This window comes from Silene latifolia, chromosome 11 (assembly GCF_048544455.1).
Source record: "Silene latifolia isolate original U9 population chromosome 11, ASM4854445v1, whole genome shotgun sequence".
Taxonomy (NCBI): Eukaryota; Viridiplantae; Streptophyta; class Magnoliopsida; order Caryophyllales; family Caryophyllaceae; genus Silene; species Silene latifolia.
In genome coordinates, this window is record NC_133536.1 from 44997708 (window position 1) to 45069796 (window position 72089).

The following is a 72089-nucleotide window of genomic DNA, read 5'->3' on the forward strand; positions in this document are numbered from 1 at the left end:
GACTCTTGAAAGAGTAAGGAATAATTCCACACAAGCAAACATTGATCAACCAAATTCACACATCCCACAAAATTTTGATACAACAACTACGATTCAACCAAATACCACAATTGAGACTTTAGTAGAGAACCCCTTTCATAACTTCCTTAATTACAATAGTCCACCTCAAACACCACCACATCAAGAACCAAACCACCCACCACAAATGGCTCTTAGAGATCACAACCGGCCTAACCATAATGATTCATGTAATCCCATCAATTTTGGCACCTTGGCCCCAAACAACTTTGAAATGCATCCCGCCCAAGTTGGGTTAGTTGAGAAGGACTTGTTTGGAGGTCATATTGAGGAGGATGCCCATGCTCATCTCCGGAAGTTTAAGAGGAAAGTTTCAATGATGAAGAAGAATGGGGTGTCCGAAGACACCTTGAGAATGATGTTGTTTCCGTTTTCATTGACGGGCAAAGCGGACCGGTGGTTGAACATCCACCCACCGGATACTTTCACTACTTGGGATGACTTAGCCCAAGCATTTATGGCCAAGTACTACCCTTCCTCAAAGACCGCGATGCTCCGCAACGAGATCCATACGTTCCAACAAGAGGATGGGGAGTCCTTAGGTGAGGCTTGGGACCGTTATCAAGATTTGATAGCAAGTTGCCCCCACCATGGAATACCGGAATGGTACATTACTCAAACATTCTTCCAAACTTTACTACCAAGAACTAAGGAGATGGTAAATGCCTCCGCGGGGGGAGGTTTTGACCACTTGAGTGATGAAGAGGGCACGACATTGATCAAGAAAATGGTAGACTCGGAGGCAAACTATGGTTCTAGAGGGAACATGCTACGAAGGAACGGGAAATTTCCTAAGGAAAATGCCTCCAACTCCGAGACAAATGCCAAGCTCGACTTGCTCACAAAGCAATTTGAGAAGTTTTCAAAGAATCAAGTGAACCAAGCCGCGACCTCATATGGGCCGCCCATGGAAGAAGTTGCTCATGTCGCGAGTTTTGAACTTTGTGGAGGAAGTGGTCATACATATGACTTGTGTGGCAACAATTACAATGGTGCCTATGAAGAAAATGCTCAAGAGGTGAACGCTTTTCAAAGCTACAACAACAATCCTAGACCACCAAGGCCTCCTTACAACAACCCGAACACCTACAATCCAAATACCAATTTCTACCACCCCGGGTTAAGGAACCACCCCAACTTTAGTTACAAAAGCACCAATGTTCAAAACCCCCAACATCTCCAACCACAAACCCAAACCAATCCACCCGGTTTTGCTCAACCAAGGGGAATTCTCCCAAACCCAAGAAATAATTTTGGAAATCAAAACCAATGGTCAAATAACAATCTACCCCAAAACTATGGCAACTAACAACAAGGGCACCAAGAGTTTGGTGGAAACCAAAGCAACCAAGGGTTTTACCAAGGGAATCAAGTAAATCAAGCAAATCAAGGATTTGGGCAAGGGTATGTTCAAGGGTCTCAAGAACAAGGTCAAGGATCAAACTTCAACAACTATGGTCCGAGAGGTAACTTCCAAGTGGGGCAAAACAACAACCAAGGTCCCAATCCTAGATATGACTATGGGTTCCCTTTACCCATAGCCAACCAACCTCATCAAGAACCCCAAGGTGAGCTCTCTCAAGTGGAGCTTTTGAAGATGATTAAGAACATGCAACTTCAACATAGCCAAGAGATAGCTAATTTTGCAAAAGCTACTCAACAAGAACAAGCAAACTTGAGAGCTACATTTCTTAAGGACATGAGGGAAATGGAATCTAGGATGGCTTCTCATGCTATGGCTAACCCTCAAAGGCCGCCCGGTGGTTTGTTGGCTCAAGGACAAAGCTCCAAAGATGCCTCAAATAGCCACCATGCTCATGCGGTAGTGCTAAGGAGTGGTTTAGAGCTTGAGGACCCTTACAAAGACCTTGAGTTGGAAGTTGATGAAGATCCCAAGGGGAATGAGGTAGAAATGGATGATGAAGAGGAAAGCTCACCCATTGAGGCTTCGGGTAAAGCTAATGAAGACAAGAAAGGAAAGAAAGCTTGTGAAGATTTGACTAGAAGAGGAATTCAAGTGGACAAGGATGGTGATGGATATGTGGAAGACCTCCCTTATGAGGAGGAAGCTATTGAAGAAATACCTTTGCAACATTCTAAAAAGGTAACAAAAAGTTCGGCTCCTCCAAAGGTATCTTCCAATTCCCAACTTGTTTCTAAAATTCCTTACCCTTCAAAAGCAATAAAGAGTAGGGAAAACCTCAAGTATGCCAAATTTTGTGATATGCTTGAGAAACTTGAGGTTACCCTACCCTTTACGGAAGTGATAATGAACATGCCAACCTACTCAAAATTTTTAAAAGACATTTTGACAAGGAAAAGAGTCTTGGGTGACCAAGAAATAGTGGCTATGGAAGAAGCATGTAGTGCTCATATCCTTAACAAATTGCCCACTAAACTTGGTGACCCGGGAAGCTTTTCCATTCCTTGTGTAGTTGGCGGTGTTCCTATCTCAAGAGCTCTTTGTGACTTGGGAGCAAGTGTTAGTGTTATTCCTTTGAAGGTTGCAAAAAGGATTGGCATTCAAAACTTGGCTCCCACTACCATGACTCTCCAATTGGCGGATAGGTCCGTCAAACGCCCTATGGGGGTGATTGAGGACGTGCCCGTCAAGGTTGGAAAGTTTTTGATTCCCACCGATTTTGTTGTCCTTGATATTCCGGAGGATAGCCACACTCCCATCATCCTAGGTAGGCCATTTTTGGCTACCGGAGGAGTACTCATTGATGTGAAGAATGGGCGGCTAACCTTCCAAATTGAGGGCAACAAAATCGAATTTAACTTGCCAAATTTGATGAAAGGTCCAAGTGTAGAAAGATTGAGCACAATCGAGGTAATTGATGAAGTAGTGCACGAAGTAGCCCGTGAAGAGGCGGAGATGGAAGAGGTTTTTCAAATCTCTTTGCATGATGAGGCAATGAAAGAGGATCACGAAGTTGATGAGGAACTATTAAAGAAAGTGGAGGGCTTTCTCCCTCCAAAGGTACAACTCAAACCCTTGCCTCCCTCACTCAAATATGCTTTCCTTGATGAGGGAGAGGCCTATCCGGTGATCGTTAATGCTAACCTAAGTGAGTCCCAAGAAAAGAAGCTTTTGGAAATCTTGAAAACTCATAGAGGAGCACTTGGGTATAGCATTGATGACATCAAAGGCTTAAGTCCGAGTTTGTGCATGCATAGAATAGTTTTGGAAGAGGGGAGTCAACCCAAGGTTGACGGTCTTAGGAGGATTAACCCAAAGATGGCCGAGGTGGTGAAAAATGAAGTGTTGAAACTCCTAGAGGCCGGTATTATATACCAAATTACCGATAGCAAATGGGTTAGTCCGGTCCACGTGGTACCCAAAAAGGGGGGGATACAAATGGTTGAACAAGAGGATGGCACCACCCTACCCACTAGACCCGTGACCGGGTGGCGAATGTGTATTGACTACCGCAAGCTCAATGCCGCCGCCCTCAAAGACCACTTCCCAATTCCCTTCATTGACCAAATGCTAGAAAGGCTCGCGGGCCATGCATAATATTGTTTCTTAGACGGTTATTCCGGGTTTTTCCAAATTCCCATCCACCCGGATGACCAAGAGAAGACAACCTTCACTTGTCCAATAGGGGTGTATGCCTACCGTAGCATTCCATTCGGGCTTTGTAATGCGCCCAGCACCTTTCAAAGGTGCATGATGGCAATATTTTCCGATTTCCTTGAAAAAAGCATGGAAGTCTTCATGGACGACTTTAGTGTCCATGGAGACTCTTTTGAGCTTGGTCTCGAGAACTTGGCTTGTGTGTTGAAACGGTGTGAGGAGCATAACCTCGTCCTTAATTGGGAAAAGTGCCATTTCATGGTTGAGGAAGGGGTTGTCCTCGGTCACATCGTTTCAAGGAGGGGTATTGAGGTCGATGGGGCCAAAGTTGCGGTCATAGAGAACTTGTCACCCCCTTCCAATGTTAAGGGAGTGAGAAGTTTTCTAGGCCATGCCGGGTTTTATCGGCGTTTTATCAAGGATTTTTCAAAAATAGCAAAGCCCCTAACCTCATTACTCCTTAAGGATTCCCCCTTTGTGTTTGATGATTCTTGTCTTGAAGCTTTTAATAGGTTGAAGAGAGCATTGGTCACGGCACCGATAATCCGGTCTCCGGATTGGAATCTTCCCTTTGAGATAATGTGTGATGCTTCGGACTTCGCGGTTGGTGCGGTACTTGGGCAAGTTGTGGATAAGAAGCATCATGTGATATATTACACAAGCAAGACTCTTGATCAAACTCAATGTGGATATGCTACTACCGAAAAGGAAATGTTGGCAATTGTTCATGCCGTGGAGAAATTTCGGCAATACCTTGTTGGGTCTAAGGTGGTGGTTTACTCCGATCACACCGCCTTGAGACAATTGATGGTGAAGAAAGATGCAAAGCCCCGGCTCTTGAGATGGGTCCTTCTCCTTCAAGAATTTGATTTAGAGATTAAGGATAAGGCCGGTTCGGAAAATGTTGTTGCCGACCACTTATCTAGATTGACCGTTGAAGACCATAGGATACAAGACAAGAGTGGACCCATCAATGAGTGGTTGCGGGATGATGGACTCATGGAAGTTACCGCCAAGACCCCATGGTTTGCGGATCTTGCAAACTACATTGTGAGCGGTTTCTTACCGGATGAAATGGAACCAAGAGAAAGGCGGAAGTTGAGAAATGATGCTAGGAGATACTTTTGGAATGACCCACATTTGTTTCGCAAGTGTGGGGATGGAATGTTCCGGAGATGTGTTTCGAGAGAGGAGGGCTTAGAGATTGTTGACCGGGTTCACAAATCCGCCTATGGGGGACACTTGGCCACTTCTAGAATAATTGCCAAGATCCTCCAAGGTGGGTTTTATTGGCCCTCCATGTTCAAAGACATTCACTACTTGGTTAAATCTTGTGATGCTTGCCAAAGGGTTGGGAACATTGGGAAGAGAAGTGAGATGCCCTTGACTAACATATTGGAGATTGAGCTTTTTTATTGTTGGGGCATAGACTTCATGGGACCCTTTCCCAACTCTTGTGGAAATGAATACATCTTGGTTGCGGTGGACTATGTATCCAAATGGATTGAAGCGGTTGCCTCCCCCACCAATGATAGCAAGGTTGTGATGAAGCTTTTCAAAGGCACGATTTTCCCAAGGTTCGGAACCCCAAGAGTAGTCATAAGTGATGGCGGATCTCATTTCCGCAAGAGTACCTTCAAAGCTCTACTTGAATCACATGGAGTGCGGCACAAAACCGCACTTGCCTACCACCCTCAAACTAGTGGGCAAGTGGAGGTTTCTAACCGCCAAATTAAAGCCATTTTGGAGAAAGTCACCAACAAGAGCCGAAAAGATTGGTCCCAAAAGCTCCCGGATGTCTTATGGGCATTGAGAACCGCCTTCAAGACACCCCTTGGCACTACCCCGTATAAGCTTGTGTACGGGAAAGCTTGCCATTTGCCGGTGGAGTTGGAGCACAAAGCTTGGTGGGCTCTTAAAGAGATGAATTTTGACTTTGATGCCGCCGGAGAGGTGCGCTTTCTCCAAATGAATGAGCTTGAGGAATTGAGATTGGAGGCTTATGAGAGCTCCAAAATCTACAAAGACCAAACGAAGAAATGGCATGATGCCAAGATCATGAAGAAAGAGGTAAGCGTTGGAGACCTTGTTCTCCTTTTTAACTCCAAAATCAAGGTGTTTCCGGGCAAGCTCAAATAACGATGGTCCGGACCCTTTAAAGTGGTGAAAGTATTTCCTTATGGTGATTTCGAGCTATGGAGTGAAGAAGGGGGAACTTTTAGGGTCAATGGGTAAAGAATCAAGCGATACAATGACGGTGATAGCAAAGGTCCTATTGAAGTGCTCTATCTCGGGGAACCCCTCCCCGAGGAGAGGGAAAGTTGAAATTCTCGAAAGTGATTTGGTTTGGTGGTGTTCCACAAGAACCACCATTTGTAAATAGCATGCATGTAGATAGAGTTTGAGATAGTTTGGATTGAACATTCTTGACGAAGTTGAATTCGGAGGTGGGACCCCTAGCCTCGCCCAAGATCCCGACACGAGCCGTCGGTTTGAAAGTTGAAAACTCAAAAAATGGGCAAGGATAGGGATTGGAAGTTTATTGTTGAGCATTGGAGGAAAAACAAGTTGAAATTGAAGTGATGTAACTCTCTGCCGGTGGACCGGCAGCCGGTGCCCTCCACCGGTAGCGCGTTGAAATTTTTTGGTAAAAATTTGAAGAAATTAAATTGAAGAGAATCCCCTGCCGGCAGGCCGGCAGCCGGCCCACCGGCAGGGAGATCCATACTTGTTGAAAACATTGAAAAGTTGAAGGAGGAGAATCCTCTACCAGCAGGCCGGCAGCCGGCCCACCGGTAGAGGAGCGCATGCTGTGCCAAATATGAAGGAAGCATTGAGAGAAGGATTCCCTACCGGCAGGCCGGCCCACCGGTAGAGGATCTCTTACATTGGTGAAAGTTGGGAAATTGAAGAAGAAGGAATCCTCTGCCGGCAGGCCGGCAGCCGGCTCACTGGTAGGGGAATCACTGAACATCAAAAAGGGAGTATAGAGGAATTCTCTGCCGGTGGATCGGCAGCCGGTGCCCTCCACCGGCAGCGCGTTGAATTTATTCTGAAGAAGTTCGAATCCCCTGCCGGCAGGCCGGCTACCGGTTCACCAACCGGCAGGGGTTCTTTATAACGCACAAACACAGCCCGTGAAACCCTCATTCTCTCATATTATTTCTCATTCCTTCTTCACTCATCTCCCTCATTCCTCACCTCCATTAACCCAAACCCACCCAAATCACCATTAATCCACCTCCACCCCTCAACCTCCTTCATTCCTCTCCTCCTCCTTCCCTTCTAATCCTCCATTCCTCCTTCAAAAATGGCAAACAAGCGGACTCGGTCAGAAATGGCGGAAGCTCAACAGCTTTTGGTCGAGGCGGCGGCGAGTGACACTAACCCGGATCCCGACTTCCCGGATGTTGAGTTCGTCACACAAGAGCAAAAAGGTAAATTTATCTTGTTCAAAAATCGCCCCTTAACCCCGACAAAGTTCATTTGTAGACCGGCTATGAGAAATATGGGATTAGACAGCGAAACCTTTGAATTATTTAAGGGTGTTGGTATGAAAAGCTTGTATGATTTGCATGAGGAAACTTATCCCCGCCTCACTTGGGAATTCCTTAGTAGTTTCCGTCTTGATAAGCACCGACAAACCCGCATGGTCGAGCAAATACACTTCCGGTTGATGAACCGTGATCATTCCATGTCCCTAGGAAGGCTTTGCCGAATTTTCGGCCTTAACAACCCCCCAAAATTCAAGGCACCCGAGACCGCTCACTTTTCTCGGGTGTGGAAAGCCATTTCGGGCTTAGATGACCAAACCGGCGTGAAAAGGCCGGAAATTGCATGCCACTATGCCCCCATTCGCATTTGGCATCGATTTGTGGGAGGTTCTATTTTTGCGACTCATGAGCCATGGGTTTTTCGGGTTACCGAATTGGAGATTTTGGGGTCTTACTTACTCACCACCCCGGCCCCCTATGAAATCAATGTGGGTCACCATTTGGCTCTCCACTTGCAATCACTTTCTAAATCACCGGGGCAAAAAGTCCCTCTTCATGTGGGTGGGATAATAACCCGAATTGCTAAGAGCCTTGACCGCCCGGTGAACTTGAACAACATGAGGTGGATCCGGGGGGAGACCTACATCACCAAGCAATGGTTAACGAAAAACCTAGAGTGGATCAAGGTCAATCCTTTTGATGGAATCGAGTATTGGCAAGTTCAAAAGAAGAATTCCGTCCCAATTCCCAATGCCTCCAAATTCAAAATCAAGCCCGGTGAGGAGTCCTACCTCCTTGAGATTGAGGAAGAGCCCGATGAGACCCGACTTCCCTCGACCAACCCCATCACCTATGGTCGTGACAACCGGAGGGAAACTCCATCCTCCCTCCACTACTCCATGCCCTCATTCCGCCCACCTTCCACCTTCCAACCTCATCCTTGGGAGGGTAATTTTGGTGAAGGATCCTCAAGCAACATCCCTCCTCCCCCGCCCCCTATGCATGCCGATTTGGTCACCTTCATGAGTGACATGCGGTTGGGTTTGGAAACCGCCGTTCGTGAGAGGCGGGGCATTGAACAAAGGTTGGATCGGATTCACTATGACACCTCCGTGGGTCAATTTCCGATTTATGATGATTATATGAGGAGGAACTACGAGCACCCCCAACATCTCCACCCCTCCTACTACCTTGAGCCGGATGGTGGTTACCACAAGGATGCGCGGTTTGTCTACGCCGACATCAATATCCGGCCGGATTACTTTGCCGCCCCGGTTTTTCCCCCTCCCGCTTCTCAAGAGGAGGGGCATGATTCTCAATGGTTCGGGGGTACACCCTCTATTTTCTCCAACCCCGAGGTTGGGAGTGCCTCCGGGGCGGCCTCCGGCGGCTTCATTGCGACCGACGGGGATTTCGGCGATTCCACCGCTCCCATGAACGCCGACGACTTCCTTAGAGAGTCCGCGTTTGGAGCGGTGGAAGGAGATGACAATGATGATGATAATGATACTAATGATGATGATGATGACGGGGACCTTGAGTCTTAGGCGGCCTCGCGTTGGCCTTTCTTTCCTCCCTTTTCAATCCAAAGCCTTCGGTATGCTCCCCATATTCAATCCAAATGTCAAGTATGTTCCCCAACAATCCAAACTTCTCATTCATATTTAAATTTTGTATGCATTTAGTTAGAACTTCATATAATTGCATTCATATAGAATTGCATTAGATTTCAATTTGTAATATACTGTCACATTTAGTACTTGCATTCACTTAGGATAACTTGCATTGTCATTTAAATTTTGCATATAGAATAGAGCATGCATTGCATTTTCAAAATAAAAACCAACTAAAAAATTGAAAAATGACTAAAACCACCAAAAACATGTATTTTATTTCACTCAATTGCCCTCCCATGTAAATGAATAAGTGTGGGGAGGGCCTAAAAAAAAAAAAAAAAAAAAAAAAAAAAAACCAAAAACATGCATTTTAATTTCCAATAATCAAAAATACCAAAAATATGTTATTTTTATTTTCAAAAATTCAAAAACCACCAAAAATATGTTGTTTATTCTTCCTATTCTCTCCCTATACTTTGTTCCATTGAGGACAATGTAAATTTCAAGTGTGGGGAGGGAAATATCACTTTGTGAATATTTGTTTGCACCTTTAAATTTGTTAAAAATTCAAAAAATGCCTAAAAAAATTGAAAAATTTCAAAAATTCCAAAAATATTGCATTGTATATATATGTTTGTCTAACAAGTGGCGCAGGCACATACGGGACATTTGAGACATTAGGAGACTAGAAGACCGCTCGGTTTAATCTTTCCTATCTCTTTCTCCTTTACTATTCTTTTCCTTTATATTGTTGGATATATGGAGGAGGATGGGCTATGTTGATGAGGATGTTCCATTTTGGATCTTGGTGTGTGTTGCTTACGTGCTGCTAGGTTTAGACAATTGTTGCATGTTTATTTATGTTGCTAGTACTTAGAAATGCATTTCGTATCTTGTGAATATGTGTTTGTTGCTTTATTTACCCTTTGCATCAAGTTTGTACATAAATGTGGTCTAGGAAGGGAGCATGATACCTCAATGATGATATTGTCTTGGCCTTGTCTTTCCCCTCCTATTGGCTTGCACCTTGTGACACCCTCGTTATATACGGGAAATGAGGCTAGACCGGAGAGTTTTGACCACCTTGTGAGACCATAGACCGTAGACTAGGCCTAGATTTCGACCTAGCTACTCAAATGTGAGTAGAGGTGGACATTGGGCTGGGCTGGGCCGGGCTGGTGCGGGCCAAGGGTGGGCTGGGCTGGGGTAGAGCAGCCCCACGACATCAAGGAGGACCGGCCGTCTTGGGCCGGCCGGGCTGGTTTTGTCCTGCCGGCACACGCACTATAGGGGCGGGTCGGGCCGGGCTTGGTACAATTTTTTTTTTTTTTTTTTTTTTTAAAAAAAAAACGGGTTAAACGGGTCAATTTGAAAAAATCCAAGACTAGCACGACCCGTAGGGCCGACTGGCCGGGCCGGGCTGGGCCGGGCGGCCATGGGTCAAGGCGGGTCGTTGAATATTGGCCCGTGAGGCCGGGCTGGGCCGGGCTGTGCTGGGCTGGCCCGCTATGTTGTCCAGCTCTAAATGTGAGGATTAGAGCCTCCTAGGGTCGGTGCATTCTTACCCGACCCCCACTTAGGATTGTGAGTAGGCTCCTTGCGTGGCATGTCACATCACGACGCACAAGCATGGCGTCCTTTCCTTTTAGACCATGAGATGTTCATTTATATGCATATTTTGAAACAACAATTGCATTTCAATTTTTGAGCCTCACATTGCCAAATAAGCCTAATTTTTCGACCCTTTAGACTAGGACCGATTTTGTTCACCCCTTTGAGCCTTGACCGTTCATTTGATACCTACGATACTAACTACAACCCAAAAACAACCGACCTTGATCAAGAAAGTTGTCTATGAGTTTTGGTAGTATGAAGAAAGGGATTTGAATCTTGGTTTAGTGGATGTGCACAATCCACTTGAGTCGGAATGATGGTTTAGTTTGGTTTGCCTTGAATAAAGAGGTTTTGAAAAAAAAAAAAAAAAAAAAAAAAAAAAAAATAATAATAATAATAATAATAATGTGTAATGAAAAAAAAAAAATGCGTTGCACTTATACTTTGTTTGTTGAAGAAAAAGCCGAGCAACACTCCTTATACATCATTAAAGGAGTAGAAAAAGGCGTTGCAAAATAAAGGGGAAATGATGTTTTTCCAAATGAGTCGGATTTTCAAATTTTTGTGTGATTTAGGCAACTAATATCATGTTCTTTTTGATTCATTCATTTGTTGTAATAAGTTGGGAAGAAAAGGGAAATTTTGACAACTACTTGATCTTAAGCTCCAAATGATCCATAACGGTGCTTGCACCAATCCCGTTACGACCCATCGCCTAACCCCATTTGATGGTCTCAAGTTAAACCTCGCAAGTGCACGATTTTATCGTTGTACACTTAAAAGGGTCGATCCCACAAGGAGTAGGTGGAGTACTAATCGTTCTAATTCACCGGTTTAGCTAAGTCGATAAATAACAAAGAGGGTAGTAACAAACTAGCACTAAACTATTAAATTTAAAGACAAAAGACAAGGTAAGGTAAAAACAAGTTAAAGATAAAAGATAAAACAAATAAAGAGAAAGACTAGAACTCGGTCCGACCATAAACATGAGTAATTCCACATACTAATCGTCTCGGCTAATCAAAAGGGGTAGAAAGGTAAGGGGGAGATGGCTCTAATTCGCCTAGAACCTCCCTTCCGGTCTCGCACTAGGACACTAGTTACTCCGACTAACCCCCCTCCCGGGTTCGAAAGCCGGTCTCCCTAACTCAAAACCCGACAACCCCAAGAACATGCATTTTCCCAAGGAGGTCAAGTGAATGGTCAAGGTCATTAAGCCCTCATCATATTCCGGGTCATCCCACTCCCCCTTCCGGAGGTCGATTTCAAACACTAGCCTAGGGGCACCCTCCCTCGGTTCTCCCTTCCGGTCTCAACCTTAGTTGGTGACAAGGGTCGGTCCCCAAATATTCGACTAACAACCTAACCAACTTCCGTTGGTGTGGCAAGGGTCAAAAGCCGACACTACCCGGAAACCAAACCTTAAGCATGAAAATTCCCCAAGACTACCCTAACCAATTTTCCCCCACAAATTAGCCTTAGTGACAATTAATTAGTGAAATTACCCATATCGGGACAAACCGAGTCCTAGAAGGAGACTACTCACTAATCATGATTTTAGTTGCAAAATAAACAATAAAGATGGAAACTTTGGTCACAAACAGGGTGAGGAGATAAATCTTACTACTAAGCATGCAACAAATCAACAATAATTAAGAGGAAAAGTGATATTAATCTAATAACAAGGTTTATTAAACTAAAAGACACAATCTTTAACCAAATCCACTCAAAGATTAAGTCTTTGAGGACAACTAACCGAGGATGAACAAGTGAAAGAGAATCAAAACAAGGATGAACAATGAAAAGATGAACAATGATGAAAACAAGAACAACAAACAAACAACAACAACAATTTTAACATAAACAATCAAATAAACTTGAAGGAAGAACAAAATGTAAACAAATGGAAATAAGGAAAGAAATAATACCAATCAAGAAGCAAGAAAGGAAGAATGATAGAATAAATAAGTATAAACTTTCAATCTTCTTCTTACAACCCAAATTCAATCACAAATTGATTGAATTACTACTCTAATTAAGGAATGATTAGCAAAAGGATTAGCAAAGTTTTAAACTTGAAAGGGAAATATTCTTAGATCTAGGGTTCTGTCTACAAAAGGGCTTAAGGGGGAGTATTTATAGGTTCCACAAGGATTAGGACAGAAACTGAAATGGGCTTTGAAACACGTATGCGCACTCCCGTGCCGGTCAGCCATTCCAGGTCATTTGACCACTGGGAGATCTCTGGAAGTTTTGAACAAGTTTGGAGCTCATCAGTGTGCACGGCCGGTCAACCGGCCGCCGGTCCTGACCGGGACAACAGCTTTGACTTTGAAGCTTGACTTCTGGCCTTGGAGGAACTCCCAGCCGGCTAGCCGGCTGCCGGTCATTTGACCGGCTGGGAGTTTCCTGTAACATTCTTCATTTTCTTTGTCTTCAAACTCATAGTGTCTTCCCGTAGGTTAGCTGGCCGCCGGCCACCACTGGGGATGCTTCCTCGACTTCTTCCTCCATTTCCTTGTAAATGTACTCCCGACCAGACTAGCTAGCCGGCATTGCCACCTACTCTGGTGGGTACTCCTCAAAGATAATTCCCTTCATCTTTCATGCATAGCTTAGAAATCCCGCCTTTCTAGCTTTGTTTCACCCGTTCCCGCCTCAATTTCTGCAAGGGGGCCAAAGTGTCATAGTAAAGGGAATCGGGACTAGAAACGAGGGTAAAGGGGGTACAAAACCGCCTTAAATGGGGTTGAATATGCATGAAAATAGAGGGAAAAAGAGTGCAAAATGGTCCTATATCAAACCTCTCCACACTTGAACCTTACTCGTCCCCGAGTAAGTCCCTAAACCAAATGTACAAAGCATTATTATGATAGATATGGAGAGTGGATGCACAATATAAGCATCACTCAACTAAACTACTACTTAAGCCGATCGAGTATTAGCGCACTCAACGCCCCTTCAACTCACAATTTGACACCCATGAGGGGAGAGTGCCCTATTGCAAGGCAAGTTGGGTCTTGCTACAAAACTTTTGACACATTCATCATGAAAGCACGTAGTCAACAAATAGAATGCATCTAACAAAATGATCCACTTTCCTCATCTAAGTGGTCGGATTTTTCAAATAACAAAACAAAACATGGTCTCGGTCGGGGAGTACCGTCTCAGGAGTGCCAATTGAGGTGCCAACCCCCTAAATGTGACAAAAGCAACCCTTGTGTGACCAATGCTCAAGGAACTAATTCAAGAGCGGGGGAAAGGGAAGAAAGGGCAAGTCCGCCGAGAATTACAAGGCCGACACAAGATTCGACCAAAGGACCCATGACTAAGGGGACCAAGGCAACGACATCCTCACGGTTTTCACTCGTCACTCAATGAAAGAACAAGGTGATTTTTGTGACAAAAAGTAACCAAAATCACTCAACTAACTCGACTAGCGAAAACGTGCCCGCAATCTAATGTGTAACACCGTCCTATGTCCAATGAAATGCAAACAACGGGAAAATGCACAAACATGAAGCAAGGGTCAAAATGGGGCTAAGGAGAAGGTCAAAACGGGATTGGTGCAAGCACCGTTTGGACATGTGGAGCTAAAATCAAGAATCGACGACACATCACATCCCATCTCTTATTGCAACACATGAGACACGTCTATGCCCTAACATAGCAATGATGACCAAAACTATGCAAAAATTGCATAAACCCAACTCAAGTAGGAAAAATTTGATAAAACTCCTTTTATTTCAACAAATGGTAACGTCTACACCGTAACAACGACTCGGTTTCCCAAGCCATGCAAAAAATGTGTAAACCCGACTCATCTTTGGAAAAACATCAATTTGCCCCTTTTTATTTAGCAACGGCTTTTTCTACCCCATTTATTGATGAGGAGGGGTGTTGCTTGCCTTTTTCTTTTTCTTGACAACAAACAAATATATACAAAACAAGTAACTCATTTTTTTTTGGATTTTTCATGATTTTTTCACTTTTCTATTTTGTTTTTCATTTCCTTTTTTCAAAACCTCTTATTTATATACAATGCCAAATGCATACCAAATTCCGACCCAAGCGGATAAATAAACTATCCGCCATTATGACCCAAATCACCTCCGACAACACAACTACAAAAACCGACCAATTCTTGATTAAGGAAGGGTGGTTATGGGAATGTAGCTATTTAGGTGGGTTTGCCAAATGAAAAGGGCTAAGCTCAAGGGGGTGAATCAAAAAAGAGGGAAACAATGTAGGGAATAAAACAAGGCTATTTGGCTATGTGAGGTTCATGTAAACTGATTTTTGCTTCATATCATATGCACAAAAATGTAATGCAATTTCATGATCTAAGGACGATGCGACACACTTATGCGTAATGATGTGACACGCCTCGCGAGGAGACCTACTCTCAAACTTAGATGAGGGCGGGGTATGAATGTACCCGCCCTAGGAGGCTCTACCCTTACCTTTGAGTAGTTAAATCGAGCCAAAGGTCTAGTCTACGGCCCTAGGTCTCACAAGATCGGTCTAGACTCATTGGTCAAGCCCTCCTTCCTCGGCTAACTAAGAGGCCACGAGTGCGAGTCACGAGGAGGGGGAAGGCACAATTGGGCACATTAGTTCATCATGGGGGTACTTGGTTCCCTTCCTTTGACCATGTTCTTCCTTAAAAATTTATTTACAAACTCAATGCAAAAGAAAGAAATGCAACAAGTATTTACATGTGAACAAATGCATGCGGAAATTTAAACAAACATGAAATGAAACATGCAACAAATTGGCTAAACCTAGCAGCACATCAACACCAAAATTCCAAACGGTCTCCCAAGGAGACACCCAAAGCAACAAAATTCCCATTCTCCTTCAAAATATGCAAGATATCAAAAAGAAAGAATAGTAAAAGGAGCAAGAGATAGGAAGGATTATACCAAGCGGTCTTCTAGCTCCCTTTTGCCTCAAGTGGTCAATGCGCCAAGCCAAAGGTTAGACAAAACATATATATACAATGCAAATTTTTTTGAATTTTTCAGAAATTTTTCAATTTTTAGGCATTTTCTCTAATTTATAAACATTTACAATTATAAACAAATATTCACACGAGTGGATATTTCCCTCCCCACACTTGAAATGTACATTGTCCTCAATGGACAAAAGCATAGGGAGTGAATAAGAAAAAGGAAGGAGCATATTTTTGGAGTTTTCAATTTTTTTTTTTTGAAAACAAAATAACATATTTTTGTGATTTTTGTTTTGAAAAAAATAAAAGGACATATTTTTGGTGTTTTTGTTATAAGAACTCCCTCCCCACACTTATTTATTTACATTATTTCCAAATTGAAATAAATGTGTGGAGGGGATTCAAATTAAAAGACATGTTTTTGGTTTTTTTTTTAGGCCCTCCCCACACTTATTTATAGACATGGGAGGGCAATTTAGTGAAATAAAATAACATGTTTTTGTTGGTTTTTGTCATTTTTTAATTTTTAGTTGGTTTTTATTTTGAAAATGCAATGCATGCTCTATTCTACATGCAAAATTGAAATGACAATGCAAATTATGCTAAGTGAATGCATTACGAAATGTGACAATATATTACAAAATTGAAATCTAATGCAATCCTATATGATGCAACTAAATGAATTATTAACTAAATGCATGCGAAAAATTTAAACATGAATGAGGAATTTGGATAAAAGGGAGAAATCATACTTGTCATTTGGATTGATAAGGGAGGAAGAAGTGGAGCCCTCATTACTAGGCTCTACTCAAAGTCATCATCACCATCACCGTCTCCATCATCATCATTACCATCACCATCACCTTGAATTGCCCCGAACTCGGAGTCGCGAATGAAATCGTCCGTGTTCAAGTGGACATCCGAGCTGAAATCCTCCATGGCTTGGCTCATGCCAACAAACATCTCCGGGTGCCCTCCGGCACCACTAGACCCGCCCTCTTGGAAGATTGAAGGGGCACCCCCGAACCACCTCGCGTCATGTCCCTCCCCTTGGGTGGTAGGCGGGGTGGGAAAAACCGGAGCGCTAAAGTAGTCGGGCCGCAAGTTAATATCTCCGTAGCGGAAGGTCCCGTCTTCCGGATGTCCGCCATCCGGGAATAAATAGTAGGAGGGGTGAAGGCCGGAGGGGTGCTTGTATTGGTTCCTCATACAATCATCATAGACCGGGAATTGACCAAGAGAATGGTCATAGTAAATCCGGTCAAGTCTTTGTTGAAGGCCATGCCGCTCGCTTGCGGCGTTTGTCATATTAATCTTCATCTCCGCCATGAAGGAAACGAGGTCGGCATGGAGAGGGGGCGATTGTTGTTGGTGTTGACCGGAGGACCCCTCTCCTTGTTGCAAGGGCCCGGGGACAAAAGGAGCAATCGGCGTGGCATACCGCAAGGTAGACCTTGCGGGAATGATGGGTCGGCCACGAGCATACCGAAGATTAGGGTTAATTTGTTGTGGGATAGAGGGGTCTTCGAGATTTTCAATCTCAAGCAAATAAAATTCCGAGTTGGGCACCACTTTCATTTTGTCGGGATTGGGAAGAGGGATAGAATTTCGATCAACCCCGTCCACCCGAATTTGCCAATAGTCTAGGCCATCATTCGGGTTGGTCTTCAACCAACCGAGGTTGTGGTGGATATAATTTTTGAACAACATTGTATCACCAATCATGAACCGCATCCCACTCAAGTTGACCCTCCGATTGAGCCTCTTCATCAAATGGGTGATGAGTCCACCCACGACAACGACCGTATTAGAGGCCGGAGAATTGCTAAGCCGTTGTAATGTAAGGGCCAAGTGGTGGGCAATGTCAATTTTGAAAGTAGTTGGGTTGGAACGAAGGTAAGAGCCGAGAATTTCCAATTCCTCCGTTCTGAAATTATGATTTTCCTCTCGGCCAAAGATGGTCCAACCCATGTACCGATGCCAAACCCGGATAGCCGCATTGTGGACAGTGTTGACGGCTCTCTTGACCCCCTTAACATCATCTAAACCCGTAATAGCCTTCCATAGGGCCCCATGGTCAAATGTCTCGGGTGCCTTGTGAGGAGGGCTAGTGTCAAGCCCAAAATGGGATGCGAAGGTCGGAAGGGTCAAGGAGTAGTCCTTGTTCATCAATCGAAAGTGCAAAAAGGCTACCTTTTGGGTTTGGCGATGCTTGTCAAGACGGAGGGAGCTCAAAAACTCCCAAGTAAGACGGACATAGGTCCGCTCATGAATTCCATACATCATTTTCATTCCCACCCCATCAAATAATTCAAGAGTAACTTGATCTAATCCTAGTTCCCGCATGGATTGTCGATCAATAAATCGGGTAGGGACAATAGGGCGTTTCTTGAACAAGACAAACTTACCTTTCATGGTGATTGAGGTGAATTGGATATCCGGGAAGTCGGGATCGGAGCTCATGTCGGTCGCCGCCGCCGCTACCGCCTCCGCCTGTTGAAGAGCCAAGTCTCCTCTCCTCACTCTTTTCTTTGGGGCCATGTTTGTGATTTTGATGGTGGGTGAAAGGTTAGGAAGGAGGTTGAGGTGGTTGTTGGTGGTGGAAGGGTGGTGGAAAGGTGGTGGTTGGTGGGTTGAGGTGAGGGTAGGGTAGGGGAGGTTTGATTGAGAGTGAGAGATGAGAGAAGAAGGAGTCGAAAAATATGAGGCAATTTGGGCGAAATTGAGTTCAAAACACGATCAGAGAGCTCCCAGTAGGTCCTGGAGACCGACGCCGTCACCCTACTGGGAGTTCGGGTGATTTTTGAAATTCCCAAAAAAGATCAGAAAACTCCCAGCCGGTCAGGAGACCGGCCGCCGGTCACCCGGCTGGGAGGACACCCATTCCCCATTTTCTTCGTATGAGCATTCCCAGCCGGTGGGCCGGCTGCCGGCCTGCCGGCTGGGACTTCCCTCTTAAGTAAACTTGTTAAAAAATCCCTCATATGCGTATCCCCACCCGGTGGACATTCTTGCCCTCCGGTGGGACTTCCTTCAATCCATTTTGATACATTTCCAAATGTATCGCACTCCCAGTAGGTGGGCAGTGGGACTACTCTTCCTTGTTTTTCGTCAAAATTCCTTTAAATTTACAGAACTTCCCAGCCGGTCGAAGACCGCCGTCGATCACCCTACTGGACTCCTTTCATCATGTTTTCTCCAATAAACCCCTTATTCCAAATCCCATCATTTATTGGCCTCGATTTCCGTGTTTTCGACTTTCAAACCCGACTCGGGACGTCGGATATAAATGGTTAAGCGCTTGTTCATCAAACAAAAACCCCAAATCTTCAACAATCAAGACCGACAACAATAAAATTGACAAGTAGTATCCATCCAAAATTCCTAAATGCATGATATATACAAAGATGCATGGGTTGCCTCCCATGTAGCACCCTTGTTTTATGTCGTAGGCTCGACCAAGTAAACAAGCCAACAAATTTTCATGATGAGGATGGAAAAGAACCTTAATTCACTAGAAAGGTTTCAAGGGTCTTCATTTCCTTTTGGACGGGATTGCCAACATGATAGTGCTTTAACCTTTGACCATTCACCTTGAAGGTCCGGTCTCCTTGGCTTATTTCCACCGCCCCATGAGGGAATGATCGGACCACGGTGAAGGGTCCGGTCCACTTCGACCTCAATTTTCCGGAAAAGAACTTCAAACGGGTATCGTATAGAAGAACCAATTCCCCCTCCTTGAACTCCCTTCTAATTATGTGCTTGTCATGAAATCTTTTCGTTCTTTCCTTGTACAACTTGGCATTCTCATAGGCTTCTAGCCTAAACTCTTCCAATTCATTCAAATCGAGAAGTCTCTTCTCACCGGCCGTCTTCAAGTCATAGTTTAGATGCTTGATGGCCCAATATGCCTTATGTTCAAGTTCAACCGGCAAATGACAAGCCTTGCCATACACTAATCGGAATGGTGAGGTACCGATCGGTGTTTTGAAGCCCGTCCGGTAAGCCCACAAGGCATCATCAATTTTCAAGGACCAATCTTTTCTTGACTTGTTCACGGTTCTCTCAAGTATAGTCTTCAACTCTCGGTTGGAAATCTCGGCTTGCCCATTAGCTTGAGGATGGTAGGCAAGACTCTTTCTTTGTTGCACTCCATACTTTTTCAACAAAGCTTCCAATGCTCTCTCTCCGAAATGAGTACCACGATCGCTAATGAGGACTCTCGGGACCCCAAACCTAGGAAAGATGACTTTTTGAAGTAGCTTGATCACTTCCTTAGCATCACAAGTCTTAGTCGGGATCGCCTCAACCCATTTGCTTACATAGTCGACCGCCACGAGTATGTACTCATTGCCGAATGAGGATGGGAAGGGACCTTGATAATCTATCCCCCACACATCAAAGAGCTCAACTTCAAGCATGAAATTCATGGGCATTTCATGTTTCCTAGTGATGTTCCCGCTCCTTTGACATTTGTCACATCCTTTAACATAAAAGGCAACGTCACGGAATAGAGAGGGCCAAAAGAAACCACATTGAAGCACTTTAGCGGCCGTCTTCTTGGAGCTTGCATGGCCACCACAAGGCAAGTCATGGCAATGGCTCATAATGGAGGTAACTTCCTCTCTCGGAACACACCTTCTTATCATCCCATCGGCACAAGACTTGTACAAACATGGGTCATCCCAATAGTAGTGCCTCACATCGTGGAAGAACTTCTTCTTTTTGTGGTAGTCATAATCATGAGGAATTATCCCGGAGACCAAATAATTGACAATGTCCGCATACCACGGTGCTTCTCCCAAGCTTAGGGACAACAAGTGGTCATCGGGCAAATAATCATTGATAGGAAGCCCATCGTCAACATTGAGGTTGGTTAGCCGGGATAGATGATCGGCCACCACATTTTCAACTCCTTTCTTGTCTCTAATCTCCATGTCAAACTCTTGGAGAAGTAGTATCCATCTAATCAATCGAGGCTTGGACTCTTTCTTGATGAGCAAGTGTCTCAAAGCAACATGGTCGGTGAACACAATGACCTTAGCTCCCACCAAGTAGGTCCGGAACTTCTCCATTGCAAAAACCACGGCTAAAAGCTCCTTTTCCGTTGTTGAGTAATTTGTTTGAGCATCATCTAGAGTTTTGCTTGCATAATGAATTGCATGCACCTTTCCATCCTTCCTTTGGCCTAAAACCGCGCCCAAGGCATGATCGCTCGCATCACACATTAACTCAAACGGCAAGCTCCAATCCGGAGGTTGTATAATTGGAGCACTGGTCAAAGCTTCCTTTAACCTATTAAAAGCATCAAGACACCGGTTAGAAAACAAGAAAGGGGTATCTTTGGCTAACAATTCGGTCAAGGGTCTCGCGATCTTAGAGAAGTCCTTGATGAAGCGGCGATAAAAGCCCGCATGACCAAGGAAACTTCTCACCCCCTTAACATTGGTGGGAGGTGGGAGACTAGCTATGACCTCTATCTTAGCCTTATCAACTTCAATTCCTCGGTTGGACACTATGTGTCCCAACACAACACCTTCTTGTACCATGAAATGGCACTTCTCCCAATTAAGCACAAGGTTAGACTCTTGACATTTACTCAAAACTTTCTCCAAATTCATCAAACAATTTTCAAAACTTTTCCCAACAACCGAGAAATCATCCATGAAAACTTCCATTTCTTGTTCAATGAAATCGGAGAAAATTGACATCATAGCTCTTTGAAAGGTAGAGGGAGCATTACATAGCCCAAACGGCATCCTCCTTTTTTGGGAACTACATGAACCGGGCTTACCCACCTACTATCCGAAATAGGATAGATAATGCCCGCGTCAAGTAGCTTAAGGACCTCTTTCCTTACAACCTCCTTCATGATGGGATTAAGCCTTCTTTGTGGCTCAATTGAGGATGCATCCTCATTTTCTAGAAGAATTTTATGAGTACACAAAGAGGGACTAATCCCTTTGAGGTCACCAATAGTGTACCCAAGGACACCCTTGAACTTCTTGAGCAAAGAAATGAGTTTTGAAGTTTGGGTGTCATCAAGTGCACTATTGATGATGACGGGAAAAGTGGAATTATCTCCTAGAAATTCATACTTCAAAGAAGAGGGAAGAGGTTTAAGTTCAACCGTAGGAGGAGGCGTGGAACTCTCCTCCTTCTTACCGACTTCCAACATTTCAAATTTGGGAGCTTGTTCATGAATAGGAGCCGAATCCAACATCCATACATATGCAAGAGTCTCAACATCTTTGTCATCGACTTCATACCCACTAACAAGACAAGTCTCCAAAGGATCCATGGAGGAAGCTTTTGGGTCATGCTTCTCCATGGGATTCTCAAGAATGTCAACAATGCAACAAGTGTCACCTAGAGAAGGAGCTTCCATGGACTTGTGGAGTTCAAATTCCACTCTATCTTCACCCACTTGTAAAGACAACTTGCCACTCTTTACATCGATCATAGCTCCACCGGTAGCAAGACAAGGTCGGCCTAAAATAATAGGCACATTGTAATCCTCCGGCATATCCATAACAAAGAAATCACATGGTATGACAAGCTTCCCAACTACCAAGGGTACATCTTCAATTACACCAATGGGAAATTTGACCGACCGATCGGCAAGTTGAAGTGAAACTCTAGTTGGCTTCAAATCTCCCAAATCAAGCCTCTTGAATATTGAAAGTGGCATGAGGCTCACACTAGCCCCCAAATCACACAAAGCTCTCTTAATAGCCACCCCTTGGATAGAACAAGGGATAGAGAAACTCCCCGGATCTTCTAGCTTGTTAGGAAGCTTGTTGGTGTGAGTGAGTATAGCACTACATTCCTTGGAGAGGTTGATGGTTTGCACCTCTACATTCTTCTTCTTCAAGGTGACAAGTTCCTTAAGAAACTTGCCATAAGATGGAATTTCGGTAATCATATCAAGGAAAGGGATAGTGACATTCATTCCCTTCAAGATCTCCACAAACTTCTCATATTTCTTTTCAATTCTACGCTTTGCAAGCCTTTGTGGAAAGGGTACCGGTGCTACATACTCCCTTGGTGGTGGAGTACATTCTTTGGCCTTAGGTGCAATAGGCTCATCTTGCTTTGGAGGGTCAACCATCTCCACCTCCTTAGACTTCTCCACCATAATCTCATCTTCATGAACAACTTCAACCGGGTGCTCTTTCACAACTTCATTAGTCACCCTCTTTCTCTTCCACTTAGGAGATTTCTCAACCTCCTCCAATTGCTTCCCACTCCTCAAAAATACCGCGTTCATCTCCCTTGGGTTAACCGTATTACCCGGAAACTTCCCCGGATTTTGAGCCAATTGACTCAATTGTTGAGAAATTTGGGCCACATGAGTTTCCGTAGCCTTTTGTGATGCCCGTATTTCATCATTCACCCGGTTTTGTGAGGCAATGTGGTTATCAAGCTTTGAGTCGGATTTTTGATTTGCAATAACCAATTGTTCAAAAGCTTGTTCCCAAGATGGTTTTTGAGGGGTTTGGAAGTTTTGGTTTTGTGGTTGGAAATTTTGGGTTTGTTGTTGATTGAAATTTTGCCCCTTGAAACCCCCAAATGGTTGTTGGTTTTGGGTGATGAATTGTTTTCCTTGGAAACCGGGTGGAATTTGTCTTTGGAATTGAGAGTTTTGATTGAACCTTGGTTGTTGTTGAGGTTGGGAAGTGGTGGGATTTTGAATGTTTTGTGAAGCATAAGATAAGAAAGGGTGAGTTCTTTTTCCATTGACAAATTGGTTGTTGTTATTATTGTTGAACCCTTGCCTTGCACTAGTTGACTCCCAAATCCCATTTACTTGCTCATAGCATTCCTCACCTAGGGGTGCAATCAAGGGACACCCAATGGGAGTATGCCCTTGTTCACCACACAACTCACAAGACAAGACTTGCCTCATATCGGACCCCTTAGGTTTTGAATTTAGCAAAGCAACTTGTTGGGTGAGTTCATCTAGCATACCTTTAACTTCCACATTCAAAACGGAATTAGAATCCTTGCTTTTGCCTTTCCTCATTTGCCTATCACTTCCCCATTCCATAGTTCTTGAGGCCATCTCCTCAATTAGTTCCTTTGCCGCTTTATGCCCCAAAATGTCTAAGGCACCTTTCCCCGATCCCGCATCCAATGAAAGCCTAAGGTCTTGAGTCAACCCTTTGTAGAAATTGTTCACTAGCTCGGCTTCGGAGATGCCATGGTGAGGGCACAACCGTTGGAGCTTCTTGTACCGTTCCCATGCCTCATATAAGGTCTCATCCTCTTCTTGAGTAAAGCTTTGTAATTCACTCTTGACTTTGGCCGTTCTTGAGGGTGGGAAATATTTGTTTAAAAATGCCGAAGCCAACTCATCCCATGTCTTGAAGGAATCCGGGTCACAATTCTTCAACCAATCCTTGGCCGAACCCCTAAGTGAACGGGGGAACAACCTAAGGCGAACCGCGTCATCGGAAACCCCATTTGATTTGTACATATCACAATTTTCAAGGAAATCATTTAGATGATCATTTGGGTTCTCCAAGGGACCTCCTCCAAATTGGTTGTCTTGAACTAGGTTGAGCAAGGCATTTTTAATCTCAAAGTTGTTAGCTTGAATTCGTGGCCTTTGGATGCTTGGATTGACTATGTGCTTAGGAGCCATAGTGTCTCTTATCGGAACCGGTTCACCCATGGTGTTAGGCTCTTCTTCTAAAACCCCAAAAGGATTTTCAAACACTACTTCGGTAGCTTCTTGGTGATTGACTTCTTCAATCGGTGGAATATCAAGTAAACCCCTTCTTCTTAGAGAGTTAAGTCTTCTTGCCGTGGCTTCAATTTCGCGGTCAAGTTGATATATCGGTTGACCTCGTCTTCGTCGCCTACTCATGCAAAAGACCTAAGAACTTGAAAGAAAAGATTAGTAACAAAGGACTTAGTCTAAACTAGGACAAAAACGATTAATATCAAGCCGTACTCCCCGGCAACGGCGCCAAAAACTTGATGGTCTCAAGTTAAACCTCGCAAGTGCACGATTTTATCGTTGTACACTTAAAAGGGTCGATCCCACAAGGAGTAGGTGGAGTACTAATCGTTCTAATTCACCGGTTTAGCTAAGTCGATAAATAACAAAGAGGGTAGTAACAAACTAGCACTAAACTATTAAATTTAAAGACAAAAGACAAGGTAAGGTAAAAACAAGTTAAAGATAAAAGATAAAACAAATAAAGAGAAAGACTAGAACTCGGTCCGACCATAAACATGAGTAATTCCACATACTAATCGTCTCGGCTAATCAAAAGGGGTAGAAAGGTAAGGGGGAGATGGCTCTAATTCGCCTAGAACCTCCCTTCCGGTCTCGCACTAGGACACTAGTTACTCCGACTAACCCCCCTCCCGGGTTCGAAAGCCGGTCTCCCTAACTCAAAACCCGACAACCCCAAGAACATGCATTTTCCCAAGGAGGTCAAGTGAATGGTCAAGGTCATTAAGCCCTCATCATATTCCGGGTCATCCCACTCCCCCTTCCGGAGGTCGATTTCAAACACTAGCCTAGGGGCACCCTCCCTCGGTTCTCCCTTCCGGTCTCAACCTTAGTTGGTGACAAGGGTCGGTCCCCAAATATTCGACTAACAACCTAACCAACTTCCGTTGGTGTGGCAAGGGTCAAAAGCCGACACTACCCGGAAACCAAACCTTAAGCATGAAAATTCCCCAAGACTACCCTAACCAATTTTCCCCCACAAATTAGCCTTAGTGACAATTAATTAGTGAAATTACCCATATCGGGACAAACCGAGTCCTAGAAGGAGACTACTCACTAATCATGGTTTTAGTTGCAAAATAAACAATAAAGATGGAAACTTTGGTCACAAACAGGGTGAGGAGATAAATCTTACTACTAAGCATGCAACAAATCAACAATAATTAAGAGGAAAAGTGATATTAATCTAATAACAAGGTTTATTAAACTAAAAGACACAATCTTTAACCAAATCCACTCAAAGATTAAGTCTTTGAGGACAACTAACCGAGGATGAACAAGTGAAAGAGAATCAAAACAAGGATGAACAATGAAAAGATGAACAATGATGAAAACAAGAACAACAAACAAACAACAACAACAATTTTAACATAAACAATCAAATAAACTTGAAGGAAGAACAAAATGTAAACAAATGGAAATAAGGAAAGAAATAATACCAATCAAGAAGCAAGAAAGGAAGAATGATAGAATAAATAAGTATAAACTTTCAATCTTCTTCTTACAACCCAAATTCAATCACAAATTGATTGAATTACTACTCTAATTAAGGAATGATTAGCAAAAGGATTAGCAAAGTTTTAAACTTGAAAGGGAAATATTCTTAGATCTAGGGTTCTGTCTACAAAAGGGCTTAAGGGGGAGTATTTATAGGTTCCACAAGGATTAGGACAGAAACTGAAATGGGCTTTGAAACACGTATGCACACTCCCGGCCGGTCAACCGGTTGCCGGTCATTTGACCGGCTGGGAGATCTCTGGAAGTTTTGAACAAGTTTGGAGCTCATCAGGTGTGCACGGCCGGTCAACCGGCCGCCGGTCCCTGACCGGCTGGGACAGCTTTGACTTTGAAGCTTGACTTCTGGCCTTGGAGGAACTCCCAGCCGGCTAGCCGGCTGCCGGTCATTTGACCGGCTGGGAGTTTCCTGTAACATTCTTCATTTTCTTTGTCTTCAAACTCATAGTGTCTTCCCAGCCGGTTAGCCGGCCGCCGGGCCACCGGCTGGGGATGCTTCCTCAGACTTCTTCCTTCATTTCCTTGTAAATGTACTCCCAGCCGGCTAGCCGGCTGCCGGCCTACCGGCTGAGGGTACTCCTCAGCATAATTCCCTTCATCTTTCATGCATAGCTTAGAAATCCCGCCTTTCTAGCTTTGTTTCGCCCGTTCCCGCCTCAATTTCTGCAAGGGGGCCAAAGTGTCATAGTAAAGGGAATCGGGACTAGAAACGAGGGTAAAGGGGGTACAAAACCGCCTTAAATGGGGTTGAATATGCATGAAAATAGAGGGAAAAAGAGTGCAAAATGGTCCTATATCAAACCTCCCCACACTTGAACCTTACTCGTCCCCGAGTAAGTCCCTAAACCAAATGTACAAAGCATTATTATGATAGATATGGAGAGTGGATGCACAATATAAGCATCACTCAACTAAACTACTACTTAAGCCGATCGAGTATTAGCGCACTCAACGCCCCTTCAACTCACAATTTGACACCCATGAGGGGAGAGTGCCCTATTGCAAGGCAAGTTGGGTCTTGCTACAAAACTTTTGACACATTCATCATGAAAGCACGTAGTCAACAAATAGAATGCATCTAACAAAATGATCCACTTTCCTCATCTAAGTGGTCGGATTTTTCAAATAACAAAACAAAACATGGTCTCGGTCGGGAGTACCGTCTCAGGAGTGCCAATTGAGGTGCCAACCCCCTAAATGTGACAAAAGCAACCCTTGTGTGACCAATGCTCAAGGAACTAATTCAAGAGCGGGGAAAGGGAAGAAAGGGCAAGTCCGCCGAGAATTACAAGGCCGACACAAGATTCGACCAAAGGACCCATGACTAAGGGGACCAAGGCAACGACATCCTCACGGTTTTCACTCGTCACTCAATGAAAGAACAAGGTGATTTTTGTGACAAAAAGTAACCAAAATCACTCAACTAACTCGACTAGCGAAAACGTGCCCGCAATCTAATGTGTAACACCGTCCTATGTCCAATGAAATGCAAACAACGGGAAAATGCACAAACATGAAGCAAGGGTCAAAATGGGGCTAAGGAGAAGGTCAAAACGGGATTGGTGCAAGCACCGTTTGGACATGTGGAGCTAAAATCAAGAATCGACGACACATCACATCCCATCTCTTATTGCAACACATGAGACACGTCTATGCCCTAACATAGCAATGATGACCAAAACTATGCAAAAATTGCATAAACCCAACTCAAGTAGGAAAAATTTGATAAAACTCCTTTTATTTCAACAAATGGTAACGTCTACACCGTAACAACGACTCGGTTTCCCAAGCCATGCAAAAAATGTGTAAACCCGACTCATCTTTGGAAAAACATCAATTTGCCCCTTTTTATTTAGCAACGACTTTTTCTACCCCATTTATTGATGAGGAGGGGTGTTGCTTGCCTTTTTCTTTTTCTTGACAACAAACAAATATATACAACACAAGTAACTCATTTTTTTGGATTTTTCATGACTTTTTCACTTTTCTATTTTGTTTTTCATTTCCTTTTTTCAAAACCTCTTATTTATATACAATGCCAAATGCATACCAAATTCCGACCCAAGTGGATAAATAAACTATCCGCCATTATGACCCAAATCACCTCCGACAACACAACTACAAAAACCGACCAATTCTTGATTAAGGAAGGGTGGTTATGGGAATGTAGCTATTTAGGTGGGTTTGCCAAATGAAAAGGGCTAAGCTCAAGGGGGTGAATCAAAAAAGAGGGAAACAATGTAGGGAATAAAACAAGGCTATTTGGCTATGTGAGGTTCATGTAAACTGATTTTTGCTTCATATCATATGCACAAAAATGTAATGCAATTTCATGATCTAAGGACGATGCGACACACTTATGCGTAATGATGTGACACGCCTCGCGAGGAGACCTACTCTCAAACTTAGATGAGGGCGGGGTATGAATGTACCCGCCCTAGGAGGCTCTACCCTTACCTTTGAGTAGTTAAATCGAGCCAAAGGTCTAGTCTACGGCCCTAGGTCTCACAAGATCGGTCTAGACTCATTGGTCAAGCCCTCCTTCCTCGGCTAACTAAGAGGCCACGGGTGCGAGTCACGAGGAGGGGGAAGGCACAATTGGGCACATTAGTTCATCATGGGGGTACTTGGTTCCCTTCCTTTGACCATGTTCTTCCTTAAAAATTTATTTACAAACTCAATGCAAAAGAAAGAAATGCAACAAGTATTTACATGTGAACAAATGCATGCGGAAATTTAAACAAACATGAAATGAAACATGCAACAAATTGGCTAAACCTAGCAGCACATCAACACCAAAATTCCAAACGGTCTCCCAAGGAGACACCCAAAGCAACAAAATTCCCATTCTCCTTCAAAATATGAAAGATATCAAAAAGAAAGAATAGTAAAAGGAGCAAGAGATAGGAAGGATTATACCAAGCGGTCTTCTAGCTCCCTTTTGCCTCAAGTGGTCAATGCGCCAAGCCAAAGGTTAGACAAAACATATATATACAATGCAAATTTTTTTGAATTTTTCAGAAATTTTTCAATTTTTAGGCATTTTCTCTAATTTATAAACATTTACAATTATAAACAAATATTCACACGAGTGGATATTTCCCTCCCCACACTTGAAATGTACATTGTCCTCAATGGACAAAAGCATAGGGAGTGAATAAGAAAAAGGAAGGAGCATATTTTTGGAGTTTTCAATTTTTTTTTTTTTTGAAAAGAAAATAACATATTTTTGTGATTTTTGTTTTGAAAAAAATAAAAGGACATATTTTTGGTGTTTTTGTTATAAGAACTCCCTCCCCACACTTATTTATTTACATTATTTCCAAATTGAAATAAATGTGTGGAGGGGATTCAAATTAAAAGACATGTTTTTGGTTTTTTTTTTTTAGGCCCTCCCCACACTTATTTATAGACATGGGAGGGCAATTTAGTGAAATAAAATAACATGTTTTTGTTGGTTTTTGTCATTTTTTAATTTTTAGTTGGTTTTTATTTTGAAAATGCAATGCATGCTCTATTCTACATGCAAAATTGAAATGACAATGCAAATTATGCTAAGTGAATGCATTACGAAATGTGACAATATATTACAAAATTGAAATCTAATGCAATCCTATATGATGCAACTAAATGAATTATTAACTAAATGCATGCGAAAAATTTAAACATGAATGAGGAATTTGGATAAAAGGGAGAAATCATACTTGTCATTTGGATTGATAAGGGAGGAAGAAGTGGAGCCCTCATTACTAGGCTCTACTCAAAGTCATCATCACCATCACCGTCTCCATAATCATCATTACCATCACCATCACCTTGAATTGCCCCGAACTCGGAGTCGCGAATGAAATCGTCCGTGTTCAAGTGGACATCCGAGCTGAAATCCTCCATGGCTTGGCTCATGCCAACAAACATCTCCGGGTGCCCTCCGGCACCACTAGACCTGCCCTCTTGGAAGATTGAAGGGGCACCCCCGAACCACCTCGCGTCATGTCCCTCCCCTTGGGTGGTAGGCGGGGTGGGAAAAACCGGAGCGCTAAAGTAGTCGGGCCGCAAGTTAATATCTCCTTAGCGGAAGGTCCCGTCTTCCGGATGTCCGCCATCCGGGAATAAATAGTAGGAGGGGTGAAGGCCGGAGGGGTGCTTGTATTGGTTCCTCATACAATCATCATAGACCGGGAATTGACCAAGAGAATGGTCATAGTAAATCCGGTCAAGTCTTTGTTGAAGGCCATGCCGCTCGCTTGCGGCGTTTGTCATATTAATCTTCATCTCCGCCATGAAGGAAACGAGGTCGGCATGGAGAGGGGGCGATTGTTGTTGGTGTTGACCGGAGGACCCCTCTCCTTGTTGCAAGGGCCCGGGGACAAAAGGAGCAATCGGCGTGGCATACCGCAAGGTAGACCTTGCGGGAATGATGGGTCGGCCACGAGCATACCGAAGATTAGGGTTAATTTGTTGTGGGATAGAGGGGTCTTCGAGATTTTCAATCTCAAGCAAATAAAATTCCGAGTTGGGCACCACTTTCATTTTGTCGGGATTGGGAAGAGGGATAGAATTTCGATCAACCCCGTCCACCCGAATTTGCCAATAGTCTAGGCCATCATTCGGGTTGGTCTTCAACCAACCGAGGTTGTGGTGGATATAATTTTTGAACAACATTGTATCACCAATCATGAACCGCATCCCACTCAAGTTGACCCTCCGATTGAGCCTCTTCATCAAATGGGTGATGAGTCCACCCACGACAACGGCCGTATTAGAGGCCGGAGAATTGCTAAGCCGTTGTAATGTAAGGGCCAAGTGGTGGGCAATGTCAATTTTGAAAGTAGTTGGGTTGGAACGAAGGTAAGAGCCGAGAATTTCCAATTCCTCCGTTCTGAAATTATGATTTTCCTCTCGGCCAAAGATGGTCCAACCCATGTACCGATGCCAAACCCGGATAGCCGCATTGTGGACAGTGTTGGCGGCACTCTTGACCCCCTTAACATCATCTAAACCCGTAATAGCCTTCCATAGGGCCCCATGGTCAAATGTCTCGGGTGCCTTGTGAGGAGGGCTAGTGTCAAGCCCAAAATGGGATGCGAAGGTCGGAAGGGTCAAGGAGTAGTCCTTGTTCATCAATCGAAAGTGCAAAAAGGCTACCTTTTGGGTTTGGCGATGCTTGTCAAGACGGAGGGAGCTCAAAAACTCCCAAGTAAGACGGACATAGGTCCGCTCATGAATTCCATACATCATTTTCATTCCCACCCCATCAAATAATTCAAGAGTAACTTGATCTAATCCTAGTTCCCGCATGGATTGTCGATCAATAAATCGGGTAGGGACAATAGGGCGTTTCTTGAACAAGACAAACTTACCTTTCATGGTGATTGAGGTGAATTGGATATCCGGGAAGTCGGGATCGGAGCTCATGTCGGTCGCCGCCGCCGCTACCGCCTCCGCATGTTGAAGAGCCAAGTCTCCTCTCCTCACTCTTTTCTTTGGGGCCATGTTTGTGATTTTGATGGTGGGTGAAAGGTTAGGAAGGAGGTTGAGGTGGTTGTTGGTGGTGGAAGGGTGGTGGAAAGGTGGTGGTTGGTGGGTTGAGGTGAGGGTAGGGTAGGGGAGGTTTGATTGAGAGTGAGAGATGAGAGAAGAAGGAGTCGAAAAATATGAGGCAATTTGGGCGAACATGAGTTCAAAACACGATCAGAGAGCTCCCAGCCGGTCTGGAGACCGGCCGCCGGTCACCCGGCTGGGAGTTCGGGTGATTTTTGAAATTCCCAAAAAAGATCAGAAAACTCCCAGCCGGTCAGGAGACCGGCCGCCGGTCACCCGGCTGGGAGGACACCCATTCCCCATTTTCTTCGTATGAGCATTCCCAGCCGGTGGGCCGGCTGCCGGCCTGCCGGCTGGGACTTCCCTCTTAAGTAAACTTGTTAAAAAATCCCTCATATGCGTATCCCCAGCCGGTGGACCGGCTGCCGGCCTGCCGGCTGGGACTTCCCTTCAATCCATTTTGATACATTTCCAAATGTATACGCACTCCCAGCCGGTGGGCCGGCTGCCGGCCTGCCGGCTGGGACTACTCTTCCTTGTTTTTCGTCAAAATTCCTTTAAATTTACAGGAACTTCCCAGCCGGTCAGAAGACCGGCCGCCGGTCACCCGGCTGGGACTCCCTTTCATCATGTTTTCTCCAATAAACCCCTTATTCCAAATCCCATCATTTATTGGCCTCGATTTCCGTGTTTTCGACTTTCAAACCCGACTCGGGACGTCGGATAAAGGCCAATAAATGGTTAAACGCTTGTTCATCAAACAAAAACCCCAAATCTTCAACAATCAAGACCGACAACAATCAAATTGACAAGTAGTATCCATCCAAAATTCCTAAATGCATGATATATACAAAGATGCATGGGTTGCCTCCCATGTAGCGCCCTTGTTTTATGTCGTAGGCTCGACCAAGTAAACAAGCCAACAAATTTTCATGATGAGGATGGAAAAGAACCTTAATTCACTAGAAAGGTTTCAAGGGTCTTCATTTCCTTTTGGATGGGATTGCCAACATGATAGTGCTTTAACCTTTGACCATTCACCTTGAAGGTCCGGTCTCCTTGGCTTATTTCCACCGCCCCATGAGGGAATGATCGGACCACGGTGAAGGGTCCGGTCCACTTCGACCTCAATTTTCCGGAAAAGAACTTCAAATGGGTATCGTATAGAAGAACCAATTCCCCCTCCTTGAACTCCCTTCTAATTATGTGCTTGTCATGAAATCTTTTCGTTCTTTCCTTGTACAACTTGGCATTCTCATAGGCTTCTAGCCTAAACTCTTCCAATTCATTCAAATCGAGAAGTCTCTTCTCACCGGCCGTCTTCAAGTCATAGTTTAGATGCTTGATGGCCCAATATGCCTTATGTTCAAGTTCAACCGGCAAATGACAAGCCTTGCCATACACTAATCGGAATGGTGAGGTACTGATCGGTGTTTTGAAGCCCGTCCGGTAAGCCCACAAGGCATCATCAATTTTCAAGGACCAATCTTTTCTTGACTTGTTCACGGTTCTCTCAAGTATAGTCTTCAACTCTCGGTTGGAAATCTCGGCTTGCCCATTAGCTTGAGGATGGTAGGCAAGACTCTTCCTTTGTTGCACTCCATACTTTTTCAACAAAGCTTCCAATGCTCTCTCTCCGAAATGAGTACCACGATCGCTAATGAGGACTCTCGGGACCCCAAACCTAGGAAAGATGACTTTTTGAAGTAGCTTGATCACTTCCTTAGCATCACAAGTCTTAGTCGGGATCGCCTCAATCCATTTGCTTACATAGTCGACCGCCACGAGTATGTACTCATTGCCGAATGAGGATGGGAAGGGACCTTGATAATCTATCCCCCACACATCAAAGAGCTCAACTTCAAGCATGAAATTCATGGGCATTTCATGTTTCCTAGTGATGTTCCCGCTCCTTTGACATTTGTCACATCCTTTAACATAAAAGGCAACGTCACGGAATAGAGAGGGCCAAAAGAAACCACATTGAAGCACTTTAGCGGCCGTCTTCTTGGAGCTTGCATGGCCACCACAAGGCAAGTCATGGCAATGGCTCATAATGGAGGTAGATTCCTCTCTCGGAACACACCTTCTTATCATCCCATCGGCACAAGACTTGTACAAACATGGGTCATCCCAATAGTAGTGCCTCACATCGTGGAAGAACTTCTTCTTTTTGTGGTAGTCATAATCATGAGGAATTATCCCGGAGACCAAATAATTGACAATGTCCGCATACCACGGTGCTTCTCCCAAGCTTAGGGACAACAAGTGGTCATCGGGCAAATAATCATTGATAGGAAGCCCATCGTCAACATTGAGGTTGGTTAGCCGGGATAGATGATCGGCCACCACATTTTCAACTCCTTTCTTGTCTCTAATCTCCATGTCAAACTCTTGGAGAAGTAGTATCCATCTAATCAATCGAGGCTTGGACTCTTTCTTGATGAGCAAGTGTCTCAAAGCAACATGGTCGGTGAACACAATGACCTTAGCTCCCACCAAGTAGGTCCGGAACTTCTCCATTGCAAAAACCACGGCTAAAAGCTCCTTTTCCGTTGTTGAGTAATTTGTTTGAGCATCATCTAGAGTTTTGCTTGCATAATGAATTGCATGCACCTTTCCATCCTTCCTTTGGCCTAAAACCGCGCCCAAGGCATGATCGCTCGCATCACACATTAACTCAAACGGCAAGCTCCAATCCGGAGGTTGTATAATTGGAGCACTTGTCAAAGCTTCCTTTAACCTATTAAAAGCATCAAGACACCGGTTAGAAAACAAGAAAGGGGTATCTTTGGCTAATAATTCGGTCAAGGGTCTCGCGATCTTAGAGAAGTCCTTGATGAAGCGGCGATAAAAGCCCGCATGACCAAGGAAACTTCTCACCCCCTTAACATTGGTGGGAGGTGGGAGACTAGCTATGACCTCTATCTTAGCCTTATCAACTTCAATTCCTCGGTTGGACACTATGTGTCCCAACACAACACCTTCTTGTACCATGAAATGGCACTTCTCCCAATTAAGCACAAGGTTAGACTCTTGACATTTACTCAAAACTTTCTCCAAATTCATCAAACAATTTTCAAAACTTTTCCCAACAACCGAGAAATCATCCATGAAAACTTCCATTTCTTGTTCAATGAAATCGGAGAAAATTGACATCATAGCTCTTTGAAAGGTAGAGGGAGCATTACATAGCCCAAACGGCATCCTCCTATATGCATAGGTGCCGAATGGGCAAGTAAAGGTGGTCTTCTCTTGGTCACTTGGATGGATAGGGATTTGGAAAAATCCCGAATAGCCATCCAAGAAGCAAAAATAGTTGTGTTGAGCTAATCTTTCTAGCATTTGATCCATGAACGGTAAAGGAAAGTGATCCTTCCGGGTGGATTTGTTCAACTTCCTATAGTCCACGCACATTCTCCACCCGGTTACCGTTCTTGTAGGAATCAATTCATTCTTGTCATTTCGCACTACCGTCATGCCTCCTTTTTTGGGAACTACATGAACCGGGCTTACCCACCTACTATCCGAAATAGGATAGATAATGCCCGCGTCAAGTAGCTTAAGGACCTCTTTCCTTACAACCTCCTTCATGATGGGATTAAGCCTTTTTTGTGGCTCAATTGAGGATGCATCCTCATTTTCTAGAAGAATTTTATGAGTACACAAAGAGGGACTAATCCCTTTGAGGTCACCAATAGTGTACCCAAGGACACCCTTGAACTTCTTGAGCAAAGAAATGAGTTTTGAAGTTTGGGTGTCATCAAGTGCACTATTGATGATGACGGGAAAAGTGGAATTATCTCCTAGAAATTCATACTTCAAAGAAGAGGGAAGAGGTTTAAGTTCAACCGTAGGAGGAGGCGTGGAACTCTCCTCCTTCTTACCGACTTCCAACATTTCAAATTTGGGAGCTTGTTCATGAATAGGAGCCGAATCCAACATCCATACATATGCAAGAGTCTCAACATCTTTGTCATCGACTTCATACCCACTAACAAGACAAGTCTCCAAAGGATCCATGGAGGAAGCTTTTGGGTCATGCTTCTCCATGGGATTCTCAAGAATGTCAACAATGCAACAAGTGTCACCTAGAGAAGGAGCTTCCATGGACTTGTGGAGTTCAAATTCCACTCTATCTTCACCCACTTGTAAAGACAACTTGCCACTCTTTACATCGATCATAGCTCCACCGGTAGCAAGACAAGGTCGGCCTAAAATAATAGGCACATTGTAATCCTCCCAAGCATATCCATAACAAAGAAATCACATGGTATGACAAGCTTCCCAACTACCAAGGGTACATCTTCAATTACACCAATGGGAAATTTGACCGACCGATCGGCAAGTTGAAGTGAAACTCTAGTTGGCTTCAAATCTCCCAAATCAAGCCTCTTGAATATTGAAAGTGGCATGAGGCTCACACTAGCCCCCAAATCACACAAAGCTCTCTTAATAGCCACCCCTTGGATAGAACAAGGGATAGAGAAACTCCCCGGATCTTCTAGCTTGTTAGGAAGCTTGTTGGTGTGAGTGAGTATAACACTACATTCCTTGGAGAGGTTGATGGTTTGCACCTCTCCATTCTTCTTCTTCAAGGTGACAAGTTCCTTAAGAAACTTGCCATAAGATGGAATTTCGGTAATCATATCAAGGAAAGGGATAGTGACATTCATTCCCTTCAAGATCTCCACAAACTTCTCATATTTCTTTTCAATTCTAGGCTTTGCAAGCCTTTGTGGAAAGGGTATCGGTGCTACATACTCCCTTGGTGGTGGAGTACATTCTTTGGCCTTAGGTGCAATAGGCTCATCTTGCTTTGGAGGGTCAACCATCTCCACCTCCTTAGACTTCTCCACCATAATCTCATCTTCATGAACAACTTCAACCGGGTGCTCTTTCACAACTTCATTAGTCACCCTCTTTCTCTTCCACTTAGGAGATTTCTCAACCTCCTCCAATTGCTTCCCACTCCTCAAAAATACCGCGTTCATCTCCCTTGGGTTAACCGTATTACCCGGAAACTTCCCCGGATTTTGAGCCAATTGACTCAATTGTTGAGAAATTTGGGCCACATGAGTTTCCGTAGCCTTTTGTGATGCCCGTATTTCATCATTCACCCGGTTTTGTGAGGCAATGTGGTTATCAAGCTTTGAGTCGGATTTTTGATTTGCAATAACCAATTGTTCAAAAGCTTGTTCCCAAGATGGTTTTTGAGGGGTTTGGAAGTTTTGGTTTTGTGGTTGGAAATTTTGGGTTTGTTGTTGATTGAAATTTTGCCCCTTGAAACCCCCAAATGGTTGTTGGTTTTGGGTGATGAATTGTTTTCCTTGGAAACCGGGTGGAATTTGTCTTTGGAATTGAGAGTTTTGATTGAACCTTGGTTGTTGTTGAGGTTGGGAAGTGGTGGGATTTTGAATGTTTTGTGAAGCATAAGATAAGAAAGGGTGAGTTCTTTTTCCATTGACAAATTGGTTGTTGTTATTATTGTTGAACCCTTGCCTTGCACTAGTTGACTCCCAAATCCCATTTACTTGCTCATAGCATTCCTCACCTAGGGGTGCAATCAAGGGACACCCAATGGGAGTATGCCCTTGTTCACCACACAACTCACAAGACAAGACTTGCCTCATATCGGACCCCTTAGGTTTTGAATTTAGCAAAGCAACTTGTTGGGTGAGTTCATCTAGCATACCTTTAACATCCACATTCAAAACGGAATTAGAATCCTTGCTTTTGCCTTTCCTCATTTGCCTATCACTTCCCCATTCCATAGTTCTTGAGGCCATCTCCTCAATTAGTTCCTTTGCCGCTTTATGCCCCAAAATGTCTAAGGCACCTTTCCCCGATCCCGCATCCAATGAAAGCCTAAGGTCTTGAGTCAACCCTTTGTAGAAATTGTTCACTAGCTCGGCTTCGGAGATGCCATGGTGAGGGCACAACCGTTGGAGCTTCTTGTACCGTTCCCATGCCTCATATAAGGTCTCATCCTCTTCTTGAGTAAAGCTTTGTAATTCACTCTTGACTTTGGCCGTTCTTGAGGGTGGGAAATATTTGTTTAAAAATGCCGAAGCCAACTCATCCCATGTCTTGAAGGAATCCGGGTCACAATTCTTCAACCAATCCTTGGCCGAACCCCTAAGTGAACGGGGGAACAACCTAAGGCGAACCGCGTCATCGGAAACCCCATTTGATTTGTACATATCACAATTTTCAAGGAAATCATTTAGATGATCATTTGGGTTCTCCAAGGGACCTCCTCCAAATTGGTTGTCTTGAACTAGGTTGAGCAAGGCATTTTTAATCTCAAAGTTGTTAGCTTGAATTCGTGGCCTTTGGATGCTTGGATTGACTATGTGCTTAGGAGCCATAGTGTCTCTTATCGGAACCGGTTCACCCATGGTGTTAGGCTCTTCTTCTAAAACCCCAAAAGGATTTTCAAACACTACTTCGGTAGCTTCTTGGTGATTGACTTCTTCAATCGGTGGAATATCAAGTAAACCCCTTCTTCTTAGAGAGTTAAGTCTTCTTGCCGTGGCTTCAATTTCGCGGTCAAGTTGATATATCGGTTGACCTCGTCTTCGTCGCCTACTCATGCAAAAGACCTAAGAACTTGAAAGAAAAGATTAGTAACAAAGGACTTAGTCTAAACTAGGACAAAAACGATTAATATCAAGCCGTACTCCCCGGCAACGGCGCCAAAAACTTGATGATCTCAAGTTAAACCTCGCAAGTGCACGATTTTATCGTTGTACACTTAAAAGGGTCGATCCCATAAGGAGTAGGTGGAGTACTAATCGTTCTAATTCACCGGTTTAGCTAAGTCGATAAATAACAAAGAGGGTAGTAACAAACTAGCACTAAACTATTAAATTTAAAGACAAAAGACAAGGTAAGGTAAAAACAAGTTAAAGATAAAAGATAAAACAAATAAAGAGAAAGACTAGAACTCGGTCCGACCATAAACATGAGTAATTCCACATACTAATCGTCTCGGCTAATCAAAAGGGGTAGAAAGGTAAGGGGGAGATGGCTCTAATTCGCCTAGAACCTCCCTTCCGGTCTCGCACTAGGACACTAGTTACTCCGACTAACCCCCCTCCCGGGTTCGAAAGCCGGTCTCCCTAACTCAAAACCCGACAACCCCAAGAACATGCATTTTCCCAAGGAGGTCAAGTGAATGGTCAAGGTCATTAAGCCCTCATCATATTCCGGGTCATCCCACTCCCCCTTCCGGAGGTCGATTTCAAACACTAGCCTAGGGGCACCCTCCCTCGGTTCTCCCTTCCGGTCTCAACCTTAGTTGGTGACAAGGGTCGGTCCCCAAATATTCGACTAACAACCTAACCAACTTCCGTTGGTGTGGCAAGGGTCAAAAGCCGACACTACCCGGAAACCAAACCTTAAGCATGAAAATTCCCCAAGACTACCCTAACCAATTTTCCCCCACAAATTAGCCTTAGTGACAATTAATTAGTGAAATTACCCATATCGGGACAAACCGAGTCCTAGAAGGAGACTACTCACTAATCATGGTTTTAGTTGCAAAATAAACAATAAAGATGGAAACTTTGGTCACAAACAGGGTGAGGAGATAAATCTTACTACTAAGCATGCAACAAATCAACAATAATTAAGAGGAAAAGTGATATTAATCTAATAACAAGGTTTATTAAACTAAAAGACACAATCTTTAACCAAATCCACTCAAAGATTAAGTCTTTGAGGACAACTAACCGAGGATGAACAAGTGAAAGAGAATCAAAACAAGGATGAACAATGAAAAGATGAACAATGATGAAAACAAGAACAACAAACAAACAACAACAACAACAATTTTAACATAAACAATCAAATAAACTTGAAGGAAGAACAAAATGTAAACAAATGGAAATAAGGAAAGAAATAATACCAATCAAGAAGCAAGAAAGGAAGAATGATAGAATAAATAAGTATAAACTTTCAATCTTCTTCTTACAACCCAAATTCAATCACAAATTGATTGAATTACTACTCTAATTAAGGAATGATTAGCAAAAGGATTAGCAAAGTTTTAAACTTGAAAGGGAAATATTCTTAGATCTAGGGTTCTGTCTACAAAAGGGCTTAAGGGGGAGTATTTATAGGTTCCACAAGGATTAGGACAGAAACTGAAATGGGCTTTGAAACACGTATGCACACTCCCGGCCGGTCAACCGGCTGCCGGTCATTTGACCGGCTGGGAGATCTCTGGAAGTTTTGAACAAGTTTGGAGCTCATCAGGTGTGCACGGCCGGTCAACCGGCCGCCGGTCCCTGACCGGCTGGGACAGCTTTGACTTTGAAGCTTGACTTCTGGCCTTGGAGGAACTCCCAGCCGGCTAGCCGGCTGCCGGTCATTTGACCGGCTGGGAGTTTCCTGTAACATTCTTCATTTTCTTTGTCTTCAAACTCATAGTGTCTTCCCAGCCGGTTAGCCGGCCGCCGGGCCACCGGCTGGGGATGCTTCCTCAGACTTCTTCCTTCATTTCCTTGTAAATGTACTCCCAGCCGGCTAGCCGGCTGCCGGCCTACCGGCTGAGGGTACTCCTCAGCATAATTCCCTTCATCTTTCATGCATAGCTTAGAAATCCCGCCTTTCTAGCTTTGTTTCGCCCGTTCCCGCCTCAATTTCTGCAAGGGGGCCAAAGTGTCATAGTAAAGGGAATCGGGACTAGAAACGAGGGTAAAGGGGGTACAAAACCGCCTTAAATGGGGTTGAATATGCATGAAAATAGAGGGAAAAAGAGTGCAAAATGGTCCTATATCACCATTACAACCCTTGTTTCTTGTATGCATATTTTTCCTCTTTTTGCATCCCACTAATGGTCTTGAAGGAGAGAATTCCATGTTAGATTGCGGGCATGTCTCACGAGTCGAGTAGTTGAGTGATTTTGGTTACTTTTTACTCAAAAATCACCCGTTCCAAAAACGAAATGAGAGATTAGTGAAAACCGTGAGGAAGTCGGTAGTCTTGGTCCCCTTAGTCATGGGTCAATTTGGTTGAATCTTGAGTGTGTCGTGTGATTCTCGAAGGTTAGGCTTTGTTTCCCCCTTTCCCGCCTTTGAATTTGTTTCCTAGGCATTTGGTTGTCGAATTTAGGTTGCTTGAGCCACCATTAGGGCATTGACACCCCGCCGAGACTATGAGACGGTATCTCCCGACCAAAACCTTTAATCGTTCAAAGTAAAACGGCCGCTTAGATGAGGAAAGCGGTTTGATTTTTGTGATGCATCATATATGTCGACTTGTGTTTAATTGAGTGATCGCATCAAAAATTTTGTAGCAAGACCCAACTTGCCTTGCAATAGGGCACTCTCCCCTCATGAGTGTCAAATTGTGAGTTGAAGGAGCGTTGAGTGCGCTAATACTCGATCGGCTTAAGTAGTAGTTTAGTTGAGTGATGCTTATATTGTGCATCCACTCTCCATATCTATCATAATGATGCCTTGTACATTGATTTTGGACTTACTCGAGGACGAGTAAGGTTTAAGTGTGGGGAGGTTGATATGCGACTTATTTACACCTCATTTCCCTCTTTCTTTTACGCATTCCGGCTCATAACGAGTCGGTTTCATGTGCCTTTCCTTGCATTTGTGCCCGATCCCCCGTACTTGTTATTTTGTGTATCCTTTTGTAGGAACCGAGTCGAGTATGGAGGAATTTGGGGCAAGAAAGGCATTCTAATGCCTTTACATGAAGAAAAGGGAGATGAAGGATTATGAGGATAATCCTCTGCCGGCAGGCCGGCAGCCGGCCCACCGGCAGGGGATATGGCTATGAGGAGAAAAAGGAGGAAACAAGCTGAGCAGATGTTCTCTGCCGGCAGGCCGGCAGCCGGCCCACCGGCAGGGAACACCATTCCATACTTCGTCAAATTTTTGAAGAAGTTTTTGGGCAAAAGAAGTGAGAACGCGCTGCCGGCACAGGTAGCCGGCAGCCGGTCAACCGGCAGAGGGCACCTGACATGAAGAAATGGAAGAAAATCTCAAGAAGAGGAATTCTCTGCCGGCAGGCCGGCAGCCGGCCCACCGGCAGGGGATTACGCAACCTTCATTTTTCTCAGTTTTTGAAAGAACGCGCTGCCGGCACTGGAGGCCGGCAGCCGGCCCGCCGGCACAGGGACACGCAGCACGACTTTTGGGCTTTTTCATTCCTTCCTCCCTTAATCCAATGATAGCCTATAAATACCCCCTCCTTAAACCCTTTTGCACACAACCCTAGATCTGAGAAACATTCCATATTTATTGTAATACCTCCTCAATCAAGTTCTAATCTTTCAATAATTATTATTAATATTTAGCAAGAATTAGTTAGTTCTAGTAGTAGTCAATTGTTTACACTTGTTTGTTGAAGTTTGTATTGGGGATTTTGAAGGGTTTTCCTTCTTATTAATCAATCAAGCATTCATCTTTCCTTTTGTTGGTATAATTCCTCTCCTTTCTTTTACTTGTTTATCTTTTGTTTACATTTTCCTTGTCTTTTGATATTGCTATAACATTCATCATGTCTCCTCCTTGTGTTGTTTGCTTTTCTTCTCTATTTAGCATAATTTCCCTTAACATGAGTGAGTAGATTCCTTCTAGGGTTTAGGGGGAGTCTTTATGGAATTTATGGGCATGATTCTTTGAATATTTTGGTCTTTGGTGAAATTGTTTATCTTTCCTATTCATGCACTCAAGGTGTTTGTTGATTTGCTCAAGTGAAAGCTTTTGCCTTTCTTTCATTATTGCTTAATTCTCCCTTGAATGAAAGTTTGTGGGGATCTTGATGTTTGTTTAGGAGAGGTGTGATACTAAATGAGAATTAGTAGCCACCTTTAAGATAGCCAAGACATTGGTTCTACATCTTAGGTTAATCTCTCACCATTGACCCTTTTTGATCTTCATGTTTGCCCCTAAACCATATTGATGACCCCGAAAGCCCTAGCTTTTAAATTAACCGTATTCATTATCATCAACTTGTTTGTCCTTTGCTCTAGTGATTAAAAACCAAAACCCCTTCTTTTAATTTTGATTAAACTTGACTCTTAATCGAACTTTGTAGCAACCCCCGCCGTCCTTGAGTTCGACCCCGACTAAATACTACGCTTTTTCGGGTTTTACAAATAGTTTTGGTGTAGGAAGTAGACGACAAATTTTCTACTATCAGGAGATCTTTTTGAGGCCGCTCTAGCTAACAAAGAACTTACTCATGAACAATCCGAATTAGTACATAACATCCTTGTGGAAGCATATCAACCTATAGAGCATGAGCAATCAATCCAAGAAGAAATCTTACAAGCCCAAGAGCAAGAGGAATTCGTCATGGAATTCGAGTATGACGAGATTGATGAGCCCGAAGAACAAGTTGAACATGCTATGAGAATGGAGTGTCTAATGGAAATGGAGTAAATCCTCAATGAACCTTCAAAGGAGGAAAGTGAGGTACAAATCCCTACTTTAAAACCCCTTCCCCCAAATTTAAAATATGCTTACCTTGATGAATCAAAGACCAAACCCGTGATTGTTAATGATAGACTTGATGAAAACTAATTGGGAAAATTGCTTGATGTGTTAAAGCAACATGAAAAGGCTATAGGTTATAGTCTAGATGACCTTAAGGGGATAAGTCCCAACTTTTGTATGCATAGAATTCATCTAGAGGAGGACCATAGACCCACCATCCAATCTCAAAGGAGATTAAACCCCCACATGCAGGAAGTTGTCAAGGGAGAGGTTATGAAATTACTTGATGCGGGAATCATTTATCCCATATCGGACTCTTTGTGGGTTAGCCCCGTTCAAGTGGTACCTAAGAAAGGAGGTACCACGGTAGTGACAAACGAAAAGAATGAGTTAATACCCACAAGGAAGATCACCGGTTGGCATATGTGCATTGACTATCGAAAATTGAATTCCGCAACAAGAAAGGATCATTTCCCCCTACCATTCATTGACCAAATGCTTTAGAGGTTAGCCTCCAAAAAATTCTTTTGTTACCTTGACGGGTATTCGGGATTCTTTCAAATCCCCATACACCCGGATGACCAACATAAGACCACCTTCATATGCCCTTATGGTACTTTTGCATATAGGAGGATGCCTTTTGGCCTATGTAATGCCCCCGCCACTTTCCAAAGATGCATGATGAGTGTCTTTTCCGATTACCTAGAGACCATAATGGAAGTTTTTATGGATGATTTTAGCATTTATGGAAAAGACTTTGACTCATGTTTGCATAATCTTTCTCTTGTATTGCAAAAATGTGAAGATGTTAGTCTTGTTTTAAATTGGGAAAAGTGTCACTTCATGGTCAATAAAGGAATTGTTTTGGGTCATTTAATTTCGGAAAAGGGCATCGAGGTCGATAAAGCTAAGGTTGAGGTGATAGAGAAACTCCCACCTCCCGTGAATGTTAGAGGGGTGAGAAGTTTTCTCGGTCACGCGGGTTTCTATCGCGGTTTCATAAAAGATTTTTCAAAAATAGCGAAACCCCTCACTCAACTCTTACTTAAAGATGCCCAATTCCATTTCACTGATGAGTGTGTTGAAGCCTTTAATATAATAAAGGAAGCACTAATCTCGGCACCGATCATTCAACCTCCAAATTGGAACTACCATTCGAGATTATGTGTGATGCTAGTAACTACGCCGTTGGAGCGGTTCTTGGCCAACGGGTAAGAAGAGCTCTTCATGCCATATACTATATAAGCAAGACTCTTTATCCCTCCCAAGTGAACTATGATACCACCGAGAAAGAGCTTCTTGCCATTGTCTATGCTTTGGACAAATTTCGTTCCTACTTACTTGGATCCAAAGTGATTGTCTTTTCGGATCACCGTGCTCTCCGACACCTCTTGATAAAGAAGGAGGCAAAACCAAGTTTGTTGAGATGGATTTTGCTTCTTCAAGAATTCAACTTGGAGATAAGAGACAAGAAAGGAGCCGAAAATGTAGTGGCGGATCACTTGTCAAGAATCCGGTTTCATGATGAACAAGGAGAAACGCCGATCAATGACTCATTTCCCGACGATATCTTGATGGAAATTCAAACACAACTTGAAAGGCACATCATCCCATGGCTTGCCGATTATGCCAACTATATCGTTGGAAGAGTACTCGCTCCAAATTTGAACTACAACCAAAGGAAGAGGTTCTTATTCGAAGTAAAAAGGTACTTTTGGGATGACCCAAATTTATACAAAGAGTGTAGTGATGGGCTCTACCGGAGGTGCATCCCTCAATGGGGAGTCCAAGGAATATTGGAAGGATGCCACTCATCACCCTACGATGGGCACCATGGAGCAAGGAGAACCATTGCAAAAATTCTTCAATCGGGTTTCTATTGGCCTACGATGTTTCAAGACACAAGAGAATTTATCATTCATTGTGATGCTTGTCAAAGGACGGGGAATATCTCTTGGAGAAATGAAATGCCACAAAGGGGCATACTAGAGGTGGAGATCTCCGACGTTTGGGGGATCGACTACCAAGGGTCGTTTTTAACATCCAATGGGAATAAGTATATCCTTGTGGCCGTAGACTACGTCTCAAAGTGGGTGGAGGCAATTGCCACTCTAAACGATGATGAAAAGAGATCACCAAGCTCTTCAAGAAAATAATCTTTCCAAGATTCGGAGTTCCTAGAGTAATCATAAGTGATGGAGGAACGCATTTTCATGAAAAGAAACTCGTATCCCTTTTGACCAAGTATGGTGTTCAACATAGAACCGGCTTAGGATATCATCCTCAAACAAGCGGTCAAGTTGAAGTTTCGAATATAGAGATCAAGCAAATTCTTGAGAAAGTGGTGAACAAGACCCGAAAATATTGGAGCACAAAGCTTGATGCCGCTCTTTGGGCCTATAGGACGGCCTATAAGACTCTCATAGGAGCCTCTCCTTACAGTCTTGTTTATGGAAAAGCATGCCACTTGCCAATCGAATTAGAGTACAAAGCTTTTTGGGCAATCTGAGCCCTTAACCTTGATCTCAAATTAAGTGGTCAAAAGAGGATGATTCAAATTCAAGAGTTGGAAGAATTCCGACTACAATCTTATGAGAATTCCAAGATCTACAAGGAAAGGACAAGATTGCTCCATGACAAGAAGATCAAGCAAAAAGCCTTGCACAAAGGGGATAAAGTCCTTCTATTCAATTCCCGCTATCGACTCTTTCTGGGAAAATTGAACTCTAGATGGATGGGTCCCTATGTGATCACCGAGGTTGGAAAATATAGGGATTTTGAAATCAAGGCAGAATATGGAAGCAAATTCAAGGTCAATGGTCAAAGATTGAAGCCATATTACGAGGGAGAATTTGTTGGAGAGGTCGAGGTCACTTACCTCGGGCCTCCTCATCCTTGAAGGAATCATCAAAGGGAAAGTTTGGTGGAGTCCTCCCTAAACCACCACTCGTAAATATCCTAACCCTCTAACTTGTAAATTTTGTTGCATTCCTTTTATCATAAACATAAATTCTTTCCATGAGAGTAAGTGAGGGAGGGTCACTAATGATTTTTTATGAAGGAAGGAACTAATTTTCAAGTGTGGGGAGGCTTTTATCGGAGTCAAGGAATTCAAAGGAAATATGCAGCTAGGAAACCGAGCGTCTAAAGAGAGAATCTGCTCGGTTTGCACAAAGACGACCGTCTTATTGAGAATACGCTAGTCCGGCAGGAATCCGAGTGTCCGATGACCAATCCGCTCGTCTCTTTGCTGCAACATTTTAAGAAAAGTTCCTGTAACAAAATCCGCTTAGCTTTGAGGAAAGACGCTCGTCTTGCTTCAAGAAAAGACGCTCGTCTTGTGCTCGATCCGCTCGTCTTGGCTGCTTCAAAATTTTGCAAAATCCGCTGTAAGAGAATCCGAGCGTCTTCCCAGGAATCCGCTCGTCCCAGAATCAGATAATCCGAGCGTCCCGAGCCCGAGTCCGCTCGTCTTCCTGCGGTCTTCACTCCCGATTTTCCCAATTTTATTTCTCCCCACCACACAATTTGTGACACATCACCCTTCCTTCCACTTGTATTATAAAAAAACCCACCTTGTTTTAACTCCGAAGCATATCCCAAACACTCTTTTATTCTACAAAATCAAAAAGCCCCAATTTCTAGGGTTTCAAAAGCAACATTCAATCCACAAAGAGCATCTTCATACTTTAACAAATCAAAAATTCCAACTCAACAATCAAAGATTGGGACAAAAGGGATCTTCATTTAGGGATAAAAGAAGACCAAGAGTAAGAGGAAGCTCTTCTACCTCTCACATCAACACTCTAAGGAGGGAGAATGAAGAAATTGTGGATCTTACAAGGCTTGATGACTTCTCAAATGTTGAATTCGTCAATGATGTGCAAAGGCTCGTTTTTCACCGGCTTCTTCATAAGAACATTCTCCATACTAAGTAATGTCATAGAACTTTAAGGAAGCTTGGGATTTACCATCAAATGGAAGCCCTTTTTGAGTTGTTTGGTCTCTCTACCCTATTCCACATGCACGAGCAAACTTACCGATCCCTTGTTCTTGAATTTTTAAGCTTCTTGAAAATCACAACCTTAAATTGAACGATATGCATAGAATTTAGGTTGGAGAGTGTTTCAAGAATGATGACTTTAGTGGAATTTGCTAATGTGCTTGCTCTCGATGTCTCGCCTACCCAGACATCAAAACCGAAGAGATATAGTGTTGCACCCCTATGGAGGGCCATGACCGGCTGACATTTTATGTACATCAAGGAGTGTCTAGCTTTCCACATTCAAAATCCTATTTTGAGACTCACTTACCGGTTCCTTTACGGCACCCTCCTTGCTCGTCGAGACCCGGCAATAGTGAACGAACTCGATCTTGTGTTCATGGAGTATTATCTCGATATCCAAGGAAGGGGTGGGTACCACTTTAATGCGCCTCTTGTGCTACTTGATAAGTGGGCTAAGTTTAGAAACGGTGATGATGATGGGATGAAACACATCGTTAATGGAGGGCTCATTACAAAGATTGCAAAGCATTTCAATCCAAAATTTAATGATAATAATGAGTATACTCCTCTTTCCGGGAATACAAGGATAAATGAAGACCTTCTTCTTGTGCATCATCATTGGATAACCCTTGAGGGGGTTGATAAAAGGATCAAGTGGATAACAAAAGGGAGTGATCCAATCTACTTACCAATGACCGGACTACCAAGAATCTCACCAAGAAGGGGACCTTTATCACCAATCCCATCCTACCTCATCCCCGCAAACCCAACCCAAGCAAGGCAAGCACCACCACCACCAAATCCCCAACAACAACAAGAGCAACAACCACAAGATGAGAAAATCAAAGTACCTCCCTACCCTTTTCCATATCAACCGTATAACCACCCTAACCCCTTTATCCTCCCCTGTGATGACATTGTAACGAGAATTCTTCAAGATTTGCACTTCCGACAATATGAAGCTACCGTGGACAATTATTATACACTTTACCCTCAATACCATGATATGATTCAAAGGGGGAAGATTAGTGAGGAGGGAGCATTTCCCTCTTGGGCACAAATGGATATACTCTTCCCCAATTCGGAAAGAGCAGATAAAGGGGCAAATGGGCGACAAGATGAAGGGAGCGACAAATCTTGCGGTGGGGACACGATGGAGCTTGGTAGTGAAGAGGATGAGTTCATGGACCCTAATACAAGTGATGCATCCAAGGAAATATGGGATAGTGACCTATAGGGAGATGATGGCGATCTCTAGAAGATCTCTTCATAGCTAGATGGAGTGGGCATGAGGCACCCATCTCAACCTTAAGTGAGGTTTCCTCATCTCCTCTCTTTATTTTCAATTTTCATGAAAGAAGTTTATGTTTTGTTAACTTGTACACTATTTGACTTTGACTTGGTTGGAGAGTCCTAGCAACATGAGGACTAACACCTCGGCCACATTGAGGTGTTCTTTTATTGTTCCCATCTGGAAAATCCAAAATGACAACATATAGTTTCATGCATTGCATCTTGTGTGCATGAACTACCCCAACATTTAAGACATTAGAAATAATGTCTATCTCGGTTTGGGGAAGTACATGCATACGCAACGAGAGGTAATCTAAATTACGCTCTCCGTCATAAACAAAAACCCATGCATCATGTAGTGTAGATTAGTGTAGCTTGCATTTAGTATAGAATTCATGCATCATACTTGCATAATTTCCTATCATTTTGGCCATTGAGGACAATGCCCATATTAGTGTGGGGATGGGAAATTCTAACTTAACTTTTATTCAAAAACCCAAAAAAATCAAAAAATTTCGAAAAATCAAAAAATTTGAAAAATTGAAAATCCAAAAACAAGTTCATTTCCTTTGTAGTGTAGACTTGTATATATTATGTTTGTCTATCCGTGTTCACATTGATCGACTACGCCACATCTGAGACATGAGGATATTGAAGACCGCATGGTATGATCTTTTCAATCTCCTTTTTCCTCTTTATGTTAATGACTATGTGGCTTTATTTTGATTGATGCGGTATAAACAATGTGAATTTGAACTTGCATTTAGATTATATGGCATATTAGTTGGTAGAATCATTTACATTAGGATGTATATATGTTATTTGCATCATGGCATGTAGTTGCATGTTAGAAAATTTTGCGAAACCGTCTACTTGGGAAGCTTGACAAGTGTATATAGGCCCTAGTAGATGCTTTTTCTTCTTAAGACTTCGCTTGTTAGAATACTTGTAAAACACCCTAGGATTTGTCATGCTAGTATCCTTTGACCCATGGACTAAGGTCTAGTCAAGAGTACCCTGTGGTGTGATAACTCCTTGGCTACCATTTATTCCAAGGTGACCCTTGAAACCATGCATCTATCATCCGTGTTCTACCACATTTTCGTCATCAAAGGGAATGGGCACAAAAAGAAATTGATTTGAGTTCAATGAAATGAAAAGTGAAAGAAAGTTTGCAAAATGCATCAAATGAAAAAAGGAGCAAAAATAGACTCCTAAAGCTTCAAATTTAAGGCACCCTCACTACATATGGGGTGACTTTGAAAATGTTCAAAAAGAAATGCAAAAAGTTGAAAAGTTGTCAAGTATTGAAATGCCAAAAATCAAAAGAAATGGCAAAAGAAAGTGTTCTCAAATGTTATATGCCACAAGAAATTGGGGGGAAAAACAAACAACAAAGCAAACTCCTAAATGAAACTCAAATATCTATTGATCCCTTTATCCATCGTATCCATTTTTGTGCATAGTAGAGAGGGGACGACCCTTCTTCTTGTCTAGGCAAGAGGGGGAATTCCATGATCCTCCAGTGTTTCTAACACCATAGGGAGTCTACTCTTGACAAAAGCATTTAACGATTGAGGACAAAGGTACCTTAGCTTGACACAACTTGGAGGTGATTTATTGGTATCCTTCTAGGCTTAGTAGTTTGAAGAAATTGCATCTATGAAGGAGTGTGTACCCTTGAATTGCTTCCCTTGTAGATAATTTTCGCCACTTAGATGAGGAAAGTGGCTATTCTTTTGTAGATGCATCCATTACTTGATTCTATGTGCTTTAATGCTTGGATGTGTCGCCATTTTGGCAAGACCCACCTTGCCTTGAAAGAAGGCATTCTACCTCATGGTTGTCTTGCTGTGAGTTGAAGGGGCGGAGTGAGACCCGCTAATTGTCTCATATCGGCTATGCTATTAGGTTAGTTTAAATAACGGTCCTAGTCTTTGTCACATCTTTACTCGGGACGAGTAAAGGTTCGGTTTGGGGATATTTGATGTGACCATAATTTGAGCATATTTAGTCCATGAATTAGCCTTGTTCCCATGCTTTTTAGTGCATACTTGGGTCATTTATTGTCTTTAGTCCTTTGTTTTGCATATTCTTTGAGGTTTTGACCCCTTGGTAGGAAAGGAGTGCAAACCTTGCATTTTCATGGCAAAATAGAGCTAAATTGATTGAATTCAATGACCAAGCATCAAAGAGAAAACAAGACTAGAAGGCCTTTGTACATACTATAGTAGATGGGCAATGATGAGAAAAGATCCTGGCATCCCTGAGGAAATCCTCAAGGATTTTATGAAGAGAAAGGAAGAAAAGAAGAAGGGAAGAAGCTGATCTACAATCCAAGCGGATTGCCCACAATCCACCCGTCCAAGACAAGAAATCCGAGCGTCTTCCTCAGAAGGCCGCTCGTCCAAAACAACCACAATCCGCCCGTCCACCCCACGAATCCGCTCGTCCAACAAGAAAACAATCCGCCCGTCCCGTGCTCTGGACGCTCGGATTGTGTGACAGCTATTTCGTCTTCTACATGTTTTATGAAGGATGCGCATACCTCGGGAAAGACTAGCAAAAAGGAGACTCGCATATTTTTCTGAGAGGAGCGATTCCTCAAGGACTTAATCGTCATTTAAGCCTTTAGTAAACCCTAATTTGTGTACCTAATCCCCACTATAAATACCCCATTAGTCTAATTAGATAATCTTGTTCTCCTTAGCAATCTCTAGTGTAGTTTATATCAATCTAATCTCTCTTTAATCTTGTAATCAATATTTAATCAAGTTTTAATACAAATCTCATTTCCTTAATCTCTCTTTTGTTCATCTTTCATTTTGGGTAATTGAAGATTATTTGGGTTATTATTGGGAGAGTGACAACCTTCCAATCAATCATCAAGTACTTCTATTATTCTTGGCTTTATTATTGGAATCATTAGTAGGTATAATTCTCTTAATCCCTTTTTATTTATTGTAAATTATCTTCATTTATTTATCATGTTTTACTTTGTTGGTATGATTGACAACCTTGCTAGCATGTTCAACATGATAATGAGTGAGTAGCTTCCTTAGCTAGGGTTAATGGGTAATTAGGGGAAACCAACATAGGGGATGATTCATGCTTAAATTAATATGTTTTCATAGTTTATTTGCTTGCTTGTTGTGATCTCAACTTATGCACATGTTATGTTTGATGAAATGCGAGCCTATGAATCCTTGTACTTTTTACCCATCACCTATCTTTTCAATGAGACTTGTAAGACATAAACCAACCCGAGTCTCATTAGACCATGCATATAGTTGAGTAGGGAAGATTAAGTCGACTTGTAGGTGTTGTACAATCTAATCGATTCGGCTTCGGGACCCAAACTTTCCTAGGGTTGTAAGATATAAACCAACTCGATCCATCACAACAATAATTGCTTGCTTATAATTTGAGAATATGTTTGTATGATCAATTCCCATGAATCCCCTATGACCCCATGACACCCTAGTGCCTTTTATCAATTGTTTACACCCCTTTTTAATCATCTTGCTTGTTTACTTGCATTGCTATTTAGTTTAGTGATCTTCTATTCAAACCCCAAATTGTGACACCCCTAGACACCGCTAGTTGCAATTGAAAATCTCATCTCAATTCCCGTCCCTTGGGATCCGACCTTTACTTGCCTCTTTAATAATTGTAGAGTTGTTTGTGGAGTTATAAATAGTGTTTTGTTCTAGGTGCTCCTAACGACAAGTACCGAAAACTAAACATCTCAAGAGAGTCCGACCAATAACATCCACTGTGTCCGAAAGGATAAGATGGGATTTACCTTGGTCAATCTGGGTAAGGTTGGCAATAATAAGGATGATCCTTTCATAATGGCATCCCAGGCTAAACAAATGTTCTATGTCACCGATCCTATGGATAAGAAGTGGTCTGTTGTACTGTCTATAAGGAGTAGAAGGAGTAGTGCATCCGATAATGGTGATGATGATCAGGATGTCGTTTTTGAGGGAATGGATCACTCTACCACTGTATTCGACGATGTTGACACTGATCATGAGGACACTGAAAGCATCTATATGCGTGATGGCCATGGTGAAGGTATTTGGGTTAACAAAGAAACTATGACATCCAAGAAACGTCCCCGATCTTTAGATGGTCTATAATGTAAGTTATTAGCTTTTATTTTTATTTTTATTTTTTAAATATATATATCTTCCTTTTAGTTTTTTTTTTAATTAACTATCTCCACTGAACAGATTTGCATTTAGGAACTGCATATTTAATACAAACGTAAAGCACTGATACTCTCGACACTACTTATACAACAGTACTGAAAATCTTACAAGACCACAGGTTACATATTACCTTTTTTTAAGTTGCCTTTTCATACAGGCTCACGACACTGCTTATGATAGGCAGATACAGACACACACAGTTTGACACTCAACAAATAACACACGACGTTGCTTTGAAGTTTCAGACACAGACACATTTTGTAGGGGTTTTAGGGGTACATTGCTTGGAAACAGCCACAACCTGGTTGTAGGCATTGACGCTTTCTGACCTGCTCGACTGTTTCCCATCAAAGATGGTCGCATACAGCACTTAAACATAGTCCATGGTATTCTTCAGAAGCTCGACATCCTCGTCTGTGGCTACCCAGAGGTATGGTTCGAGTGTTGATCTATTCGGAGCATTCCAGTCGTTCCTGCCATGGCCTGTGAGTTGAAACATCATGTCAAGATTAAATGCTGATTCTGCATGTGCAGATGATGTTCCAAACTGAATGAGTAGACTTCCTTTGAATCCCCATGGCCCCCATTGTGGCTTAATTTTGTTGACCGAGTATCCCAGCTCAATAAGCTTATTCCTCAAAGGATTAAAGCTTTTGACATCAAATTTTCCATTGTCTATATCTATGTGGCCTGGAGCATTCATCAGGACACAGTGATATGGACGGCCAACATTTTGAGTCATTTTCAGACCAGTAATTTGATGTTTTATTTGTGAGTTTTGGGGAGCTAATGGATACTGAGCTAATGGGATGCCTCTTTTCTGAATTTACAGCAAGTTTGAGATGTGTTGCTGGAGTGTATGTATGTTGTCTTTAGCTTTTGGTAGCTTTAAAAAGCAAATAGAAGCAATGGTCATTGTTAAAGATTCCCAAATTTGGCATGGTAAATCCTGTAGATATGCTGTATGCATGCTGTTGTTGTTGTCTTATTTTCTTGATCTTATTATTAGATGTGGATGTTGTTGTTGAAATTGCTATTTAATGTTGCAGTATATAATGCTTCTGTTGTTTCTATTTCTGCTGTTACAGTTGTGATGCTGCTGCTATATTGTTACAGGTTTGGACTGTAATGCAATTACAGTAATTTAAAAAAAAAGAGTTCAACAATAACAACGGTTATATTGACATTACCCGTTGTTATTACTTTCAACAACGGGTTATAACACAGGAACCGTTGTTATTGGTCTTATTAGATTAAAAAAAATGAGATAGGAAGTGACAACGGTTGTAGTACATCTACCCGTTGTCATTGCTTTTTTTAGACATTTCATTTTGGCGCAAATTGGGTGAAAATATATTACAACGGGTATATTTTAACCGTTGTAATAAAGTTATGACAACGGCTGACTTTTATTGACCCATTGTTATTAACATATCACAACGGTTTTGTTTTAAAGACCTGTTGTTAATAGTTTGTCTTAATAAAAAACTAATTTACAACCACATACATGTATACAGCATACCACACAAACACACACAACAGTTCAACCGTTGGTATCCTAAGTTTATTCTCTCTCCCCCGCTTTCTATATTCTCGTTGCCGGCCGTCGCCCAGATTCCGTCGCCTTCCCTTATAATCCTGCTCGTTCTCTTTATCATCATCATCATCAGGTATGTTCACTTTTGTGTTTCGTCGTTAGGGTTTTAAGATCATCTTTTTTTTGTTTTTCATCTGTTTGTTTTTCGTCTTCTTTGTTATCTTTATCATCCCGCATCATCTACTTCATTCCTCTTATTAGGGTTTTTAGGATTTTAGAAGCTCAAACTGTTGTTTTAAATTTTCATTCCTCTTTAGGGTTTTAGATACTCTACATGTCGTTGTTCATTTCCTATTTCATTCATATTTAGGGTTTTAGGATTATCATGGGTTAAAAACGGAAAAGAAGTCAAAAGGATAATAAGCTTGGGGATAATAAGCCTGGTGAGAGGGGTGCTACGAAGTGCCATGTAGCCCTTGCAGCTATAGCGGCTAAACAGTCGCTTAGTATAACATGGAACGCGAAGGGTTTCCCTACTCGTCCAAATGCGAAGGATTTATCCACTTGGATTGGATGTTGCACAAGACAGTTTGTGCCTATCCATTTAGATGAAATTAGGGATTTGAATCCAAAATTGGCGCAGTTATTCTTGGATCGTATAAAGGTATGATCACTTATGTAGCGAAACAACATTTTATTTTGGAGGTAAATTGAATGTTATGTAAATTGAATGATGATATGATGATGCAGGAAGCCTTTGATATTGCCGAATGCTATAATAAGTATTTAATACAGAAGGCCGGGGGTGTCTTTAGGCAGTGGAAGTGTGACGTTGGTAAGTATTGGTTGTATGTGGACAAGGAGACGGAGGAGATGCGTAAGAGCCCACCGTCAAACAAGTGTCCCACCATGACTCAGGAACAATGAGATATTTTCGAAGCGATTCAAGCTAGTGAGAAGTTTGAGGTTAAGTATCCTCGCCTTTTAATGATTTACCTATCATTTTTTTAATTAATGAGTTCTCTATACTTTTTTTATTACCTCATCGACTTGCGGTTTTATATAATTTGAAGGCCGTTAGCAAAAGAAATCGTGCTAACATTTTATGCAAGAAGGGGAAATGGCATGGTTCTCGAGGCGGTTACAGATTGATTGAAGACCAACTCGTAAGTAGCATGCATCCCCCTGTTTATTTGTTTTTTTAATCACACTTGGACTTGATACACATTTATATATATAACTGTTACCATGTTAATGTGTAGGTGGCAAAGGGAGTGACCGACTTGAATCGGCACGTAACTTATAAAGAAGGGCACACGCCTAAAGGATCTCGGCCGTGTGACAAATATGATCAGGAAGTGTTGGCCAACATAGTAAGCATTATTTTATTAAGACGAGTTCATTACTAACTTTATTATTTTAGTCACAAATATAATTTGAAGTTTATTTAATATATTATAGGAGAAGGTATTGAAGGAGGTACAAGAAGGAAATTCACTCCCAATGGTCGTGATGAAGTTCTTGCTAGAGCGATCGGCCGACCCGAACATCCAGGTCGATTGAGGGGCGTCCCGTTACATGTTGGAGTCACGAAATATTATGGGACAACTGCCCCGAAAAAGAAGAAAAGGAAGGCTAAGGCTGACATGGTACCATTTATTCTATTATTTTCATTTAAGTTCACATGTTATTGTTTTAAACAAATTGCTTAAACATTACATTTTTGGCACGCAGGTTCAGTTATTGGCATCCGTGATACTAAAGATGAATTCTGGAGGCAAGCCTTCTGAAGAAGAATTGAAGATGATGGAGGATGTCATTAAAGGAGGTAAGGTACAACAGATTGGTCAAGAGGTCGAGAACATTACTACCTTGGCAATACATGAGGAGGAAGTATCGGTCAACGAGATTCAGAAAGATCAGGTACCTACTGCTTCTGAAGTTTTAACAACTAAAGCCGATAAGGTAAATATATGACTTCCTTATTTTTCTTTTCTTTTTTTGGGTAAGATCAGGGGGTGTGTTCCCTGCCATCTCTAATGCTATAACTTCTGACATCGTGCCATTGGTCAATTTTATTAGGTAAATGAGTCTGAAAAGGGGAAGCAACTTAAGTTATCCGCCACAGCTGATAATAATCAGGGGATGCAACTTGAGAAGACGGCTGATGAAAAACAGCAGCATACATCCCCTTCAAATCAGTTCCTAGTTTTCGGCAAGGTATGCATGAAGTCTTTATTAGTGAAATTTATATGAATTCTATTAAATTTTGGGATATAATATATAATGTATGTGTATTCTTCAGGCCATAAACAGGAAAGTAGTTATTCTTACTGACCCTAATTCCGTGAAACCTATGCGTGTTGGCCGGGGTCTCGTAGACTTGCCCACCAAATCAGCGGAAACTTTATTGGTTCATGGCGAATCACTTTTGCCGAATCATAGAAAAGTGGAGATAACTCAAGTCTTTGAAGGCCATGAAAAATTTCAACTGCCCGTCCCAGTTCGTGATGACATTACCATTCTGGCAGTTGCGGTTGGAAGTTTCATCCAATGGCCTAATTCTAACATCTTTCTGGCTCGTTCGTTTCCGCCTCAACCGAAAGCAGTTGGGGTTAGAAAAATACCTTTATATGTTAAATTTTTATATGTTAAATGTTTTTATATGTTAAATTTATATGTTTTTTTTGTAGGGAACAAAAAACACGGATAAGTCTAAGTCCCAAGACATGCCAACTACCTCGTCGAAACAACAACTTGATGAGGTATTTAATTAACTTCTCCATTTTTTTTAAACACCTCTCTTTATTTATATTTTTTCTGTATTTCTAAAAAGCATAGAAATTTTGTGTAGGGGACAAAAAAGACGGATAAGCCTAAGTCCCCAGACATGCCAACTACCTCGTCGAAACAACAACTTGATGAGGTATTTAATTAAGTTCTCCATTTTTTTTTAAAAACCTCTCTTTATTTATATTTTTTCTGTATTTCTAAAAAGCATGGAAATTTTGTGTAGGGGACAAAAAAACGGATAAGCCTAAGTCCCCAGACATGCCAACTACCTCGTCAAAACAACAACTTGATGAGGTATTTAATTAGCTTCTCCATTTTTTTAAAAACCTCCCTTTATTTATAGTTTTTCTGTATTTCTATAAAGCATGGAAATTTTGTGTAGGGGACAAAAAAACGGATAAGCCTAAGTCCCCAGACATGCCTACTACTGCCTCATCATTTAAAGAGCAGGTTGATGAGGTATTTAGTTAAGTACTCTTTTATTTTTATTACTCCAACTAGGATATGTTACCTTTGGATTTTTTATTATTTTATTTATCTACATGTATAGGCTGGTAGTAGCACAAAAAGAGAAAAACATTATTTCCCCGAACTGAAAGATGTTAGGAGTATAACCTCCACTAATTTTTGTGGGAGCGAATACATGCAATAAGTAAGAATGCCGACGATGAGACAACTGTATTTAGAGGCTAGCCGTCGCATAGCAAACGAGCAATTGATAATTATTTCGCTCGATGAGGATATTTTAGGGATTGAGCGCGAAGCAATTCTGTCATGGGAGCTGCTAGCCATTTGGTCTGGCCTTCTTGAGATTGATGTCCAACACCTATTTGTTTGGATGAAGTAAGTTTCTTAATAAATCATTTCATATTCTAATATTCTGACTAGATAGTGTTTTAAATACCGGAATTAATACCGTAATAATGTAGGTTCTTGAAATCGAGAGTGATCCCCGAGAACAAGATTCCATGTGATCAATACGGATTCCTGTGCCACTCAAGATCAGTGCCAGAAAATTTCTTATTGTTAGCGTCACCCGCGAATCGAGTGCGACCGGGCCCGAAACATAGGTAAAACCGCCGTTTGAGCCCCTATATTTTATCTATGCATATCACGTTGATTTCGTACGAAGATCGGGTAGATTATATTGCTCGGGAATTGGCGACAAACAAAAAGCTCATTTTTGCCCCTTATAATGAGATCGGGTAATAAACAACTTAATATTAAGATTCCACCTACAATTGCATTTTCATAACTAATATATGTACTTGTTAATAATGATGATGTCTCTTGATGTAGGAGTCATTAGGTGCTAGCAGCCATCATGCCGACCAAGAAGAAAGTTTTTTGGTTGGAATCTTTGCATAGAGAACCAAACGAGACCTTTAAGGGCTTGATTATTAAGTAAGTTTATAATGCTGATTTATTTATAATAACATTAAGTTTTAATTTTTATTTATAGCAAAAAGCTCATTTTTGCCCCAAAAATATGAGTTTCTGCCTCCTTTTTTTTAATAAAAAAAGGGCCTTTGAGAAGAAAAGAGTTAACAAGGATCAACCCACGAAAGATTCTGATGATGGCCTTACTTTTATTACGTTAACAGGGTACATGCTCAAATACAATACCTTAAGTGCAAAAAAATGTATTTAATAATAATATGTGCGGATACAATACCTAAAGTGCAAGATTCTGATGTGGGCCTTCTCGTCTCTTCGTTTTTTATGTAATAATAGGTCCCTCGCCAGCCGGATAGCATACAATGTGGATACTACGTTTGTCGTTTCATGTTGGAGGTTATTATGCGAAGATATATTCTTATTCTAGAAAAGGTTAGTAATTTAATAATGTGTTTATTACTTTTTGAAAATTAGAGCTAATGTTGTCTTGCTTGTTGATATACCATGATGTTGCTATGTTGAATGATGTATGTTGTTACACTAATGAACAACACTAATGCTGCTGTCAACCAATACTGTCTTGTCTTTGTTTTTTCCGCAGTATGTAATCAACGCGCCACAAGTACCTCAGTACAAAGGGCACCAAATAGACGAGGTAAGGGACTTGTTGGGCAAATACGTCTTAGAACATTGCAATGAAGACTAAATGTATGATACCTAAAGCTTAGATCAGCTTAGTAAATTTTTTGTTGAAGTTAGGGAATGATCTTTGTAGATAGAGCTAGGGGGATGCACAGTTTTAGGAATCCTAGTTCATGTAAAGTGATCAAATTGTTAGTCTGAATTAATCTGAAAGTGAAACAAATTTTAAGTATGATGCTGCTGTTGTGGTTGAATTGTATCTATTGAGTTCTGATGAACCCAGCTGTGATTTATGCTGCTGCTGATATATGCAGGATTTTGAATGGCATGAAACAAATTTAATTTTTAAAAAAATTACGAAAATGTAATAAAAACGGTTACTAAAACAAAAACCGTTGTAAATACCTTTCACAAATACCCGCGCATAATATTCAACAACAGGTTTTAAAAGAAGAACCGTTGTAAATACCTTTAACAAATACCCGCACATAATATTCAACAACAGGTTTTAAAAGAAGAACCGTTGTTACTAACAATTTCAACAACGGTTATATTCCATATACCCGTTGTTAAAAGTCTTCACAATTTTGGTGGGAAAGATACAACAACGGTTTTTTATATTATAACCGTTGTTATATCTTTCCCACCAAAATTTTGTCAAACTTTCCACAACGACTTACTCGCAACAACAACGGCTTTTAACTTTTGTGAATAATTTCCACAACGATTTTAGTAAATAACCTAACCGTTGTAAACCCCCTTTTACAACGGCCGCTTTAACAACGTCCGCTTTTTGTTTTAACAATGGTTTTTACCCGTCGTTATAACCTGTATCTGTAGTAGTGATAACGATGATGCTGAACCATGTAAAAATAAGAGTATGGCTCTTCAAGCATCAGAAACTGAAAAGGTTGAATCTGACATTGAGGATGAGAAGGTCTTATTTGCCAGATGGTTCAAAAAGAAACTATTCAGAAACAAGCAAACAAAGTCATCCTATAGTAATAATAAAACCTTCAATAATAAAGCAACTGAGTCAAAAACATCATTCATTAATAGAGGATGCTTTAAGTGTGGAGAGTCTGGTCATATGATCAAAGACTGTCCCACATGGGAGAAAATCAAAGACAAGACTAAGCGTGAAAGACCAAAAATGAATTCAAACAAGTCATGCGAGCATCGTGTTGGGGAGATCTCGACACAGAAGATGACGAGGGGTCTGAAGATGAAGAAGTTGCTAATCTATACCTAAGCAACATCAGTCTAGACTTGATTTATGACAGGGATGACGATAGCACGAGTTCAAGTTCATAAATGCTATCTTCTAGGAGAATTTGACTCAGATGATGAAGAAGAAGAGGTAAGTTATCTTGAACTTAAGAAACAAGTTAAGAATCTGTCCAAAAAGGCACTTATGGAATACTTTGAGAAAATTCTTGATAATTGTCACGAAGAAGATCTGGAACTGAAAGATTTGAAAGAACGGATTTTAGATACTGCCAAGGAGAATCGCCTTCTAAAGACTAAAACCAAGAAGCTTAAATATAAAGTTCTAGTTAATAAAGCTACAACTTCAGATTCGACAAATGCTGAGAAGTTAGCTCTTGAGTCTAAAGTTATAGCTAATGAAGCTATAACATCAGAACTAAAACTCAACATTAAACATCTCCAAGCTAAGGTTATAGCTAATGAAGCTATAACCTTAGAATTGAGAAAAGTCAAAGAGCTTCTAAAATCTGAGGCGACAGCTAGAGAAGCTATAGTCTCAAATCAAAAGAAGGAATAGATTCTCTGAATCGACAATTTAAAGAATCTAAAACTCTACGATCCGATACTAAGAAGCTACACTCTTAGATGGTATGAGTTCTCAACAAAAGGTTCCAAGATTTTCGTGACAACTATAAAGAGAATAATCCATCTAAAGATGTAGAACTAGATCATTCCGAATGTTTAATAGAAATTCAATCTTTAAAGGATTTGCTCTTACATGCTAGGAAGGTTCATGACAAATGGGAAGGAAGCACGAAAGTCCTAAATTTTCTAACTGAGCAATCAGATAATAATATGAAAATGGGTTTAGAACATGAGTGCTATGGTCGTAGAGACCACTCTAAATGCAAATCAACTCCTTCCGAACGAGATTTCAGGAAGAGAAAATATGTTAATTTACCTGAATACTTGATTAGTAATTACTGTGGTCATCCGGGACATGTTCAAGACCACTGTATGTGTTAAACACGTGCAAGATTTACGCAAAGGCATTCAATTTGTTAAAGCATCTAACACATTGGTTGAAGAAATTGATATTCCCATGAAGGAGGAAATGATTTGGATAGGATAAGGTGTAATCCCGAATTGGTGTTTATCGGTTACTGCACAATGGTCGAGTCCACTCGCTCGAGTGCCACGCACTCGATCAAGTGCTCGTCCACTCGACCGAGTGTCAACCACTCGATCAAGTAAGACACTAAATCGGTCCACTGCAGCACCACTAGGTCTATTCTAGGTCATACTTGGTCTAGTGTACGATCATATTCTTACTCTCGAGTGCATCTCATCTCATCCGATAGTCCTCTCATGCATCTTAAGGTACATTGTGGGTCCCAAAAGGTACGAGTATTACAGTGGCACTGAGTCAAAATACGGGATAAGGAAATCTTAAACCCTTATCCTTATTCATTCTATCTTCTTCTTTCTCACTCCAAATACTCTCCCTTCTATCTAAAACCCTCGCAAACACACTTTCGTAGGATTCAACATTGCTCTAGGGGATTGTGCATCCTTTTTCTTATCTCCATTTACTTAATGAGTTAAGATCTACCCTTCTTTGTTTAGTTTAAACCCTAACATTTGGGTTTTTTTTATTTGAGTAATTAATTAGTAATTAGTATGTGTAATATGGATAATTAATGGGTAATAATAAGGGGTTTTTGTGATACCCCCACTTACCAAGGAGCCTTAACAAAACCTTCCCCAATAAGTAAGGGCGTTACCATCTCGGTTGCCCGAGGTAAGTATATCAAATAAACAATAACAGAATGTTTTATTCTATGTTTCTTATAGCTTATACAACATAACAAAAGATTACAACTCTGAAACAGCTGAAGGACTACTAAGCATCAGTTACAACGGCCACAAGCTAGACAGCGTGATGACTCGATTCCCCTTTCACGTCCCGCAAGCAACATATCAACCAACACCTACTCAACCAACTGCTCACCATCCCCGAATGGATCACCATAGTTTTGAAAACAACAACGGGGTCAGTCAACCGTATAACCAAGATAACAATACACAAACAAACGATGCAACCACTTCAATTACAATGTCAATCTACCCCTCCATTAATAGTCAATAACTGACTACACACTGAAATGTGTAGTCCTGCCAGATTACCCATCGCAACAGGTAATCTTCACCGCCAGTGGGGGACCGTAGCCATGCCCACCTAAGCCCTGCTCATCGCAACGAGCGCATAACCCATGTTCATTAATGTGCACATCCCCTTGAGACGGGAACTACAAGGGGCAAATCAAGGGCGTGAAGCCATTCCCGATGATGACTCCACTCAGCCCAAGGCGAAACTCGAAAACCATAGATACACCAAGCAACCAAACTCACAATACAAATATAAACATGCCAAATCCAAAATAACAATCTCAACAATAATAGTAATCAAGCAGTAAAACAACCATCATCATCTTATATCCAGTTAATCAGACAACTGAGTAGGGAAACCCTACCTTTTCTCTATTCCAGGAAAGTGCGTTCATCTGCAAACAAAGCAAGACTCCTCAGCGAATCCTACAAGTAGTAACATAATCCTATTACTAAGCTATTCAAGATCTACTGAAAGACGACAACCAATCACAAGCTTACCTTTAGACGCAGACCGATGCCGACGATGACGATAACCCGACATGATGTCTCAATACATAGCCAATCTCCCTTCCCGGATAAGTGTTCAATGCCACCTAAGATGTGTAAAGTGAGATGGGAGAATAGAGGGAGAGATTAGGTTTAGAGAAAGAGAAAAGGAACCGTCGAAAATGATTTTCATTTAAGACTCCACGTTTTATAATGTCGCGTTGGCCGACGAGGTAAGATGAGGATTGTCGCAACCTATCAAAAAAAAACCTAACCGGCCTAAACTTATGCAGCAGAGGTAAGCTAGGTATCGTATCCACAGGGAGGCAGTCGCTATCTACTTGTTATCTAGTCTGTCTAAGGTCACAAATTGGGGCTTTTGGTTGATTTGATTTAACTAAACTAAATGAATTAAATTTAAAACAATAAAAGAAATAACAATTAAAACTAGCAAGTATGAAATAGAGTGTGATCAAATAGGGAGAAAGATGCAAGGAGATCGGTTCACCATGATATTACGCAATTCAACTAAAAGTAAGGCCAGTCGGTCTGTAGTGAGAAGGGTTGTAACACCCCGTATTTTATTAAGTTGGTATCAGAGCATATTTGCTCCCGACGCACGTTTGTGCACCCCAATATAAATAACTTGACCTTAAAATAATAAACTTGAGAGATGGGTAAGATGGGTAGATTTAGGATCTTATGTTATAGTCTCTTTGTGTTTGCTCTTTGTTAGGTACTAACCTGTTTGTTGATTGTCATTTAATAATTGTTGCGTTCTTGGATCATGACCGTGAGCTTATCTATAGCTAATGGAGTTATTACCCTTATTAAAAAAAAAAATTGAACTAAAGGTTTTGAAAATATTTTAATGTTTTTCACTGGTTTTAACGTCAATTAGTGTTAAAGCTTGTTATTGGAGACGTCTGATAATTAGTTTTATCATTTGTTGGTGTAAAAATGTATTTTTATGTCTTTGAATTGGAATATTGATGTTCTTGAGTGATCGCCAAGAGTATCTCCGTTCCATTGAAAGGACACTTATATTTTACGAAGATCAAGATTTAGTGCCTTTTGCTGAGGATTCAAGATTTGTTCAACCTTTGAAGAATGCTTCTACTTTCTTGAATACGTAACGAGAACACTTCCGTTCCTCTGATGAGAGTCTGGTTCTGTCGGAAAATTTTTGTTGAAGCTCTTGAAAGAATTTTGATTTTTACGATAAGTGACCTTTTAAAATGTTTTGGTTACCGATTCCAATTTCAGTTTTATTTTTATAACCTTCTATTTATACTTTCAAGTTTCGAGGACGAAACTTTTTAAAAGATGGGGTGATTGTAACACCCCGTATTTTATTAAGTTGGTATCAGAGCATATTTGCTCCCGGCGCACGTTTGTGCACCCCAATATAAATAACTTGACCTTAAAATAATAAACTTGAGAGATGGGTAAGATGGGTAGATTTAGGATCTTATGTTGTAGTCTCTTTGTGTTTGCTCTTTGTTAGGTACTAACCTGTTTGTTGATTGTCATTTAATAATTGTTGCGTTCTTGGATCATGACCGTGAGCTTATCTATAGCTAATGAAGTTATTACCCTTATTAAAAAAAAAATTTGAACTAAAGGTTTTGAAAATATTTTAATGTTTTTCACTGGTTTTAACGTCAATTAGTGTTAAAGCTTGTTATTGGAGACGTCTGATAATTAGTTTTATCATTTGTTGGTGTAAAAATGTATTTTTATGTCTTTGAATTGGAATATTGATGTTCTTGAGTGATCGCCAAGAGTATCTCCGTTCCATTGAAAGGACACTTATATTTTACGAAGATCAAGATTTAGTGCCTTTTGCTGAGGATTGAAGATTTGTTCAACCTTTGAAGAATGCTTCTACTTCCTTGAAGATGTTTCTCGTATCTTATTAAGTTAATAGGACTTCTCATATTTAGCTGTTTGAACTCGTCTGGCTAATCTAATTGAAAATTGCCTCGTTAATTTATTTGGACTTGTCTAGTTTACTTATTGGGGGTATGAATGAGTCTCTTGAGCTTTGTCACATTTTATTCCGTAATTTCATATACATAAATTATTCATCGTCACTCATAATATTTTATTTAACCGGCATGTTAAATTATATAATGGAATATTTATTATTATAAGACAAGTTTGGGTTATTCGAGTTATTTAAATCCCGTCTCATATTTTATATAACGATAATTCGTTAATATCGTCCTTTCACATAATTATTTTAGGTGACTCATATGTGGTTGAAGATGAAGAGTAATTTTGGGTTTTAGAAGCTTTCTCAAGTTTATTGCTTGTCTCTTTGCTAGCTTAAGGTAACTATTCCGAGTTACTCGACGAATTAATGTCACATTAGTAGTTGATGTTGTGTTTGTTGTTTGATAAGGGTTTAGGTGATTGATAATGTTTTACTTTCGTTTTTCACATGATAAAAATTAGAAATAGCATGAGAATAATATTGTGATAAATTTTGTAATTTGGGCCAAAGTAGGCAAAGACTCTGAGCTGGGCCAGATTGACCGAACGAGTTTGGTCAAACTAGGTTTAAACCAGTCAGCCTCGATTTGACCGATGACCCGTCGCGGGACTCGGGTCGAGGGTTTGTCTTTGAGGTGAGATTGGATGTTTTATGTTATGCCTTGATATTTGTAATTATCATTTCACATGTTGGTTGTTGGATGCTTTGGATGCTTTATACTTGAGTCTTCTTGCTTTGTTGCCATTTTAGCTTGTTCTCATGAATTATGAGATTAACGGTTAGCTGGAATTTGGATTATTATTGATATTGAGGATATTGTTGGTTTGTCTGCTGAATAGACATTTATATAGCCTTTCACATGATAGAATGTTAGCATTTATGTTGGTAAGTTGGACTCTTTGCCCTTTTATGGTTAATTGGGTGTCCTACTTGTCTTGTGTGGTGTGGGCTAAAGTATTCAAGCTGGGACTAGCTGGGACTAGGTCCTAGGTGAGTATTTCGGCCTTCATCATAGATAGGTCTTTATAGTCTCTGACGAGTATATGTTCATTGCTTAATAGCCTTTGTGTTCCTGACTAGTGGGTTTATATCCAAGTTGGGGCATGACCTCGTTACTTATTTTGATAGTAAGTGGTCAGCTTAAGTACTAGCCAACCCTTTGGTGGACTCCTTAGGGTACTCACTTTGTTTTAGAAAAATTGTGGGTCTTGGGTGCGGTGGTGTGTATCCGCATGTCTAGGTCTGCGCAGATTTTAGGCTAGGGTTGTGTTGTGTCTTGGCCATGTTTTATTAATATTAACCGCTGAGCCAAGATACCGGTTCGATTACCTTCCCTACCTCGTGGTATAGACTCGAGTTACAGAGTGACTATTGACGGTACTAAGAACTTATGCCTGTCTTTGATATATTGCCCTTTCTTGTTTGATGATTCTATGAATCATAGAAGGTGAGATGCAAGCCGGCTATGGTTGATAGAGTTTGGATTCCTGGATGTTATGTGATTCACATGATAGTGTAGTATGAGTCGGTCTAGTATTCACATGCTAGGACTATGTGTTATTCATATTCATATTCTTATGTTTACATGTTATATTAATTATGACATTTCGTGGCTGGGAGAACTCGGAGTTACTCCCCACTGACTGTGGCTTTCGTATTTGTATAAAATGCGAATGACAGGTAGGTGATGCATATATGGGGTACATGGACGAGCTAGCGAGCAAAGTAACCTTGGGACCTAGACTGGTTTTATTTCATTGTGACCCTTAACCCTTTTTATGTCACATACATTTTAGGGACATATGTCTCCCTTTCTCATATTTGGTTTGTATAACTTTGTTTCGCGACTTTAGCGATGTTTCATTCATGAGACTTATTTTGGACCTTGCATGTTTGACACCTTCCCTTTTGGATATCTTTATAACAGGTTCAGGTTTTTAAAAATTACAGGTTTTTACCCAATTGAACCTATTACAAACATATCCTGTCAGTTTTTCTGTAGAATTACGTGTTTACTTTTCCGCAATAATTGAGGGTGTCACAAGGGTAGTGGAAAGGTCCTTCCGGTCCTCTATCCGCTCTAGATTCTTCCTAAATAGCTTCTGCTCTGATTAGGGTGGTCTATTGTTCATAACAGGTCTATTCATTTCAATCTTCCGATCTAGGTCTAAATTTAACCGGGTTAATTAAAATAGTCGCGTGCACACACTAAATAATTACTGTTATATTGCTATAAAACAATTCTCACATTAAAACCTCCCAAAACTAATTATAGCGTCATTGTTTTACTATCACGGCTCCCCTAATCCTAGCAATTGGGATTTAACTTCTCATAACGGTAATAAAACTAATAACAATAGATAGAACTAGATTTGACATGATTTAAAGATGAATTAACAAAAATTGCATAAACTAAATATTAATTCTAATAACCTAAATAGTAATTAAAAGATAAGAGAATTAAAGGTTGCTAATAGGAATTAATACTACGAATTAAATTGAATAAGAGAGTAAGGAATTACACAAATTAAGATCCGAGAAATAGAAAGGCGAGTGTCAAACAAGAGTCCCCTAATCTATATGCAAAGCTTGATAATAAACTGAATGAATTCTCTAAACCTAATTAGGTCTCTCTTATTTATATAAGAGAGATATTTATTAACTAAATACGATAACTAGTAAAATAAATAAATAAGATCACGCAATAAAATCTTGCGCCAGACCACTAGTTGTTCGATCGAGTAAGTTGAAACTACTCGATCGAATATACTCCAGCAAAAATCCTCTCGATCGAGCATAGCACCTACTCGATCGAGGAACACCATAAACCCTCTACTCGATCGAACATAGCAGGATTTAGATCGAGGAGTCTTCAGCACCAAAAAGGATTCGATCGAGCAGTTAAGTCAGTCAACATCCTCGATCGAGTTAGCTACCACCGTCTCAGCACATAGGACGTTGATTAGCTTCCAAGACGACTTCACGCATCCTAAGGCCAAAGTATTTTTGCTCCAATTCCATCCATCTCCTAAATGCAAGCTATAGGGCATTTCCAAGCTCAGTTTTCCTCCTTTCGGGTTAATTCCTGCAATTAAAGCCAAACAAACCAAAGTAGACCATTCGGGACATTTTTCTAGCCTAAAACTACGGGAATCGCATAGAAATGCGTGCAAAATAAGTACAAAAAGTCTATATAAATAGCACGCATCAAACTTCCCCAAACCAAACTTTTGCTTGTCCCCAATCAAACTATATGCAACTAAAGTAGAGACCAGTGGAAAGGAGTAAAGCTCAGAGCTAGCTCCAAATCGTCTACTTAAACCATTTAATGCATGAAAATTAGCAAATATTAGCAATGCGTCAAAGCAAACGAATTTATAATTGTTTTCAGAAATAGTTAAACCTTCGACCTTGCAAGACTTTCAAAAATGGACCCTCACGGGTCACTCTCTCTCAATGAAGCAAAGGGTAAGCGTATAAATGTAAGAGAGAAGGAAAAATATAGTCGCTCACCTAGACTACGACCGACATAAACATGCATGCAATCTAGTATGATAGACAATTCTAGCTACCGTGCACATACATTCCATCCAATCAAGGTCTTATTACATGTCGAGTACTTACAATAGTTTGGAAAAGTGAGGTAATGGGTAAGAATAGGAAAACTATTTTGGGAATGAGAGGGTATTGGCCAAGCTAGTATCCTTACAAAACCAAATAAACCATATCCAATTCTAATCCAACTCCAAAATTAAACACAATGCCTTTATTTGGCATAAAACTCACTAAACCAAATATAAACAACTCCTCATAAGATAGAATTAGAGCATAGGAGTAAAACCGATATTATTCAAATTCTTTTTCCATTTTTTCTCTTTTTTTTTCGGTTTCTGTTTTTTTTTTCTTTTTTTTTTCCGAATTTCTTTTTAGTTCTTCTTTCTCCTTTCATTCATCCCACTAACAATTTTCAATGTGAACCATAATAGCAATAAAACATACCTCAACCGACAACTACTACACTAGCTTGACTAGGGTAGGCTTAAGATTTGGAATGTAGTTAAAAGGGGTCAAAATAGGCTATTTTTAGCTTAGTGGAGCTTATGCGTAAAAACGAAATAAAAGGGAATTGCAAGCACTCTCCTACATGTGATACCGGCCACTAACCCAAATGTATGCAGGCAAAAAGCAATTGAATTTCATACTTATGCATTTGATATTACATGTTATGCAAGGAGTAACTACTCACAAACCTACATAAAACTGGTCATGGATGACACCAGTTTTATAAAGTTCTAATTCCTTAGAATTTATAAGTAGTTTGCCAAAATTTTAAGTCAAGTCTATTCGTTCAACTAAATTTCAAAACAAAAATTCGTGAAATGGAAAGATTTTGCTAAAAAGTAGTAATTTATGCAAGGCTTAAGCAAATTGACTATTTACAGTGCAATGTCATCACAGAAAAACTCCATTCCGACTCAACCTAAATGCAAAAATAAACGTGTATTTTTTTTTTCAAAATTTTCTAATTTTTTTTTGATTTTTTTTTAAGAATTAAATAACAATGCAAGCTAAAATGCAATAAACGTGAATGCAAAACAAATGCAAATGCAGACTCAAAGTATGCATTACCCTCCCCAAACCAAAACGGACAATGCCCTCATTGTCCTCCAGCACACACACCAGCAGAATAATAGGGAAAAGGGAAACACAAACTCAAATGCAATAGAAATGAAACTAAACTAAAGGAGATAAAAAGAATAAAGAGCAATAATACTTACAAGTATAACTTCCCCAAACCAGCCAGCAAACCGGGGAAGTAAGTAGCCAGCAACTACTCGTCAGCTCCCTCCTCGTCAGCCACCTGAAAGCTAGGGTCCTCCTCGTCCTCATTCCTCCTCCTAGAACGACCTCTTTCATCAAGGTCAGCTCTAGTCTTCTCCTCTCTCTCGGCCTTGTTCTCCTCGCTCTCAGGCTGACGGTACCCACCCTCCGGATAGCGGTAAAATAAGGGAAGCGGCCACCCAGCTGACACCGGATGACCTCTACTCAGATGATACTCGTAGAGGGGGAATAAGCTAGGGCCTGATCCCGCTCCATCCTAGCTACCCTCATGCACATATCTAAAAGCAAAGCATCACGACGCCCTTGGTCCATGACCTCAGGCGCCTAAAAAACAGGAGGTGGAATAAAATTAGCAAGTAAAACCGGCTGAGAGGTAGAGGTAGAAGGTGCAGGCGGGGGAAGTCCTCTTCCGCTTCCTAGTAATAGAATGAGAGAAGTTAAGGAGGTAAGAAGGTGGAGGTGGTGGTACTCTACCCATCACAGTAGGCAAAGGTGAAAGATGGGGTAGAGAAGGTGAAGGTAAAATAACGGAAATGGAAGTGCAAATCTTCCACGTCATGCGGTCACTAGTAAGCCAGTTCATTGAATTCATAACAGAAATGCCAAGAACATTATCCCTATCATAATACTTAAGACCACGGGGAAAATCAAGGAAGAGGTGGCGGGCAATACGAGTCACTAGCCCACCAGACGCTATCGTACCAGCTAGTTTTGACCCGACACTGTTAAAATGCTGAGCTGTCAAATGTGCAATGTTTAAAACAAATGGGGTACCACTGTCAATGTTCAGATACCCAGCTAAGATGGAAAACTCATTATTTTTAACATTGTTAGGTTCATGACGAACAAAAATAGTTTCTCCAAGCAGACGGAGAAAATAGCGGGCAGGGGGTAAATGGACGTGGGCACCACGACGCTGGCCATAGGGAATGTGTGAAAGTATAGCCCAAATCTCACGCGTGAGCTTCCTAGGAGGCTCAAGGCAGCCATCACTAACTAGACCTAAACGTTCCCCAAACTCGACTAAAGTCCAGGAAAAAGTAGTGTTAAATAGTCGGAAAGTAATACAAGTGCTCCCATGGTCAGTCGCATAGGCCGCAGGACTAAAGTCAAAAGAGCTAAGAAACTCTAAAGTGAGTGCCCTATAGGTGAGCTCCTTCATAGTGGCAAATCCCGACATCCTCGTCCCGTTTAGCAAGTCAACAACAGGTTCAAAAATTCCTAGAGTCTCTAGGGCAGGGCGACTCAAAAAACGGGCCGAGGTCATATGACATTCCATTAAATTCATAAAACGAGTACGTTGAGACGGGGACAAAAATATTACCTCCGGAAACTCAGATAGAGATTTTGAAGAAGTGTTAGCGGCATTCCTAGCAGGGGCCCGTAGCGCAGCAGCACGAGAACTCGTGCCCGACCCAATTCGTGAACTAGATGCAGTAGCAGCAGTAGTGACAGTGGCGGCAGCGACGGTAGTCGACACACCAGGGGCCGACACCGGCATAGTAACAGCGGACGTGGTGGCAGCAGGGACCACGACATGGCGGACATCGAAGTCGACGCAGAAAGCGTCGAATTGGGCTCTTCGAATCTGACTTCCTTGTTACTCTCCATAACTATAATTAAATTCAAGTTCCAATTAACAATCTAGCAATAAAATTGAATTTCCCCAAACCAATTTCACAACCCTAATTCGTATAAAAGAAGGGGGAAAATTGCAACTAAACATTAAAGAAGGGAAAAGGAACTTACTTGGTAGATTACCCAACAATAAAAACAATTAAAACTTCAAATAATTGAATTAATTCAATTTTTGCAACCCTAGCTTCGAAAATCCCCAATTAGATCGAAAATTAATGATGCAAACAAGGGTATTTTGGTTTAATTGGTGCTTAGAATATATTTGGGTGATTAAATTGGCAAATTTGGGGAAGAATTTGAGAGTTTTAGTCAAGGGATTCAATTAGGTCGAAATATTTGGGGAAGAACTTAGGTTAAGCAATTCAAAATAGAGTAAGGAAAAAGAACACTCCCTCGTCTAATATGCGCCAGAACAGCTCGATCGAGTAAACTGCAGTTACTCGATCGTGGACATCCTTCTTTAAGTTGATCGATCGAGTACTTTGAAAATACTCGATCGAGGACCCTTTCTTGTGCTTGGACTTTGCTCGATCAAGTGGTTAAAACTGCTCGATCGAGAATTCCTTAAATGGTCCTGCTCGATCGAGTGTTTGAAAGAACTCGATCGAGGACTTCCTTTTGGGCATTTGCTCGATCGAGCACATAAAGTGGTCGATCGAGGACTTCATCTTTAGCACGGATCCCAATGTTTCGTAATGCCTCCAAGACTTGCAATATACGCAATAATACTTCCCGCAAAATACCAAAAACAAGAATACGCAGTCTAAATTCGTCCTAAGCTAAATAAATCTATCCAAACTAATACTAAGGTCTAAAGCTAATAACTAATTAGATGTCTAGGCGAAAATACAAATTACAAAATAATTACAAAAGGGATAGCGTCCCGACTCACCCTTTAAAGCAATTAAATAGCCCACAGCTGGGCTTCTGGCTCGACGAGGTCCCTTCAGCATTTGTGACCTCCGTCTTCAATTTCCAAACAACTGAGCCATCGGAAGGGGAATAACACATCTCATAATCCGTAGCCTTCCTCTTTACTTTATCAGGCTTCTTCTTTTCATGGCCCCCTTGATCTTTAATGCCATCAAGGCTAGGCTCCAATTGCAATGCACCAAGTCCGGCAACGGAATCTCCACTATCCATTCCGCCAAGTCCTGTAGAAGCAAAAATAGCAGAATGGTCCTCCAATTCGCTCCCAGACTGGGGCGGAGGTGTCATAACAGCAGTATATGACTCAATACTAGTATTAGAGAG

At 41.6% G+C, this 72089-nt stretch overlaps 1 protein-coding gene and 3 non-coding genes across 4 annotated transcripts; 2 read left to right on the forward strand and 2 right to left on the reverse strand.

The window, feature by feature from the left end:
* Nucleotides 1-568: 568 nt before the first annotated feature.
* On the reverse strand, nt 569-675 carry LOC141615735 (small nucleolar RNA R71). The gene has a single exon (XR_012530138.1). It is a non-coding gene; the product is annotated as a small nucleolar RNA R71 (small nucleolar RNA).
* Nucleotides 676-23534: 22859 nt separating this feature from the next.
* Nucleotides 23535-23641, forward strand: LOC141615654 (small nucleolar RNA R71). Its single transcript, XR_012530063.1, has one exon. It is a non-coding gene; the product is annotated as a small nucleolar RNA R71 (small nucleolar RNA).
* Nucleotides 23642-35352: 11711 nt separating this feature from the next.
* On the reverse strand, nt 35353-37734 carry LOC141613327 (uncharacterized). Its single transcript, XM_074432061.1, has 2 exons — nt 36673-37734; nt 35353-36288 (listed from the first exon to the last, which is right to left on the reverse strand). The coding sequence occupies exons 1-2, from the start codon at nt 37732-37734 to the stop codon at nt 35353-35355; spliced, it is 1998 nt and encodes a 665-aa protein (XP_074288162.1).
* Nucleotides 37061-37167, forward strand: LOC141615655 (small nucleolar RNA R71). Its single transcript, XR_012530064.1, has one exon. It is a non-coding gene; the product is annotated as a small nucleolar RNA R71 (small nucleolar RNA).
* Nucleotides 37735-72089: the final 34355 nt, after the last annotated feature.

Excerpts from the sequence above, each read along its gene's own strand:
- LOC141613327 (XM_074432061.1), bottom strand. The coding sequence starts at position 37,734 with ATGAGTAGGCGACGAAGACGAGGTCAACCGATATATCAACTTGACCGC. Across the intron at positions 36,289-36,672 it reads GTGAGGAATGCTATGAGCAA|CTTGATAACCACATTGCCTC; the intron begins GTAAATGGGATT and ends TCCGACTCAAAG.